The 72,089-nt window shown below is 44.4% G+C and overlaps 2 protein-coding genes across 5 annotated transcripts; one reads left to right on the top strand and one right to left on the bottom strand.

The window, feature by feature from the left end:
- Positions 1-8,390: 8,390 nt before the first annotated feature.
- LOC122940065 (zinc finger protein 3-like) lies at positions 8,391-19,873 on the top strand. 2 transcript variants are annotated; one of them, XM_044296392.1, is made up of 7 exons: positions 8,391-8,538; positions 11,776-11,908; positions 14,873-15,052; positions 15,140-15,263; positions 15,881-15,978; positions 16,902-17,013; positions 17,738-19,873. In XM_044296392.1, exons 1-7 carry the CDS (start codon positions 8,507-8,509, stop codon positions 18,757-18,759), a joined length of 1,701 nt encoding a protein of 566 aa, XP_044152327.1. In that variant the 5' UTR covers positions 8,391-8,506; the 3' UTR covers positions 18,760-19,873. The 2 variants fall into 2 exon arrangements, with proteins under 2 accessions (XP_044152327.1, XP_044152328.1); XM_044296393.1 differs by having other exon boundaries at positions 8,475-8,538; positions 11,781-11,908.
- An 11,048-nt stretch (positions 19,874-30,921) lies between these two features.
- LOC122942272 (zinc finger protein 773-like) lies at positions 30,922-62,609 on the bottom strand. Of its 3 annotated transcripts, XM_044299777.1 has the most exons (9): positions 62,556-62,599; positions 58,420-58,533; positions 50,617-50,721; positions 49,192-49,274; positions 48,919-49,080; positions 41,184-41,307; positions 40,968-41,065; positions 34,921-35,044; positions 30,922-32,669 (listed from the first exon to the last, which is right to left on the bottom strand). In XM_044299777.1, the coding sequence occupies exons 2-9, from the start codon at positions 58,475-58,477 to the stop codon at positions 31,612-31,614; spliced, it is 1,812 nt and encodes a 603-aa protein (XP_044155712.1). In that variant the 5' UTR covers positions 58,478-58,533; positions 62,556-62,599; the 3' UTR covers positions 30,922-31,611. The 3 variants fall into 3 exon arrangements, with proteins under 3 accessions (XP_044155712.1, XP_044155713.1, XP_044155714.1); XM_044299778.1 differs by lacking the exon at positions 58,420-58,533 and having other exon boundaries at positions 49,192-49,343; positions 62,556-62,609; XM_044299779.1 differs by lacking the exon at positions 58,420-58,533 and having other exon boundaries at positions 62,556-62,609.
- Between the last annotated feature and the right edge of the window lie 9,480 nt (positions 62,610-72,089).

Here is a 72,089-nt window from a genome sequence, read left to right as displayed (position 1 = left end):
TTAGTTCTGTAGGTACATCTCTAGTCATATATATTTTTATGTTTCCCTCTTGGGGTTATTCTTTCCCCTGGTTTTCAGTCCGTTCACCCCCTTTAGGGTTAATTGTTCGGCCTGCTGGGCTGGTTTTCAGTCCGCTCGCTCCCCTCTCTGCTTTCACCCCATCCCCCCTGGTGTTCGTTCCCGCCGCGGCTTACCTCACATCTCGCCGCCGCCTGTCTTGCCTGCTTCTGCTTCACTTCCGGTCTTCTCAGTGCGGCGCTCCGGAGCTCGGCTGCCTCGGCTCCTCCTGGGTTATTCTTTTACAGGTTTTTTCTTGCTCCCATCTTTCTTGCTCCTTCCTGGCTGGGGAAAATACCTCTTGCCAGAGGAGTCTGTAGTTTTATAATCCAGGTTTAGTTAACCCTTGCCTCATTTGTCTTACTGTTAGGGGCAGGCCATTGCAGATCCCATTATGCCCAATACAGATTACAGTGGGCAGGGCCCAGTTGAGGAGGATATTCCCCCAAGTTGAATTAACCCCTTCTGGGGATGATTGTCAGACGGTGATGGTCCCTATGGATCAGTCCCTGGCTCTACAAACCTCTCTGTCTAATGCAATTGCTGCAGCTATGGGATCAATGACTTCAGTCATATCCCAGTCCATTGCCCAGGCCCTTGCTACCCATCCAGCTGCCTCACATACCCCACAGCCCGCTATGGTTTCTAAGCCATCTGGGCCAGGGCCATCTGCCTCCAGAAAATGTGTGACTGGTGAGGATGTTTCCACCAATGTTGGCGCACTAGGTCCGCGCAAAAGAGCCTGTACGCGTCAGGCAGAACGTACGCGAAATTGGAAATGTGCTAGAGGACAGCAAGATGCGGGTTCTGACTCTGAGGTCGGATCCGATGAGGAGGCTATAGATGACGCCTTTGAGGAGGCAGAGGAGGACCCCTCCGGGGTCATAGATTCCAACCCCTTACCCGGGTGCAGTTCCCTGATTACGGCGGCGGATGTAATTCCTGCTTCCTTAACGGATCCCTCTGGGGAACCTCTGTTTGACCCGGATTCTCTCCACCACCCTCGGTCAGCGGAGTGGTTGCCATTGGATCATGTGTCCAAATACTTGGAGGCTCGCGTGTGTTGCCCCCTCTCCAAAGAGGCACTCAACAAGCTCAGGGCAGAATGCCCCAGACCCATTGTTCCCAATAGGGTTTGTAAGACTCCGTCAGTAGACAACAAAATGACCCAGTTCCTCACCAAATCCGGGTGGAATCCGAGAGAGGGTCAGGAGTCGGCTTTGCGCTCATGTCAGGACAAGCTCCTTGATATTTTTGGCCCCTGGCAAAGATATTCGATTTGGCCGAGACTGCCAGGGCTGAGGATAGGGAGGTAGATCCTCTTGAGCTGGGCGAGTGGGTCCAGCGCGCAATTTGCATAGCGGGAAACGTTAATACGTCCCTGGCTATTGAGCGGCGCAAAGCCATATTATTTAAGATAGAGCCTAAACTGTCAAACTTGGCGCTTACAGAAGCTGGTAAGGAGGCCCAGGGCCTGTTGTTTGGCGAGACCTTTATTAAGGACCTAGGACAGTTTGTCGGTGCTTTCACGGCACTCGATAAAGCCCAGAGTTCCATGAAACGTGTGTTTCACGGTAGGGTCTCTACCAGGGCCGGCAGTTTCAGGGGCCGTCTGTCCGGCCGCACCCATTTTCAATCCCGTGGTACGGGCCAAGGCTCCTTCTCCCAGAGACTTGCATTCCAGGAACAAAGACGAGAGGCACCATCTTTTTTCCCTTCCCGGGGAGGATCCTGGCAGTCTAGAGGCTACAGATGAAACCCTAGTTCCAGAGGACTTTACGGTAAGACTGCTGCCTCATTTCAATTCTTTAACTGTTTGTGTAGGGGGCAGACTCCGGCTCTTTTCTCGAGCTTGGTCACGCATCACCTCGGACCAATGGGTTCTGTCCACGGTCGAGGGTTTCCATATCGAGCTTACAACTTTCCCGCTGTCCATTCTGCCTCCACACACTTGTGTGATGTCAGCAGAGAGCCAAAGGCTGGTAGACGCCGAGTTGTCGGATCTCTTCCGCAAGGGAGCCATAGAGCCAACCCGGGAATCCCCGTTCGGGATAATCAGCAACATTTTTCTGGTGGCGAAGAAAGGGGGCCAGATGCGGCCCGTGATCAATTTACGCGCCCTAAACGCGTTCGTCAGGTACCGCCACTTCAAGATGGAGGGCATCCATCTTCTACGGGACTTAGTACAGATTAGCGACTGGATGGTCAAGCTAGACCTAAAGGATGCTTATCTCACGGTCCCGGTAGAGGACGCGTCCAGGGACCTCCTCTGTTTCCGCTGGAAGGACAGGATTTGGCGGTTTACGTGCCTCCCGTTCGGTCTCTCATCGGCTCCATGGTGCTTTACCAAGTTGCTGCGCCCGACCATGGCCTGGTTGCGCAGCCGGGGAGTTCGCCTCATCGTGTACCTGGACGATATTCTGATCATGGCGCAGGATCGTTCGGTGTTGCTGGAACACCTTCGCTGGACCATGGATCTTCTATCCGGCCTGGGTTTCCTCCTCAATCAGGAGAAGTCCTGCCTCATCCCGGCTCGCAAGATGGAGTTCCTCGGGTTTATGGTGGATTCCATGGCAGGGACTCTCAGCCTACCATCGGCCAAGATTCGGTCTATTCGGAAGGAATTACACAGAGCGAGGTCTTCTACTCAGATTCCACTGCATCAGCTGGCGAGGATAATTGGTCTGCTGGCATCGGCTATTCAGGCGGTGTTCGCGGCCCCGCTCCACTACAGAGCGCTACAACGTCTGAAAATTTCTAACCTACGGACAGGAGCCTCTTATGCGGATTGGATCTACTTGGACGAGGAGACCAAGGAAGAGCTATCCTGGTGGATCCACAACCTACAGGCCTGGAACGGCAAGGCTACTTTCGGTCATTGTCCGGATTTCACGGTAGATTCGGATGCCAGCCTGTCGGGCTGGGGGGCACACTGCGAGGGGATCACAACCAGTGGCGGCTGGTCGGAGACCGAAGCGGGATTCCACATCAATGCGCTGGAGTTGTTGGCTGGCTCGTTCGCAATCAAGAGTTTCACGAGGGACACGGCCAGAGCATGCATTCAACTACGCATGGACAATGTGTCGGCGGTGCGTTACATCAACGGCATGGGAGGAACCCGGTCCACCATATTATCGCGTTTGGCGAAGGACTTCTGGGACTATTGCCTATCCAGGGATTTGATTGTCTTGGCGGAGTATCTTCCGCGTGTCCCCAACATTCACGCGGATTGGAGCTCTCGGTATCTTTCGGACTCCAGCGATTGGCAGTTAGATCCAACGGTTTTCCTTTCCTTAACGTTGATTTGGGGACCTTTCTGCATCGACCTGTTTGCCTCCCGTCTGAACACGCAGCTGCCACGGTTTTACAGTTGGCGCCCGGACCCGGAAGCCAAAGCGGTGGACGCATTTCTACAGGATTGGTCCAAGGGTCTTCTCTATGCGTTTCCTCTGTTCCAGCTGATTCCCAGGACCCTGATTCAAGTCCGCCGTCATGTTGCGGATCTGGTTCTTCTGGTCCCTTTTTGGAGCTCCCAATCGTGGTTTCCCCACCTTCTGGAGATGATGATAGAGGTCCCGCGCCTGCTCCTGATATCTCAGACTCTCCTCCGCGGTCCGCATCACCAACCGCATCCTCTGCTCTTGGACAGATCCCTGCGCCTGTTGGCGTGTCAGATTTCAGGGGACCCTGGGAGGTCCCGGGAGTTTCGGGGACAGCTCGAGTCCTTTTGGAGAACGCATGGGCCCCAGGAACCAGAAGATCTTACAGATCAGCCTGGGGATGTTTGGCTAGCTGGTTCTTGGCTAGGGACTTGGATCCCATTTCGGCACCTGTGACGGAGATTTTGCATTTTATGTCTTCGCTATTTGACCAGGGCAAGGCCCATCGCACGATCAGCCTGTTCAGATCGGCCATCTCAGCGTCTCATCAAGGATTTGACGGCACTCCTGCGGGTCAACACACTTTGGTCTGCAGTCTCTTGCGCGGCTCTCGTATGTCGTGGCCTCCGAGGCCTAGGTTCTCTGCCACTTGGGATGTGTCTTGTGTCCTCTCATTTTTGTCCTCTTGGCTGCAGAATTCAGACCTCTCTCTAAGGCAGCTGTCTGCGAAGCTTGTCACTCTTTACTGTCTGATTTCCTGCAAGCGGGTGTCTGACGTCCGGGCCTTGGATTATGATGCCTGCTCGTACACCCCGGAAGGTGTCACTTTTGACATCTCTAGGAGGACTAAGACCCACATTCGTTCGGTCTCATACCCTGCTTTCCCGGACTCGCCTTCACTTTGTCCCGTGGCTTGCCTCAAGGAATATGAAGCTCGCACCTCTCTTCATCGGTCTAGGGAGTTTCCGCAGCTTTTCCTCTCTACTATTCGGCCTTTTGCTCCGGTGACGACTCCCACGTTGGCGAGGTAGATGAAATGGGTTATGGAATTGGCGGGCGTTGACACTTCGCTCTTTTCAGCGCATTCCGCTAGGGGGGCATCTGCTACCTCTTTGGCGGTTTCTGGCGCCAGGCTGGAGGACATTTTAAAGTTGGCGGATTAGTCCAGAGTGTCCACGTTCAGAGAGTTTTATTTTAGGCCAGGTCCAAATGTTTTTTCAGCGATCATTGCTAACGTGTCTTAAACTTTGAACTTGCAATACGAGCCTCCGGGTCTTGTAATAAAATCAGATGATTTTCCTATTTCATGACGTAAAGTCATGATTTTATTAAAGACACGGAGGCGAGTATTGCCCGCCCTATGTTTCCCCTCCCTATGTATCTATTTATTACTATGAACGATGTTGATTTGTTTATCATGCGCATATTGCTTTTAACTCTATGAATTTTTCCTGAGTAGGTTTGTCACAACCACTTGATTTTGGATACCATGTACCAATTTGTTTCTATCATTTCTCTGTTTTTTCACCTTTCAGGTTGAGACCGGCCTGGTGTGCTGTCTTCATTTGTCCACGTCGTGGTTCGGAGGATTGGCAGTTCTGTTCCAGCCGATCGTTTGATGTGGACAGGACAAGGAGCATCCGTCAGCGTTTGATTCCAGTGGTTCCTGTTTCGTTTCCGGATGAAAGTCGGTTTTCCCCATGATGTTCTGGGGCTCTTGGTTCCGGTTCAGTTTGGACTATCGGACTCAGTTTACAAAGAAAGAGGATTGGCAGGCGGAGTTGCCTGTTATACTGGGACTATGGGGAGGGGCTGATCACACGTTCAATTTTTTCTTTGCTGCTATTGGTCAGAGTAAAGAAGGAGAATAGCAATACTCGCCTCTGTGTCTTTAATAAAATCATGACTTTACGTCATGAAATAGGAAAATCATCGGATTATACACAGAGTGCAGTGCACTATACAGGATTATGCACAGGATGTAGTGCACTATACAGGATTTTGCACAGGGTGTAGTGCACCATACAGGATTATATACAGTGCAGTGCACTATAAAGGATTATACACAGAGTGCAGTGCACTGTACAGGATCATACACAGAGTGCAGTGCACTGTACAGGATCATACACAGGGTGCTGTGCACCGTACAGGATTATGCACAGGGTGCAGCGCACCGTACAGGATTATGCACAGGGTGCAGCGCACCGTACAGGATTATGCACAGGGTGCAGCGCACCGTACAGGATTATGCACAGGGTGCAGCGCACCGTACAGGATTATGCACAGGGTGCAGCGCACCGTACAGGATTATGCACAGGGTGCAGCGCACCGTACAGGATTATGCACAGGGTGCAGTGCACCCTACAGGATTATACACAGGGTGCAGTGCACCCTACAGGATTATACACAGGGTGCAGTGCACTATAAAAGATTATACACAGCGTGCAGTGCACCCTACAGGATTATACACAGGGTGCAGTGCACCATACAGGATTATACACAGGGTGCAGTGCACTATACAAGATTATACACAGCGTGCAGTGCACCCTACAAGATTATGCACAGGGTGCAGTGCACCCTACAGGATTATACACAGGGTGCAGTGCACTATACAAGATTATACACAGCGTGCAGTGCACCCTACAAGATTATACACAGGGTGCAGTGCACCCTACAGGATTATACACAGGGTGCAGTGCACCCTACAGGATTATACACAGGGTGCAGTGCACTATACAAGATTATACACAGCGTGCAGTGCACCCTACAAGATTATACACAGCGTGCAGTGCACCCTACAGGATTATACACAGGGTGCAGTGCACCATACAGGATTATACACAGGGTGCAGTGCACCATACAGGATTATACACAGGGTGCAGTGCACCATACAGGATTATACACAGGGTGCAGTGCACCATACAGGATTATACACAGCGTGCAGTGCACCATACAGTATTATACACAGTGCAGTCAATTATATAGGATTATGCACAGGGTGTAGTGCACCCTACAGGATTATACACAGGGTGCAGTGCACCATACAGGATTATACACAGGGTGCAGTGCACCATACAGGATTATACACAGGGTGCAGTGCACCATACAGGATTATACACAGGGTGCAGTGCACTATACAAGATTATACACAGCGTGCAGTGCACCATACAGTATTATACACAGTGCAGTCAATTATATAGGATTATGCACAGGGTGTAGTGCACCATACAGGATTATACACAGTGCAGTCAATTATACAGGATTAGGCCTCATGCACACGACTGTTGTTTGGGTCCGCATCTGAGCCACCGTTTTGGCGGCTCGGATGCAGACCCATTCACTTCGATGGAGTCGCAAAAGATGCGGACCGCACTCCGTGTGCTGTCCGCATCCGTGGCCCCGTTAAAAAAATATAACATGTCCTATTCGTGTCCGCGCTTTGCGGACAAGAATAGGCATTTATTTTGCCGGCGCCCGTTCCGTTCTGCAAATTGTGGAAGGCAACACGGGCGGCTTCCGTTTTTTGCGGACCGCAAAAAATGGCACGGCCGTGTGCATGAGGCCTTATACACAGAGTGCAGGGCACTATACAGGATTATACACAGGGTGTAGTGCACTATACAGGATTATACACAGGGTGTAGTGCACTATACAGGATTATACACAGTGCAGTAAATTATACAGGATTATACACAGAGTGCATTCAGGGCCGGTGCAAGGATTTTTGCCAACACAAGCGAAGCTACATTTTGGGGTGCACCTAGCCTTTCTGCTGCCTGAGGCGAAAACTTAAATGCAACCTCTCCCCCCCCCCCCCATGCCAATTTCCTAACCTAACCCCTTTGCTGCCTGAGGCAATCGCCTCACCTGGCCTCATTGGTGGTGCACCCCTGCCTCTCACTCTGCCCAATGTCTAGTTATACACCCCACAGTAATTACCCTCAAGTAGCGGAATGCAGCATTTTAACCCTTACAATGTCATTCCAAAACACATTACACCTATGTACCCCTAAACTCATACAGACAGCACCCTCCAACATGATGTAACCCCAGCATCATTAGGGCTCTTGCACACGACCGTATGTATTTTGCGGTCCGCAAAAAATACGGATGACGTCCGTGTGCATTCCGTATTTTGCTGAACGGAACAGCTGGCCCTTCATAGAACAGTACTATCCTTGTCCGTAATGCGGACAATAAGAGGACATGTTTTATTTTTTGGCGGAATGGAAATGGGATGCACACGGAGTAACTTCCATTTTTTTTTTTTTGCAGACCCATTAAAGTGAATGGTACCGTATACAGTCCGCAAAAAAAAACAAAAAACGGAATGGACAGGGAAAGAAAAATATGTTTGTGTGCAAGAGGCCTTACGGTTTTTACATCTCCTGGCACAGTCACTTTCCTCCTCCGACCTACCTGACCTATGAGCAGCATTGGACTGGGATACATTGGGGGAGATTTATCAAACTGGTGTAAAGGAAAACTGTTTTAGTTGCCCATAGCAACCAATCAGATTCCACCTTTCATTTTCCAAAGGAGCCATGAAAAATTAAAGGTGGACTCTTATTGGTTGCTATGGGCAACTAAGACAGCTTTAATTTACACCAGTTTGATCATTCTCCCTCCTTTGACTCTATGGGAGTGCTGGAGATGGCACTAGCGCTTGGCTTTCTCTGACTCGTGCATGTCTACTGCTCCATCAAATGGGGGAACACAAGCGCCTATCTTAGATGACCCCCGCGATCAGACACTACTGTATGTACAAGTTTCCATGGGCCAACCCTAATCATAATAATCCGCAGAGCAGACTTACTGAGGCAAGTAAGGTTCACTTCATGGTATGAACTTCATACAGCCAGCATGTATATTCTACGCTACACCCTCCACCTGCAGTATAAGGCTACAACAAAATGGCCGCCGCTCCTCTTCTACTAGGAGTTAATGGGCCACTGTTATGTCTAACGGTGTACAATCTCTCAGCTGCGGTCTGAGGTCCGCACAGCGGAAGTCACAGGTACTGACCGGAAGTGGCTGTGGAGAGGGAGGATTGTTTCCGGGATGGATTCATGACAGTACACAGTGAAGAAATAAATGTCAGGTTAGTGAGTGTCAGTCTTATGTGCTGTCATTGTGTCCTGGGGCAGTATACACGGCACCTCATCTCCAGGGCTCCTGTGCTGTGCCCATAGATACAGGACACTGGATGTCCTTTACAGGAGGGGATGGGCACTGTGACTGGCATTATGTTAGAGCATTGGCACAGTGACTGGCACTATGTTATAGCATTGACTATGTCATGCAATAGCATTAGCACTGACTGGCATTATGTTATAGCATTGGCACTGTGACTGGCGTTATGCAATAGCATTAGCACTGACTGGCATGTTAGAGCATTGGCACAGTGACTGGCACTATGTTATAGCATTGGCTATGTTATGCAATAGCATTAGCACTGACTGGCATTATGTTATAGCATTGGCACTGTGACTGGCATTAGTTTACACAGTATTATTGCCTGTCAGTGCTGCCCTGAAATCCAAACCATTTGCCCATGCCTATGTCCTAATAGGCTGACCCTCATGTCAGATGACCCATCAGTGCCACAAGATCATGTTGTGGGGCACCAATCGGATGAAACCAGAATTGAAGGTTCCTTTTTTTTAAATCCGATATCTTTTTATAGATTTTTCTCTCATAAGTAAGGCTACTTTCACACTCGCGTTTTGTGCGGATCTGTCATGGACGGATCCGTTCAGTTAATACATCCGTATGCATTAGTTCAGAACGGATCCGTTTGTATTATCTTTAACATAGCCAAGATGGATCCGTCCTGAACACCATTGAAAGTCAAAGGAGGACGGATCCGTTTTCTATTGTGCCAGATTGTGTCAGTGAAAACGGATCCGTCCCTATTGACTCACATTGTGAGTCAGGACGGATCCGTTTGGCTCAGTTTCGTCAGACGGACACCAAAACGCTGCATGCTGTGTTTTGGTGTCCGCCTCCAAAGCGGAATGGAGACTGATCGGAGACATACTGATGCATTCTGAGCGGATCCTTTTCCATTCAGAATGCAAACTGATCCGTTTTGGACCGCTTGTGGGAGCCCTGAACGGATCTCACAAATGGAAAGCCAAAACGCCAGTGTGAAAGTAGCCTAAGCAAACAAAATGCACGTTATATTTACAATGTCAAGATCAATTTAAACACATTAAAGTATAATTTTTGAATTATGACAAACTTAATTGACCATCAAATAATAGTAAAGTCTAACACCCCAGCTCCTACTAATCCCCCTCCCTCCCCTACCAGACTATAGCAATAACAGTCAGTTTTTGCTAGGGTCCATGGAAAGGAATATAATCAGGACTCCAAAATGAGCTCCTCAGGTAAAAAGAGCAACAATCGGACAGATATTGCTCCTCCGGGGAGGCGGCACTACTAGTTATCAACACGCAGACATCCTATCATTTGTCCTCAGCTCCAAAGAATCAGAGGTTTCTAACATCATTTCACTGGGTGCGCCACACAGCTTCTATGCCCATGCAATCTCCCCGCACTTTCATTTAACTGATGATCTATCCAGAGGATAGATCGTCGGTTAAATGAAAGTGCAGAACCCCTTTAAGCACATGTATGACATGCGGTGCACCAAGGGGTCAAAGTGCAGTTCTATGAAATGTCTGACTTGTCAGAGACACGTATAATGTTTTAACCAGTGGGCATCCTTCAACCACACCAGTCAGTAGACGGCCATGACCAAACAGACTTTTGCTTGGTGAGCTCTGACCTTAAAGGAGTTGTCCAAGAAAATTAAAAATCAAATATAAAAAATGAAGTTATACAGTCCTCTGTGTTGCTGATCTGGTCTTCCTGCTGCTTGTTCACAAATTGAAGCAGTAAATGGCAGGTGCCTGCTGCAGCCAGTCATTCTGAAGATAGTGATTGGTTGCAGCGGTGAAGTGCTGGTATATGGCAGGTGCCTGCTGCAGCCAGTCATTCTGCAGTCTAAGGATACATGCACACGACCGTATGTGTTTTGCGGCCCGCAAATTGCGGATACGCAAAAAAAACTGATTACATCCATATGCCATCTGTTTTTTTTTTTGCGGATCCATTGTAACAATGCCTAAAACGGACAAGAATAGGACATGTTCTATTTGTTTTGCGGGGCTACGAAACAGACATACTGATGCATTTTTTGTGGACCCATTGAAATGAATGGGTCTGCATCCTATCCGCAAAAAAACAGAACGGACACTGAAACAAACAACGTTCATGAACGTTCATTTTTTCCCCTTTTTTCATCTCCTGGATGTAAAAAGTAAAATTGCTTGTTAAATTCATAGATATATGTAAGAGACCGGTTACTGCTGCTACCAGGAAACCATGGAGAGAGTTAAAGGGGTTCTGCACTTTCAATTAACTGATGATCTATCCTCTGGATAGATCATCAGCTTCTGATCGGCGGGGGTCTGACACCCGGGACCCCCGCCGATCAGCTGTTTGAGAAGGCAGCGGCGCTCCAGGAGTGCCGCTGCCTTCTCACTGTTTACCGCCGGGCCGCCCGCCCACTGACGTCACGACTTGTATCAACTACAGTGGGCGCGGCTAAGCTCCATTCAAGTGAACAGAGCTGAGCCGCGCCCACTCTAGTTGATACAAGTCGTGACGTCAGTGGGCGGGCGGCCCGGCGGTAAACAGTGAGAAGGCCGCGGCGCTCCTGGAGCGCCGCTGCCTTCTCAAACAGCTGATCGGCGGGGGTCCCGGGTGTCGGACCCCGGCCGATCAGAAGCTGATGATCTATCCAGAGGATAGATCATCAGTTAATTGAAAGTGCAGAACCCCTTTAAGAGTTGTCTAGTTGGCAATTTTCTTTAAATACGTAATGGGGAAAATAGAAGAAATCACAGGCGTCTAGTTCCTGGTCCCTCTCGAAATGTGACCACTCAGCCGATCAGTGGCCGGTGCAGGTCTCAGCTGAGGCTGAGAGGGACCCGGGGAGCGTCTGAACTGGAGCAGCAGTGAAGTCAGTGTGAATTCTTTTATTTCATTGAGCCATTCTCACCTTTTTTAGACAACTTTTTTACCACCCAGACAACCCCTTTAAGAAAATTTTTACCGTCTTGACCAAAACATTACACCCTGAAGTAGTTTGCTTTTGCCCTCAAAAGATTGCAACTTTCTGACAAATTCTCACAACTAACATTTTTTAGAAGGCTCTTTGAGCTTACTCTGTACTTTGTATATATTTCAGTTATTTTAAAATCCAAGCGTAGTGAGAATCTACAGCTACTAATAGTATTGCTTGCGTTTTCCATCCTTGTTCCTGCAGTGCAGAATCCTCATTGCCGAAGACAATGATCCCCTCATTGACTGATCCTCTGGAGATGCAGGAGAATGGCAATGAGCTGACTGATAGAGTACTAAACCTCACACTGGAGATCATCTACCTGCTGACTGGAGAGGTGAGGGATTCCAGAAATTGTCACATGATCTGACTGTGTTTTTTTAATTTAGTTTAAAGTATATTCACGTGAATTGGATCACGTGTGCTGTGGCGTAAGGTTGGACCACAGGTGCTTCTAGAGAGTGAAAGCCATATATCCTAGTATAGTGTTCCTCAACTCCAGTCCTCGGGGCCCACCTGCTGCTCATGATTTGAGAACGTCCCTCAGGATGAATACCCGTGGTAAGTGCTGATGTATTGACACCAATTAGATCACTTGCTCAATACTAAGGAAATCCTAAAAACATGACAGGTAGGTGGGTCCTGAAGACTGGTGTTGAGGAACACTGTCCTAGCATGAAAAGAGAGAGACATAGGATAAACAACTTATTGTATCAGTAAACCTGTAAAGTTCCAGGTGTTAGGGGGTCCCTGGGCACAGGCCAGAGATATCTTGTGGGGGGACGTAGTTCAGTGGTGCCAAATTTTGAGAAACTTGTCAAGACAGTTTCTGTAAAGGTAAGCACATTTTAAAGGGTACAGTGGCAATTACACAATTCACCCATTTATGTGATTGACCATCCAATATGGCAGGACCAGAAAGAATAAGAGGGTTCCAAGGAATTTCAAGGCATGTTACAATGGCAGTTCATGCCGCTGCTGTCCCATACGCACATGTGTCGGCTGCCAATGTGTGAACTAGGACTAGTATTCAGTGTATTTCACTTTGCTATGGTTAAGTCCCCTGATTGCTCTGTGACTAATGGGCTCATCAGCTTTCCTATATATGTTGGGCTCTTGGTTCCACTTCTTGCCTGATCAACAGTTTCGCCCAGCTTTTGCTAGACCTTGCAAAAGAGCTATAACCTGTTTGTCTACCTGTATACCTACCTCTGCCTGTTCACTTTACTCATCCTTTGCCACCAGCCTTGACCTCTGAATTGTCTGTGAAGGTTCTCATTTATCCAGGTCATGGTTATTATCTGTAAGGAATAAATCAAGGCAACTGGACATACTGTAGATTTCTTGAAAACTCATTTTCAAGAAATCTACAGTACGTCCAGTTGCCTTGATTTATTCTTTACAGATATTGACTTCTGAATTGTTTCACGGATTCACATGAACTCTGCGTGCCCTGACCTCTTCCTGTATCCTGACTATGAGTTTTGCCTGACCGCAAGGTGCTTTACTGTGGTGTCTCTGATCCCTGTGGGTCAGCAGCCATCCACACAAGTTGCTTGGCACAGAGGGTCCACAACTGTTGTCTGTAAGGCTACTTTCACACTAGCGTTCGGCTGTCCGTTTGTGAGCTCCGTTTGAAGGGGCTCACAAGCGGACCCGAACGCTTCCGTCCAGCTCCAATGCATTCTGAGTGGACGCGGATCCGCTCAGAATGCATCAGTCTGGCGGCGTTCAGCCTCCGCTCCGCTCAGCAGGCGGACACCTGAACGCTGCTTGCAGCGTTCGGGTGTCCGCCTGGCCGTGCGGAGGCGTGCGGATCTGTCCAGACTTACAATGTAAGTCAATGGGGACGGATCCGTTTGAAGATGACACACTATGGCTCAATATTCAAAAGGATCCGTCCCCCATTGACTTTCAATGTAAAAGTCTGGACTGATCCGTTCAGGCTAATTTCACACTTAGACATTTTTTGATAATATAATGCAGACGGATCCGTTCTGAACGGAGCCACCGTCTGCATTAATATGAGCAGATCCGTTCAGAACGGATCCGCTCAAACGCTAGTGTGAAAGTAGCCTAACAAGGGACCACTTAGTTAAGGGGACAACATCCCATGTTTTCTCTTTTGCCTAGAATGCTGTACCCTGTTTTTGTCTAGAAAGCATTGAGTAAAAGACAGAGAATTGTCATTTGCAGGGGGACAGATGAGTAAAGTAGAGAGAGAAATTTTGAAAAGTGGTAGAGGATTCTGGAACTAAGTTTTCAGAGATTGGTGGAATTGTATTGCTATGTACACACTGAGAAGATCACTGCAAAAGATAAGACATCCTGTACAATGTGATAAATATGTATGTACATGGCTACATTTAAAAAAGAAAAATCAATGAAAACACAGTAGATGCAAATACAACATATAGACTAAGCTCTCATTCTGATATTATAAAATCTGAGACTCTCAGCCAATATATTTTGATCAAAACACACCTGTGCCCGCCTACCAGCTCCAAGGTGGTCTCAGTCTTACAGTACCTACTCTAAACCTATCTCTATGCCATTGGGCATCTACATTCAGGAGAGTGTTCTTTTTTGTTTGTAGTATATACTTGAAGGAGTGGCACCTTCAAGTCTAATGCGCTCCTATTATACCACCTTGGGAGTAGCATTCTTGTGCACTTTTGCCCCACCTATTCCACAGATGACCTTGATTAGGTGGTGCATATAGCTGTGCGGGCTCCTCCTCTCATTGGTTTCTTGATGCACATAGAGGTAACTAGGAACAGCCCACTATATGTGCAGGGTCTGCTCTCCTGAATATAGATGACCAATGACATAGATATAGGTTTAGAGTAGGTCCTGCCTGACTGAGACCAGCATGGTGCTGGTAGGCGGGCACAGATATGTTTTGCTCAAACTATATTGGCTGAGAGTCTCAGATTTTATCATATCAGAATGAGGGCTTAGTCTATATATAATATTTGCATCTATTGTGGGGGGTTTTATGTTCACACAGCATGCATTCTGTCTTTAAATCCAGTAAGAACCAATTGAAATCTGCATTCAGTTCATGTGAATGTGGCTTTGGTAGCCCTGTTTACATGCATCGTTAATATTCTATTAACACCTTTTGTCTGTACTTCAGAAAAAATCTGCAGAATAAGGTAGCGTACTACTTATTTCCAAGGATTCCACATGGAAAAGCCAAATTAAATCTCTCGCTTATTATACTAGGGAAGTGGCTGGAGGGTTGAAAGTTTCTGGAAATGTATATAGTCATATTTGTCCTTCTTTTTTTGCATCATAGGATTGTACAGTAGTGAAGAAGACTTCTGGTCAGTGTATGAACACGAGCAGCTGTCCCCTACTGTCAATGTCTCCGAGTCCCATGAACATACCTCCACTTCACTCACTAATATGTAGGAATAAAAATGAGCAAAAGATCCTAGAACTCACCAAGAAGATCCTTGAGCTGCTGACCGGAGAGGTAAGCTCTGCTGGGAATGCTGGGATATTATTCAGTATAATAAGGGATGATATATCTGGATGATGACTGTATTGTTGTGTGTGTCAGGTTCCTATAAGATGTCAGGATGTCACTGTCCATTTCTCCATGGAGGAGTGGGAGTATTTAGAAGGACACAAAGATCTGTACAATGACGCCATGATAGAGAATCACCAGCCCCTCTCGATAACAGGTAATAGAAAACTTTGATTGTAAAGGCCATAGAGTGAACGAAGTCGTGATGCCAGCAGTCTGTGCCCTTCCTGCTCCTGGGGGGGGTACAACTTCCAGAACACTTACCCCATTCTGGCAGTCCTTGCTCATCAGTTTTTCCCTGTTCCTTGCCAGAGGCATGGGTGCCTTGATATTACTGCTCCATTCATTCCACACTGGCTTGCAGCCTACTTCTCTTGTCTGCAGTGCATCAGTCTGCCCCTAGGGCACATGTGCTTCCTCTGACTTTCAAAGGTCCAGTGCACACACATCCAAACTTATGGGAGGTTGTCTGAGCAGTAGGCATTCTAGCTTGCTAGTCCCTGTGAAGGTGCGCTATATTTCATTCTGACTTCCCGTGCTCAACCTCTGTCTGTTTACTGGACTTGACCCTGAGCCGTTTGACCTGACATCTCCTTGACTTTCGTGTTGACCTTGGTGCTGCCTGCCCTGACCATTAGGCTACCTGCACATGGGTTCAGGTTTCAAAATAGAAAATCTGCATGTGTTACCTGCAGTTTTTGGTGCAGATTTTCCACAGATTTCACCCTTGCAAGAGTACATAATGTATTCAGTCACTGTGTGTATTTCCTACAGATGGATTCAGAACGAGAATTCCACTAGAAAGAAGTCCAAGTCGTCTGTCTTCCCAGGATTGTGCCAGAGAAAATCACAATGGCCCACAGGATCATCAGGTGGATTAAACTGACATGAAACACCAAAGTAGATCTATCTACTCTATGTGGTCTTTAGAAAAGCTGTGTGCACCCCTTTGGTTTGATTCAATAACCCTGCATGGAGGAGATGTGCAGAATTGTCAAAGGAGTTTTTCTACATTTGTCCAGTACATTTTGTTCAAATAATTGGCGTTAAGGAACCTACAAGTGTGACTTGTTTGAGAACATTGAAACATCATTCAAATCTTCATAAGTTAGTGCAATACAGGCAGGAACCTTGGATCCCACTTTTTTTGACGACATTAGGGCTAATTCCAGGGGTTCCCCTATGGTCTATTCCCTCGGTGGATAAAATTTGCCACGTATATCCTGTGGTTTCCGCTGCAGTTTTCACATTGGATGCTGCAGACCTGTTTGTGGCTTAGCTTCACTGAATTGAGCTAAACCGTGAGCGAACACACACCACGGCTTCAAGTGGTGTTTGTCCGCACACCGTGTGGCGTGGTTGCAGCTTTATACCTCGAACTCCAGTGCTGCCTCCAGTTGGAAGCAAATACCTTGTGGCCACTGACTAAATTTTGAAATGGTCTGCACACCAGAATTCCAACTGTGAATTCCACCTTTTGAATGGGTCCTAAGGGCAGTGATTAGAATAGAAAGCTCCTTTCTAGCAGTAAAAATGCTTTTAGAGCTTGTAGGATGCTACTGTGTAATTGTGATGTGGTTACCTATATTGCAGCGCACACCTGATGGGAGTAGATGGACCTACCATGAATACTAGTGGTGCATAGTACTGTTCCCACCTATGGTTACGCATTGGTTTTGTTGGTAACCTTCCAGATGCAGGACTCCAGTTTATGTAACAAATCATTTTCAGTTTCTTAAAACGTTTCTGCTCAGCGTTTTTCTGATTACATTATTTGTTCCACATGGTGAATCAGGGTGAAGATGTGATTGATTTTAAAGTTGAAGTCATTGCAGAAGAAGGGAATATGGATGAGATGGGTGATCATTTGTGTAAGGAGGAGGAAATTCCTACAGATATAAGTCCAGGTGAGTATTAACCACTAAGTACAGAAGAGTCTCAGGTTGACCTTGTTCAGTAACTACAACAGTCAAAAGTGGGCTATCCCTAAATCTGTGACATTTAATCTATCTAAGGAATTTAGGCATTTGCTGTTTGCCATACTATATACACATAGTAGATAGTGGTAGTCTGCCACTGGTTGGTGAAGCAGAAGCATTTCTGCCATATGCGCAGGTTAGTGTAGGGGAAGCAGTTCTCTACACTGCTGAGTACAGAGCACAGTGGAGTGAGTTTGGATGAGACAGCTTCCCCCTCCCTCCCCATGCTTGGTACCGTCCACATCACTCTGCACATTCCTGTACAGCGCTTAGATGTGGGCACTAACTGTGAATATAACTGGTGAGTGGGTGGAGCAACATTGTTTTCCCTCAAACCCCACCTGGTGAGTGCAAGCGGCAGTGTCCTCTACAGTGTAGAAAATGATGTGTCAAATACCCCTCTATTGGTATGCCTTGGTGTGTCATGTGCTCATCCAACCACATGGTGGCAGTATTTTGTTTACAGACTGACACAAGACATACTAAGGCATATATGTACCCTGAACCAAGAAATGTGCCAAAGAAAGTGCAGTATTAGAGAGTAGCTTCGAAACATGTGCCAGACTAGGGTAGCTTGGTAGTAAGCATAGTTTTAATGCAACATTGATATTCTGTTCTGAACTGTATACATAAAATCCCTTTTTATTCCTAGAAAATGACCACACCAAGAGCTCAGATGAACATCTTTTATATCCAGATTGTGAAGAAGAAAATGATGATGCACAAGATTCTCCAGTGCAAAACCCCATGACTCCAGATACACATGCAGTCCATTACAGTAGAGATGCATCATCTGATCCATCTAACCATGACTATCTTTCTCCTGATCAATCACAAATTATTACACAAGGCACAGGCCATAGTGGGAATAAAATCTTTACATTTCCAGACTGCGAGAAACAATTTTTGCAGAGACCGGATATGTTCCCATTTGCTCAGTGCAGCCAGTCTTCTACTTGGAAATCTTATGTTGTGGAGCATCAGAGACTTTACACAGGAGGGAAACAATACTCTTGTTCAGAATATGCTAATTGCTTTTCACAAAATACATATCTTCTTAATAATCAGAGAACACACCCAAATGTAAATCAGTATCAGTGTTCAGCATGTGGGAGATGGTTTACACATAAAGCAAATCTTGAGAGACATGAGAGAATTCACAGGGATGAAAGGCCTTATAAGTGTTCCGAATGTGGGAAATGCTTCACTCAAAAATCAGATCTAATTAAACATCAGAGAATTCATACGGGGGAGAAGCCGTTTTCATGTTCAGAATGTGGCAAATGTTTCACCAAGAAATCAGTTCTTGTTAAACATCAAAGAATTCATACTGGAGAGAGGCCATTTCCATGCCTGGAATGCGGGAAGTCCTTCACCCAGAAGTCAGGTCTTGTCGAACATCGGAGAATTCACACAGGGGAGAAACCGTATTCATGTTTGGAGTGTGGGAAAAGTTTTACTAAGAAATCAAATCTTGCTAAGCACTGGAAAATTCATACAGGGGAGAGGCCATTTCCTTGTTTGGAATGTGGGAAAAGTTTTGCTCATAAATCTGGTCTCATTGAGCATGGGAGACTTCACACAGGGGAGAAGCCATTTTCCTGTTCCGAATGTGGGAGATGTTTTAAATACAGATCAAATTTTATAAGGCATCAGATTCTTCATACAAATTAGTCACTCATTCATATTCCTGACTTTGACTTGAATTACTATACCCCAAATTTATCTTTATGTGGAAACCACAGAGTGAAAACAGAAGCAAGCCTTGTTGGAGCAGTGGCCACCTTTAAAATTGTATTCACTAGTTCCCTTCAATGGGTCTTGGGCAGGATGCTAAAGAGACCAGTCATTTATGGAAACTTACTGGAAGTACCCCGTGGTATGGAAACTTATTGGCAATGCTCCATGGGAAACAAATATGCACAGAGGTATCTCCCAAGGAAGAGACCCATCTCAACAGTGCCACCTCTTGGAAATGGCTCCCTATGAAATCAAAATCGGACTTTCCAACAAGCCTTGGGATTTGACAAGGAAATATATCCAAATCATGGGTATCTTGGCTACATTCCCTTGTCAAATCCCAAGGCTTGTTGAAAATTCCGATTTTGACTCGTAGGGAGTCACTTCCAAGAGGTGGTGCTAAGTGAGATGATTCTCTTCCTTGGGAGATACCTCTTTGTACTTCTATGGGTCTTGAATACTTTCTTGTTCTTTAGAGTTATAGTTTGAAGGGATAGGTGACTGAGAGCAACTGTACCCAATACTAAGTTAACCATTGAATTTTCATGTAGTAGAAACTATTCACATTTGTAATCCATCCACAGAACAAAAAGAAATTCCTGTATTGGAATGAAGGTTTCACATTGTTTTCTCTTATGCTTCTCCAAGAAGGACCTCCCTTGTAATGTTCTGAGCTGCTGTGATTTTCTCCAGGATGATATTTCTTTTCTCACACAATGTGTGATTTTTGTCCTAATATATTGGAAGTGTTTGGTGAACCTTGTTTTATTTAATGTTAATATTTTCAATGTTATAGAATACCGCGAATACACTTTTCACTGTGTATTCAATTACCCCTAATTCTGCATTTTTGTTCCCTGTACTGCCTACTTTTACCTGTGCTTAAAAAAGGGGTGGTAGGCATGGTCCGTCTATAGAAGGAGGAGGTCGCAGAAGCAGGGACTGTAAGTAAATGATTAAAGCCAGGTCCTCCCCAGCAGCTGATAACAGTGCCTGGGCTGTGTGCACTTCTCCCTGTCCCTGCGCTTGGCAGACGCTCCCTCACTCAGCAGAGCTGGAGAAGTAGAGCCGAACCAGCGCAGACCAGGGAAGGGAGATCTGCCGTCTGCTCAGTGTATAAATGAAAGCAACATGTGGTAAGAGGACCCCTGTGCTGCAGGAGATTAACCCTTTAGGGGAAGGGCTCTGGTTACTGACACTTTTGGGGGGCTATTGTTACTGGCTAGTGAGGGCAGGCGGGATTAGCCTCGGGGTGAGGGCAGTGGCGGCCATCTTAACTGAATAGTGAAATTGCAGTTTTATGCAGACTGGTTGCGAAGGGCTGAATCTTATTAACCACCTTCCGCCCGCCTAACGCAGGAATGTGTCCTGCGGGTGGCCAGGTTATTCCTCGTGGACGCATCGGCGCGTCATCTCGCGAGAGGCGAGATTTCCTGTGAATGCGCGCACACAGGAGCGCGCGTTCACAGGATCGGAAGGTAAACCAGTTGATCTACAGCCTGCCAGCGGCGATCATTCGCTGGCAGGCTGTAGATGCGATTTTTTTTTTTTTAACCCTTGAAAGGTATATTAGACGCTGTTTTGTTAACAGCGTCTGATTTACCTGGTCCTCTGGTGGTCCCTTTTGCTTGGATCGACCACCAGAGGACACAGGCAGCTCTGTAATAAGTAGCACTACACTACACCCCCCCTGTCACTTAACCCCTGATCACCCCCCTGTAAGGCTCCATTCAGACGTCCGTATGTGTCTTGCAGATCCGCAAAACACGGACACCGCGGATCTGCAAAGCACGGACACCGGCAATGTGCTTTCCGCATTTTGCGGATCTGCACATTGCCAGAACTATATAGAAAATACCTTTTCTATATAGTTAGTGTGTTTTTTGTTTTTTTTGTTTTGTTTTTTTTCTTACAAAGTCTCATATTCCACTAACTTGTGACAAAAAATTAAATCTCACATGAACCCACCATACCCCTCACGGAATCCAAACGCGTAAAATTTTTTGACATTTATATTCCAGACTTTAGGGCCCCTAAAATGCCAGGGCAGTATAAATACCCCACATGTGACCCCATTTTGGAAAGAAGAAAAATTTTACAACAGAAAGTGAAAAATGTCATTCCTGTATTGGAATGAAGGTTTCACATTGTTTTCTCTTATCCTTCTCCAAGAAGGACCTCCCTTGTAATGTTCTGAGCTGCTGTGATTTTCTCCAGAATTATATTTCTTTCCTCGCACAATGTGTGATTTTTGTCCTAATATATTGGAAGTGTTTGGTGAACCTTGTTTTATTTAATGTTAATATTTTCAATGTTATAGAATGTGTTGTTCTTGGCTCATGTCTTCCAAATCAAAATAAAATAGCATGGTATTCTGTATGGTCACCACTTCAAGGTGTTTATCTATTTCCACTTAGTCTTGCACTCACCCTCCACTTGAGCATAAATCACATCCCCAACACAGTCCACACATGCCAGGTATACAACTTGCTGTCACCACCCAGATTTTAAACCAATAAATACACAAAACACGCACTGCTGTCCAGCAGTCAAACTGTGAACAAACTCTAACAAAGGCTATGGATTATTTACAGCATACAAGGACCAAGCTTATTAAAGTTCCAGCACACTGAACACATTCTTAGGGTCCCTTAAACATGACTACCATTTCTTAACCACTGTCCAAGATCTGCTCTGGCTGTGGGAATATGTCTTTAACTTTTCTTTTAGCTGCATTCACTGCTTCCTGATTTCTATCAGTGATATCTTGCCCTGTACTGAACATATTGCTGTCATTCTGGTATTGTTTGAAAGCTTGGAATGTCAGCCTTCAAACAAGGAATATAAGCAGCTAAAGCAGCCACCACCTCTCCTGTTCAGTCTGGAAGAGGGGGGTAGGCATTTGCAGAGCTGACAGGCTGCAGAAAAAAAGACAAAATAATAAAAATATATAGAAATGTGGTATTATCATCATTGTAGTTACCACTAGAATAAAGTTATGTTATATTTTTTTTAAATCAGATAATATTTATTAATGGCATTAAAAATAAAAAAAAAACAGATACAAATAGTACCAAATCTTGGGCAATTATCTTCCCTGTATGTATCCCATTTTTTTCAGTAAAACCAGAGTTCTATAGACCCTATGCAGTAGAAACAGCTGGGACACTCTATGAGCCTCACTCACAGCCACTACCGTAAACTCCTCCAGCACCACTTCCCATTGTTCTACGGTCAGTTCGGGTATATCCTCCTTCCATTTATCATATAACGTTAAAGGGTATTTTTTGAGTTGCATCTCTAGCAAAACCTTAGAATGTAGAGAAATATCTCCACTGCTACCCCCTTGTGAGCTAGTAAGATCCGGGATTGAATGCTTATTGGCCGGTGCGATCTTTTCATGCTGCTCCTGTGTCTGTATTGCGTGTCGGAGTTGCAAATACAGATAGAACTGATTTTTGGGCAGAGAATATTCTTTTTGTAGCTGTGCAAACTCCTTAAGGGAGTCATTCTCGAAAAGTTGATGTATACGATTAAGCCCAAATCGTTCCCACACCCGGGCATTTTCTATTTTATTCAATTCTTTATACATATGGTTGGGCCAAAGGGGAGTGAATTGAGTATACCTAATGAGCCCTACAACCGTTTTAGCCTTCCACCACACCATATGTATAGTGCTGAGAAAGCCGACATGCTTCCCTATTTCAAGGAATGTACCGTCCTCTATGGCTGACAACAGGTTTTTGTCGTTAAAAGTATTTTACAATCCTGCCTGCTGTATTGAGGCCATCATCCACTCCCCAGGCCCTGATATGCTGCAGCTGGGCCGCCAAATAATAAATCCATGCGTCTGGGACATTCAATCCTCCTTGAGTTTTAGGTCTACACAAAGTAGCTGGCTTTATACACGGTATTCCCTTTTTCCAAATTAGGTCTCTGAATATCGCATTCACGGTATAGAAAAAGCGGAGGGGAATCCAGGTTGGGGTATTATGTAGCATATATAGAAGTTGGGGCATGAAAATAATTTTAAGCAGATTAGTACGCCCAATAATAGTAAGGGGCAAGCGATTCCAAGCCTGGACTTTTTGTCTAAACCTATGTATCAACAGTGTCAAGTTAAGTTTCTCATACTCCTGCACGTTGTTCGAAATTTGGATGCCTAGGTACTTAAAGGAGGTAACTATTTGTAAATCTGCTGCACGCGCTGGAAAGGTTGCCCCATCATTAGAGAGCGGCTTCAGTACTGAACACCAAATGCGTACATTTTTTTAGACATTTATATTCCAGACTTCTTCTCACGCTTTAGGGCCCCTAAAATGCCAGGGCAGTATAAATACCCCACATGTGACCCCATTTTGGAAAGAAGAAAAATTTTACAACAGAAAGTAAAAAATGTCGTCTTTTTTATTTTTAACCCTTTCATGACCAAGGGTCATTGATGCCCCAGTGTCCAGGTCAAAATTTACAAATCTGACATGCGTCACTTTATGTGGTAATAGCTTTGGAACACTTTTACTTATCCACGCCATTCTGAGATTGTTTTCTCGTGACACATTGTACTTCATGATAGTCATATATTTGAGTCAATATATTTCACCTTTATTTTATTTTTTCAAAAATCTCTTTATTGGATTGAGAAATCAGTCGTACAGCATTGGGTATCGGAACAATACAATACAGGAAATTAATGCAGGGGGCGGGGAGGGGGCGGACCGCATCAGGGCAGGAAGGAGATCAGCGCAGCTGCGCAGGAGGCACAGATCGGCGTGGCACAGGTCAGCGGGGCACAGAGGGGCACCAAAGGCGGGCACCAAAGGCTTGGAGGATCGGGGGGGCACGAGGACACCTTACCGATTTCAGGCTCTGATCTGCAGAGCGCAGATCAGAGCCTGAAACCGGCATTTTAACGCTGCCGCGATCCGATTGGTTAGTCTGCACAGACTAACCAATCGGATTGATTGCCGGCATGGGGCCACTCTGATTGGTCCCTTGCCGGCATTACTGCACTGTAAGCTGTCCGTGACAGCATACAGGGCAGGGGCAGAAGCTTTAATCCAAGCTTTGCAGCGCTTGGATTAAAGAGCTGCCAGAACGTATATATACGTGGTAGCTGCACGGGGTATGTGCAGCTATCACGTATATATACAGATTGCAGACGTGAAAGGGTTAACATTTACATAAAAAAAAAAAAAAGTTAAAATGTCAGCAGCAATGAAATACCACCAAATCAAAGCTCTATTAGTGAGAAGAAAAGGAGGTAAAATTGATTTGGGTGGTAAGTTGTATGATCGAGCAATAAACCGTGAAAGTAGTGAAGTGCAGAATTGTAAAAAGTGGTTTGGTCATTAAGGGGGTTTAAGCTAGGGGAGGTGAGCTGGTTAAATATGGGGTAAGTCAGTCTAATAGTAACTGATTCTGGAATATCATGTTATTCGTAACTACATATATGAAAATTGAAATTAGGGTCTAAATGTGACAGTTATCCTTTAACATCTACCTGTAGCAAGGATATAGGCCTATACGATTCTGCCTCCAAACTATCCTTCCCTGTGTCTGTGAAGGTTCTCATTTATCCAGGTCATGGTATATATCTGTAAAGAATAAATCAAGGCAACTGGACGTACTGTAGATTTCTTGAAAACGTTTCACTCGTTCTTCCAACGAGCTTTCTCAATTCTGAGTGATTGTACAAAAATTCTGGAAATAAATATGTAACTGAATCCACATCTGGTAATTATACCCAGCATTGGGTCAAAGGTGTTGATTCCATTATCCTAATTGGAGTCAGTAGGTGATAAAGACTTTTTTTTTTTTTTTTTTTTAAATCAGATCTTTTTTATTGAGCATTTACAATGTAAATACACTGTTGTACAAATCACAAGCAAAGATGACACAGAGACATATTTCTCATAAGGCTGACAGCAGTCAGGTTACCAAACAGTAAGTAGCACTCAAATTTCAACCCATCCCCCCTACCCTTCCCCTCCCACCCCACTTTAGCATGGAAATTACAACGGCATACTGCTAAACATTTCTATTCAGACGTCGAAACGACAGCCAAGGTTCCCATAGTTTTTCAAACTTTGCTGGGCAGCCACGCTTCTGGTACACCACTCGCTCATAATTTAACATCATGTCAACTGTACTTAGGAATTCGCCTAAGGTGGGCGGCGCTGTCTGTATCCAATGCAAGGCGATTAACTTTCTAGCAACATATAACACTCTACCTATTGCTATTTTATGTACCTGACTAGTGGCCAGTTCAGAGACATAACCCAACACACACACTCTAGGGTCAGGCGGTATCCGTACCTTGTAAACGTCCTGTATAGTCCGAGTTACCATCTCCCAGTAGCTCCCTAACCTCTCGCATGTCCACATCATATGCAACAAATCTGCAGATTCTATAGAGCACCTTGGACATTCAGCCGTAGGTCTAAAACCTATGCGAAACAAACAATAAAATTGTGTCTTGTAGACCCTGTGGACAATGAAAAGCTGCGAGAGTTTACACCCTTCACTCAAGGAAGAGAGAGGTATCGCCTCCAGTATGTCAGACCATTGGTCATCTGTTAGCTCGCCAACATCTTTTTCCCATTTACCCCTAGCCGCCAGCGGATGTAACAGTAAAAACTTGTCGAGCAACAGCTTGTATATACAGGAGATCATACCTCTCTTCGCCCCCCTGGACAGAATCTGGTGCAATGCGGCATCTCTCCCTGCCACCACAGTCGGATCCCTAAACGTGGAGTTGTATGCGTGTCTCACCTGGAGGTACTTATAGAAGTGGGTTCTAGGCAATTCATATACCTCCTGCAATCTGGCAAAGTTTTTATCTTCCAGAAGGTGGCCCAACCTCAGAATACCCTTCCTTTTACATGCCCCAAAATCAGATAAAGAGAGGAACTCCGGTAGCACGGGATTGTCCCACAGTGGAGTGTATTCCGGATTGCCGACAACACCTCTCAGATGTTTAACCCTGTTCCACGCGGACTGCATCAAGTATCCCAAATCCCCTATCGGACCACCTTTCCCAGCACCTTTAGTCTCCAGTATCAACATAAGGTCACTAGACGACAAGCAATGAGTAAACAGCTGACATGTCACCTCACTCGACTCCGGTTCTAACCACCCTTTAAAATGTTGGCATTGTGCAGCCAGGAAGTATACCCAGGGGTTTGGTACTGCAAGGCCCCCTTCCGTTTTAGGATACTGCAACGTTTCAAGATTAATTCTCGGTTGCCCCTTTCGCCATATGAGCTCCCTAAAAGTAGCATTCATTTGATCAAATTTGGACTTTGACAGCCAGACCGGGGAATTATGTAAAATATAGAGTAGCTGGGGCATCAACACCATTTTAATAAGATTCGCTCTTCCCGCCACCGACAGGTACAGTTTACACCATGCCTAGTTTCTGTATGGTTGCTCTAGGTTCATTACGTTTTGCGTTAACTTCTGCTATGAGCAGTCCTCTCAAGTATGCCTTCATGGTATCCGACACTACTAACCTAGATGCTGTAGGTAGATTATAATGGAAAAACTCCCTCAGCCTTTCTCCCACTCCCGACAGGTCAGGTAGAATAGAGAGCCAGTGCCGATAGAATTTCCATAATTTACCTCTAACCAATGTTGGGGAACAAAAATTAACCGTTGCTAAAACTGGGGAGTGATCAGAGAGTCGTCTGGGTAAGTATTGTACAGGGTGGGCCATTTATATGGATACACCTTAATAAAATGGTGATATTAACTTCCTGTTTGTTGCACATTAGTATATGTGAGGGGGGGAAAATTTCCAAGATGGGTGGTGACCATGGCAGCCATTTTGAAGTCAGCCATTTTGAATCCAACTTTTGTTTTTTCAATAGGAAGAGGGTCATGTGACACATCAAACTTATTGGGAATTTCACAAGAAAAACTATGGTGTGCTTGGTTTTAACGTAACTTTATTCTTTCATGAGTTATTTACATGTTTCTGACCACTTATAAAATATGCTGTGAAGATGCGAGATGTGCAGCACCTGAAACTACGGATACTGGAAGCCTGTGCTAGCATTTCTCCTGCGGTGTTGCTATCAGAGTGTGAAGAGTGGGAGAAGAGGGTTGCATTGACAATCCAACACAATGGGCAGCACATTAAACACATTTTATAAATGGCCGCCATGGTCACCACCCATCTTGAAAAGTTTTCCCCCTCACATATACTAATGTGCCACAAACAGGAAGTTAATATCACCAACCATTCCCATTTTATTAAGGTGTATCCATATAAATGGCCCACCCTGTATTTCCTCAATGAGGCGGCCCATTTCAGCGTTCCCTAGAATTAGATCTATTCTGGATAACGGTTCGTAGGTACTGGAGTAACATGAGTATTGTTTTGTGTATGGATTCCTCAGCCTCTAATAATCTAACAGGTATGCTTCAGTCAGGAGCCTGCCAAATGAGGTAGTCTCCTCTGACAGTCAAATGGGTGAATGTACCCATTTTGGCCAATGCCGGGCTAATCACATTATTAAAATCCCCCATAATTATAGTTGGAACAGTGGGTATGTCCGCAAGAAATGACAGCACTTTCTTAATGGTCAATGGTGAGTATGGTGGTGGTATATAGACCCTGACTATAGCACAAGGTGTATTGAGAATTGTGCCATATATACAGACATAGCACCCTTTATCGTCTATCTTATCAGATATATATTGAAAAGCTACACTCCTATGGATGAGTATGCTAACCCCCCTCGCATAGGTGGAATAAGTGACATGAAAGCAATGATTCGCCCATTGAGGTTTAAGTACCTGGGTCTGATCCGACGTTAAATGTGTCTCCTGCAAGCAGCATATCAGGGGCTGGTAAAGTTTCAAAGTTTCCATTATGACCGTTCTTTTATTAGCCTCTTTAATCCCTCTGACATTCCAGCTTAAGAAGCTTGTTGATTTAGCCATGGTGATCTAGAGGCCCCAGTAGTAATAAGAATGCCTAATGTCCCCTGGATTTATAATACCCCTACAGTGCCCCCAGTATTTATACTGCCCGCTGCAGTGCCCCCTGTAATTATATTCCTCTGCCACCATACAGGCCCATGTAAATAACATCACACCATCTCTCCTGCCCCCTCCAAAATACAGTTCTATGTAAATAACATCACTCCCCTCCCTTCAGCCCCTCCAATATACAGTCCCATGTAAATAACACTATTTCCCTCTCTCTGCCATAGAGTCCCATGTAAATAACATCACACCATCTCTCCAGCCCCCTCCAATATACAGTTCCATGTAAATAACATCACCTCCTCCCCAGCCGCCTCCAACATGCAATCTCATGTAAACATCACCCCCTCAACATTCAGTCCCATGTAAATAACATCATTCCCCCCCCACCAGCCACCTTCAACATACTGTCCCATGTAAATAACATGACCCGCTCCCAAGCCACCTCCAACACACAATTCCATGTAAATAACATCCCTCCCTTCAGCCCTAACATACAGTCCCAGTTAAATAACCACAACTCCAAGCATTGTTCTGCCTCTCCTTTCACTTACTTCTCCTCATGTAGTAGATCTCACCACAGCTTCTTCCCCCCAGGTCTTCTCCTCTTCACTGCCATCCTCTCCTGCACTGGTCACATGATGGTGACATCATTGCTGGTAGTTCTCAACCACTGCCTGTTTTGCTAGTCACATAACCTGTGATGTCACCACAGGTCCTTCAGATCTTCCAGTGTATTAGATTGAATTGTATTGCTGTCCTGAGGATGGCAATATAGTTGTATAGAGCAGGCAGGACATTCGGGGCCTGGGACAAAACATCAGGGGCCAGGCCCCGAATGTTTTAACCTAGCAACACCCCTGATCTAAATGTTTTGGTTTTTCTTTATGCCCCAAATGCCCTAAAAAAAAAAAATTCTAATATACTTTCTTTTTTTTTTTTTTTAAGGATTTTGCTGTTTTCCTAGCAAAATAGGGCACCTGAAGTTCAGGGGGTCTATCAAGCTTTAGAATCAGTATTCTAGTACAGCGCTTACTGGAGTAAGGATACCACTGGGGCGACAGTGAACGCCTTAGAGGCTGGAACATGCATCGCTGCTTATGTCTGTGCCCCCTGAAGCTTGGATAAACCCTGGCACAGCACATTGGTACCCTGTATCATCTGGTCAGCAATAGGGTTGTTTCACATCTTGTAATTGCATAGTTAATCTGACTTCTTTCAGCAATAGTTCTGTATCCTCAGCTGGAAGCCCTTAAGACTAGCAGTGGCCATCTTGGAGGCTGGCAATTGTGGTCCCAGCTGTCTGGGAAACACAACCTAGGATGGACTAGATTGGGGACACATGGTATGCCACAGCAGCTCCCACCCAAAAATGTGGGGGGCTGGAATGGAGAGTGGAGTAAAAATCAAGTTTAGATAGATGGTATGTCCCCTTATAGTTAGTATAGCAAAATCTTTCCCAGCTCCTAGGAGTGAACCCTTAAGCAAAAAAAAATCCTCCAGGGAGCAAGAGCTTGCTCAGGACATCCTATAAGGAATACAGGAAACGTGAACTGAGGTGTGGTGTGGGTGTGAATCTTTGTATCGTCTTAGGTTTCCTCTCCTGGATGGAATGTCTCCTCACATGGGTAAAGGGAAACAACCAGCGGCAGTCAATTTAAAAACAATGTTGATTTGTGGTAAAACAACATGTCAGTGGTGTTCGGGCACATTGCAGCTGCTATGTGTGACCTCTGTCTTAAGAAGTTTCCTTTTGGCATACCATCTGTGGGGAAAACTACAACTCCCAGCAAGTGGTGGTAGATATTAGCTATTTGTTATTCTATGGACCTAGTTTATTTTATATGGATGCATTGGCTGATGGCTGGCTGAGATCCTGTATGTCGCCTACGTAGTCCAGCGAGTGTACTGTGCCATGTGGTGCTGGGGCCCACTCCTATCTCGGGGTCCATCTGGAGGATTCACCTGTTACCAATGGCAGTCTCATACTAATAAATAGAGAAACTGAATTCCTGTCCACACATAACATGTGGTGAGTTATCAAAACTAGTGCAAAGGAAAATGGGCTTGGTTGTCCATAGCAAACAATCGGATCCTTTCATTTTCCAAAGGACTTCTGAAAAATGAAAGGTGGAACCTGGTGGGCCCAAGCTCTGACACTAATAGACCCCAAATAAAACAGGGCCCTTAAGGTCCTATACACACAAAGAGTGGGCCCTTAGAATCCTTTTCTCTGGAGGGCCCAAGGGACTTCAGGTCGACGCTGGTCACATGACACACAACTACAGCCACCGATTAAAAAGAGTACTTTTATTAAAATTGACATTATTTACCTTTCTATCATGTGGCAGTGCCTCTATCAAACTCCAATTTTTTTTAATCATTAGTCTACCTTTGCAGCTGTATTACACGAAAATTAGTCCACCTGTCTTATGATAGCTAGTTTAGGCCACCTACTTTGATGTGACAAGATGTTATTGCATCAACAGTACATCACTAGGGGCGGACTGTCCATAGACCCTACAGAGAAAGTTCCTGGTAGGCCGATGTCCAGGGCGCCGCCTGAGCCCCCCCCTTCACAGCCGTCGGCCAGGTACATAACGATCCTCTCAGCCTTTAATTAATACTAGAAGTATCAGGCACTTGGCCAGGGGCCCTTTTGAATTCTACTGTGTTACCATCAATACAGTGATGCAGTTAAAAACTGTGGAGGGTTTTCAGTATTTTGTGCTGCACTGTGGTATTTGGTTCTGCTGGGGCTGTATTTTGTGCTGCACTACTGTATTGCTGGCCCTGCCTACGTGTGTTGCCCCTGCCTTCTGTCAATTTGAACCCACCTACAACATGAGGCTACTTTTAGTTTTTTTACAGGGCCACTTAAAGTTCCCAGTTCTCCCCTGGATATATACAGATTGATGGGATTCGACTATGGTGGGACCCTTCGGCCTCGGTGTAGTTACTTCAGAGGAGGCAAAGCTGATTCATTAGGCAGTGGCCAACCATCAGGCCTCTGGAAATATCCTTTACTACAACCAAAGTTCCATGCATGTAACTTAAAATGTTCCTGAATTATCTTATTTGTAATCTTGATCTCCAATCATTGCATAATTTAACATTTTTTTTATTTTTATTTCTTGACATGACTACAGAATACACATTATATGTTACATATTAACATACATATTATCAAAATTATTGACCAAGCACTTCCAATATATTATACTAAACATCACGCGTAGGAAAAGGAAATTAATATCATATAATAATATGCCAACTGGAAGAACATTACATGGAGGTCCTCTCCAGAATGACAGAGGTGAAGAGAGCTGAATCTAGAGCCAGATCAGTTCTGTGAATAAATACTAATACAAATGGCAGCTTTTGTTCCAAAGTCCATGCCAAGGCAAAAACTCATTGTCCAGGTATAACAGGAGCACAGCACACACTCACTGCTTCATTCCTTTTCTGCTACATTAGAGGCTTCAATTTCAATTTTGTCCAGACAAGGAAAAATGTGGTCACTTTGGTCTAAAGGGCACAACACAACAAGGAAATGCTCTGTTGTACACTACAATGACAGGGTGACAACTCAGCTCCACTGCTTAGATAGGCAACGTACCTGCATCCTTTACCTCTCTTTCTCCTCGGAATAGTAGCCATGGTCATCCTCAAGAAAATATAATATGATGGTGTAAAATGGTGAATAATTCCACCCAAATTGAAAGTTAAGGACCTGGTGTGATTATTACTTGGGAAGAACCTCATATCTGAAAAAAAAAATCTGCTCTGAGCATTTCACATATTGCGATATAAAAAAGGTCTATCCCCCGTGTGAATTCTCTGATGTTTCATAAGGACAGATTTCTGGGTAAAACACCTTCCACACTCCGAACATGAAAAGGGCTTCTCTCCTTTGTGAATTCTCTGATGTTTATCAAGAACGGATTTCTGGGTAAAACATCTTCCACATTCTGAACATGAAAATGGCTTCTCCCCTGTGTGAATTCTCTGGTGTTTGACAAGAACTGATTTATCGGTAAAACATTTTCCGCACTCGGGACATGGAAATGGCCTCTCGCCTGTGTGAGTTCTCAGATGATTAACCAGAACTGCTCTCTTGTTAAAACATTTTCCACATACCGAACATGAAAATGGCCGCTCTCCCGTGTGAATTTTCTCATGCTCACTAAGGCCTGATTTATAAGTAAAACATTTTCCACATTCTAAACATACAAAAGGTTTCTCCCCTGTGTGAATTCTTCCATGTTCAACAAGGCTCGATTTTCGAGTAAAGCATCTCCCACAATCTGAACATGAAAAGGGCTTCTTTCCTGTGTGAAGCTTTTGATGTTCAAAAAGGCCTGATTTCTGAGCATATGATTTCCCACATTCTGCACACGAAAATGGCTTCTCCCCGGTGTGAATTTTCTGATGTTTTAAAAGATCGCATTCCTGTGGAAACCATTTTCCACATTCCAAACAAAGAAACTGAGGCGGGCCCATGTTTGCTCTCTGTTGATTCAGAAGATTTGGCCTTTGTGGTAAATATTTTCCATCATTTGTATAAGGAAGAGACTTCTCTCCTGTGTAATGTCTCTGATGTTCTATGATATAAGATTCCCAAGTAGAGGGTTGGCCGCTCTCATTACTATCAGATTTTTCAGTGAAATTGTCCTCTGGCTCAGGAAATGGGAATATATTACTTTCTCTATAAGTTGGTGACTGATCAGAAGTTCTCTTGGTATTAGAAGAATAAGATGATGAATCACTGCTGAGAAGCTGTGAATGTATATTGGGGCAAGTGGAATTTTCACCTGAAGAACTTTGTATGGCACCATTAGCGTCTTCTAAATCTAGGGATAAAAAAAGATCAATATGAGTTACTGCCATGGTCATCTAATGTTAATAAAGAGCATGAATAGTATCTCAAAAAGTTTTTACTGGCTTGCAAAATGACAGGAATTTTTTATAAGTCACGGTTAACACAAACCAAATATCCTTATTTGCTGACACCAAATTTATTATAAATTGAGTTGGTCTATAATTCACACTGCCCAAGTTTAGGTGGAAGACTTAAAGGGAACCTTTCACCAGGATTTTGTGTATAGAGCTGAGGACATGGGTTGCTAGATCGCCACTAGCACATCCGCAATACCCAGTCCCCATACCTCTCTGTGCTTTTATTGTGTAAAAAAACTGATTTGATACATATGCAAATGAACATAAAAGAGTCATATCTTACTTGTGTGACCAGAGAAGAGTCATATTTTTAAGCTATGACTCATCTCAGGTTAATTTGCATATGTATAAAATCGTTTTATTTACACAATAAAAGCACACAGAGCTATGGGGACTGGGTATTGTGGATGTGCTAGCGGCGATCTTGCAACCCATGTCCTCAGCTCTATACTGAAAATCCAGGTGACAGGTTCCCTTTAAACATATTTTTTTTACTTAGAAAAATAAAACGTATCTGAAGGATGCACTTGCTAAGAATCATGGTACCAAAGCTGGAAATTACAATTAATACACTATACAGGATATGGGCTAGCATTATTCTAATGTTCAGATGCACATCTAGCGGATTTAATCTGGATACCTCTCTTTGTCTTAGATCACCTTTTTTCAGAGGATTATATACAGCTGAATTGTATTTTAGCATTTTCAACACAAGCAATGATAAAGTCACTTTTCTTGTCATTTTTTTTATATAACCCCTTTCCTGGCATGTGCTGTGCATGTTGGATCTTTAACAATGGCGCCTGCGCAGCATAGACTCAAGCAACCTGGTGTTTTATACAGCAAACACCCAGAGGTAAAGTCTTAGATTGGCGATAACACTGATCGTGGACTTTTAAGCCCTCAGATTCCACGGTAAATTGTAACCACTGCATCTGAGAGGTCTTTCCCTAGCAGCGCTGCACTTCTGGGGCCCGAACTGTTTGTTTGCTGTGACAGCCTTAGGCCTTTTGCAGGCTCTGAGGCCTGTTGCAGCAATGTTTCTTTGGAGTCCTGCCTGATTTGATATTTTTTTGTTGCTTCACCTGCCCAAAAAATGTAACAAAAGAAAAAGTGATCAAAAAGTCATACACATCCCAAAATAGTAACAATAAAAACTATAGATCGCCCCCTCCCCCCCCAAAAAAAGAGTCCTCAGACAGCTCCATAGTCATAGCTTTAAAACAAAATAATGGGGGTCAGAATATGGTGAGGCAAAGAAAGAAAATATTTTTTTCAATATTAAAACACAAGAAAAACTATATAAATTTGGTATTGTTGTAATCATACTGATCCTGAGAATGAAGTGGACACATTAGTTTTACCACATAGGGAACGCCGAAAAAACAAAAGCCATAAAACAGTTGGAACTGCTTTTTTTTTCCCCAATCACACCTCATTAGGAATGTTTTCCAGCTTCTCACTAAATCATATGCGATATTAAATGGTGCCATTAGAAAGTACAACTTGAAAAAGCAAAAACGGAAAATCACCCGGTCAGGAAGAGGCTAATCATGACTTGGGATTACAAGTCACATTATTTTCCCTCCATGCTTTGTTTGATCCATAGCACCAGTTCTTGAAGATTAAACAAATTCATTCAAATCTTTAGCATATAAAAGAAATTGTGCAGATTTTTTGGCAAGCTTTTAGACCACGCAGTCCTTTGTATTTTCCAAGAACACAGCAGTGAGACATACAGTACTTAGGCAGGATAGCATTCTGATGTGTTATCACAGTATCAGTATATCAGTAGTATTGCGACTACACAGACTGGACTGTCATACAATGTTTCCAAGGAAATCAGAAGTCATTTTGAACTTACCCTGTCATTTCTTCATTTTTGTTACATTTTGAGAGTGAATATATTACCATGTACACGTTCATCTATTACTAGTAGTTGATTGCTGATTGTAATCAATCTACAAAACTAAACATTTTTCAGCTTCATTACTACCAAATTTAGTTGCTGCAAATACACTTGGCTAAAAACACTTCTTAAAAATGCAAGGAGTATTTCTACTCATTTGAAATGTATTTGGTGTGCACTCTGCTTGAAATACACACTGCAATTACTGGAATACAGATATTGTGATAAATACTCACTTTGGCGGATATCTGCAGGAATGTCATCTTCTTTACATAGCTGATCTGCCTTTAAAAATTCATCCTCTTCATCACCATCTATAACTTCAATTTTAATATCGATCAAGTCTTCATCTGGATTCAACTTATAGAAGAAATAATGTACAAATTAACAAAGAGTTGAAATAGTAGCCAACCCACAGTGGTAACAATACTTAACTGGTCTCTGACGCTCTTGGGTCGGCTCTTCCTTTCTCCGCAGTGCTCAACTCAACATCCGTCGACAAGGAGTGGGAAAGCAAGGTAGGAGCATGTGATCTCTGGCCACTGCAGCCAATCACAGGCTGCAGCAGTGATCTGCTCCCCTTGTTTCACGACAACTGGTCATGTGACACAAGAGGGTCAGGGCACCACTACGCCTGTGATTGGCTGCAGTGGTCACGTGTTCCCCCCAACGACGGATGTTGATTTTAGAGGTGCAGGTAGAGGAAGAGCCAGCCCAGGAGTGACAGAGACTGAACCCAGCGGAGGGGACCAGGTAAGTATGATCACACCATGGGTCGCCCACTCTGAGAGGTCTTTATTATTCTTGGATAATACCTTTTTTTAATTTTTTTTTATCAGATCTTTTTTTATTTAGAAAAAATACTCGACATACAGTATCAGACAATGCCAATCATTGTACATTAGAAATGATAAGTACAGAAACTTTCATATCACATCATATGATACCGTCAGGAATCACAAATAAATGATAATACAACTGATATAAACCCCCCCTACATACAACTGATATAACCCCCCCCCCCCCCCCCGGGCCAAGACCTTTGTAAGTATTTTAACATCTACTGATAACAATGATATAGGCCTATAAGAATCTGGCAATTTCGGGTCTTTGCCCGGTTTGGGCAGCAAGACAATTAAAGCTTCTTGCATAGCAAGAGGCAAGCAGGTAATATGCCCGTCTCTAGGGAACAGTTAAACACTTTAAGCAGTTCCGGCAGTAGAGTGTCCGCGAAATTCTTATATATCTCCACAGGGAGACCATCTAATCCCAGCACCTTATCGTTAGCCATAGAACTCACTGCCTCCTGTAATTCCTCAAGCTCTATGGGGGCCTCCAGAGACTCAGTCTTCTCTCGACAATTTAGGCAGAGCAGCTTCTGTCAAAAAGCTTAGACTTATACAATGAAGTGTAAAACCGCTCCACAATCTGGAGGATTAAGCTAGTATCCTGCCTCAAAATACCCTCCTCATCCAGCAGCCCAGCGATACAGGAGGAACCCCTTTGCGCCTTTGATATCACATGTGACCTGACCTTTCCCCTTCAGCAAAAAACTGCTGTCTGTAAAACATCCTTTTTCTCTCTGACAAGTGGAGCATAGAACACCTAAATTCCTCTTGAGTATCTTTCAATTTAGTACTATTTTCTACTGATGGGTTAGACGCAAAGGTTTCCTCCACCCTTCTCATATTATTATGCATTTGCTTATCCTGTTCCTGAGATTTGGATTTGATCTTACTAATCGACTTTATCAATACTTCCCTAAGGTAGGCTTTCATGGCCTCCCACACTATACAGTTGCAAGAAAAAGTATGTGAACCCTTTGGAATGATATGGATTTCTGCAAAAATAGGTAAAAAAAAGTGATCTGATTTTCATCGAAGTCACAACAATAGACAATCACAGTCTGCTTTGACTAATAACACACAAAGAATTCAATGTTACCATGTTTTTATTGAACACACAATGAAAACATTCAAAGTGCAGGTGGAAAAAGTATGTGAACCCCTAGACTAATGACATCTCCAAGAGCTAATTCGAGTGAGGTGTCAGCCAACTGGAGTCCAATCAATAAGATGAGATTGGAGGTGTTAGTTACAGCTGCCCTATGAAAAACACACATCATAGCACAAAATAGCTCTCAGAAGACCTACGATTAAGAATTGTTGACTTGCATAAAGCTGGAAAGGGTTATAAAAGTATCTCCAAAAGCCTTGCTGTTCATCAGTCCACGGTAAGACTAATTGTCTATAAATGGAGAAAGTTCAGCACTGCTGCTACTCTCCCTAGGAGTGGCCGTCCTGAAAAAATTACTGCAAGAGCACAGCGCAGAGTGCTCAATGAGGTGAAGAAGAATCCTACAGTGTCAGCTAAAGACTTACAAAAGTCTCTGGCATATGCTAACATCCCTGTTAGCGAATCTACGATACGTGAAACACTAAACAAGAATGGATTTTATGGAAAGATACCACAGAGGAAGCCACTGCTGTCCAAAAAATAACATATTGCTGCATGTTTATAGTTTGCACAAGAGCACCTGGATGTTCCACAGCAGTACTGGCAAAATATTCTGAGGACAGATGAAACCAAACTTTAGTTGTTTGGAAGAAACACACAACACTATGTGTGGAGAAAAAGAGGCACAGCACACCAACATCAAAACCTCATCCCAACTGTGAAGTATGGTGGTGGGGGCATCATGGTTTGGGGCTGATTGCTGCGTCAGGGCCTGGACGGATTGATATCATCGAAGGAAAAATGAATCCCCAAATTTATCAAGACATGTTGCAGGAGAACTTAAGGCCAACTGTCAACGACAGGACAACGACCCAAAGCATAGAAGTAAATCAACAACAGAATGGCTTAAACAGAAGAAAATACGCCTTCTGAAGTGGCCCAGTCAGAGTCCTGACCTCAACCCGGTTGAGATGCTGTGGCATGACCTCAAGAAAGCGATTCACACCAGACATCCCAAGAATATTGCTAAACTAAAACAGTTCTATAAAGAGGAATGGTCAAGAATTACTGCTGACCGTTGTGCATGTCTGATCTGCAACTACAGGAAACGTTTGGTTGAAGATATTGCTGCCAAAGGAGGTTCAACCAGTTATTAAATCCAAGGGTTCACATACTTTTTCCACCTGCACTGTGAATGTTTACATGGCGTGTTCAATAAAAACATGGTAACATTTAATTATTTGTGTGTTATTAGTTGAAGCAGACTGTGATTGTCTATTGTTGTGACTTAGATGAAGATCAGATCACATTTTATGACCAATTTGTGCAGAAATCCATATCATTCCAAAGGGTTCACATACTTTTTCTTGCAACTGTATGTACAGATGCCGTTCCAGCATTATATTTAAAGTATTCCTGCAACTGGACTGTCATCTCCAAGTTATCTCCCATTAATGTGAGCCAAAAAGGATTAAACCTCCAGCAGTTTATCCGTGATCTGACCCCTCCATCCTCCACCAACGTCATCTGCAGTATGGAATGATCAGAAATCGACCGGGGCAAATAATCCGCAGTACTCATATAAGGAAGCATCTTGGCATTCACTATTCCCATATCTATCCTAGACAGAGACTATATGTGGAGGAGCAGCAAGAATAACTCCTAGCTTCGGGATGTTTCACCCTCCACACATCATACAATCCCACCTCACCCAATAGCCTACCGAATGAGGTTATAGCGCCGTCTCCCACCAACGTCACCATTCTGCACCTGTCAAGTGCTTCATTTATCACTATATTAAAATCACCCATAATGAGCACCGGTAAGTCCGGAAATGACGCTACAAACTCCAGAACAGACCTCAGGGGAACCACCGAATAGGGCGGTGGGATATAAATATTTGCCAACACCATTTGAACACCATTTAGAGTACAATGTAGACATATAAATCTACCTTCCCCATCAATATATTTTCGGAAGCATTCAAATCTTATATTTTTGAGAATTAATATACTAACTCCCCTAGAATAAGTGAAGAAGGCCGTATGCATCGAGTATCCTACCCATGATTTCTGCAGCATGTGCAATTTCTGTTTAGTCATATGTGTCTCCTGGAGACAACAGACTGCTGGATGAAACCTGGATATATATTGAAAGATACTATGCCTCTTAGTCGCTTCTGACATTCCCCGCACATTCCAGCCGAGTACACTAATCGGTGACATCAGTTATATCAATTAGATCACAGAAAGGATCGCTGAGTACATATAATCTCCCCAACTCATGGTACCTGTAAAGCCAAAAAATTATACCGACACTGGATAATAACCTCCCTCCCCTACCTGTCCCCCTGAAAACTGAGAACCAACATTTAGAGCAATTTTCATATATGACATTTAACCCTATGAGGGCCATGAAAACAAACAGCCCAACCGTGCCTGCACTGTATTCCAGTCCGGCTCAACCACAGGCAAACCTGTAACACAACTGTGAACAACTGTTCCTGTTACTCACGCCCTTCTTCTGCGCTACGCACTACTCCACCTGCCCAAAGTGCAGGGCTGCAGGAATATAAGACAGATGTACCATAACTATTATGCTGTCTTCGTATCCGACAGGGCCACTTTTCAGATATTTTGATCTTGATCTTGATCCCGGATCCGCCTTCCATTCAATTCCAGCCATTGCACCACCTCTTCAGGATCATCAAAGAAATGCGTTGCTCCTAGAGCTACTATTCGCAGCTTCGCCGGGAACATCATTGCATATTGAATCTGTAGGCCACGGAGTTTCTTCTTTACATCCAGGAAGCGGGCTCTGCGTCTTTGTATCTCCGCTGAGTAATCCGGGAAAAGGGCAATTTTGGATCCATTGACCAGGAGATCCGGATGGTCTCGGGCTTGCTTAAGAATAGTAGCTCTATCCTTATAATGGAGGACTTTAGCAATTATCGGGCGGGGAGGCCTCCCTGGAGGCAGGGGCTGAGTTGGAACTCTGTGCGCGCGTTCAATGGCATATAACGAGGAGAGGCCTTTATCTTAAAATTTTTCACCCAGCCACTTTTTAATGAATTCGGTGGGATTCGCCCCTTCCGTTTTTTCTGGCATGCCCACCAAACGGATGTTATTCCGGCGTGACTGGTTTTCCAGGTCGTCTGTTTTAGCAAAAAGCGCATCAATATTTTTAGCAGCATTCTTAGCAGCTTTCTTTAAGGGTCTCACCCCATCTTCCAGATCTGACACTCTGCGCTCAACTTCTGTAGTGCGTTCCGCAACTTTACGCAGGTCATGCCGTATAACGGATAAATCTTCTATTAGGCTGCCAAATTGCAAATTTAAACTTTTCAGTGTGGCATTACAGCCTGCAATCGCTGCCATGACATCTTTCAGTGTGGGCTCAGATTTTTCTGCCCCTATTGCAGCACATTCATTGCCACCATGCTTATACTGTCCCACATAAACTTGCCCCTCCTCCTCTTGCATGTCCTCTTCAGAGGACTGTTCAGATTTATCAGTCTGTGAATCTTCTGCCCCCTTGTCTCCCCACCTCTCTCGTGAGCCTGAGCGCTCCTTTCTAGCATACTTCTGCAGCTTCTCCACTGCGCTGTGACGCGCTGCTGCCGGCCGACTTCCGCCTTCTTCTTCCCCGGCGCCATGCTGCTCCCGCACCTCCCGGCCCGATTTCAACGAAGTTTTCCCCCTTTTCGGCATGCTGGACGTCCGATTCGGTACGTACAGCTGTTATGGTTGCTGGCACACCCTTCGGTGACTGAAAATTAGCGTTCCGGACAGCCCGGCAGGATAAAATACAGGAGTTTGGCAGGAGCTATGGAGGCGCGCGTCTCACTCCATCTCCGGCCAGGCTCCGCCCCCCCTGGATAATACCTTTAAATGGGCATTAGAATCTTAGCCATTCTGGCTGAGATTGGAATACCTGTTGTTTGTGGCGCTAGATGTGCTGGGATTTCAGAAACAGTCAAGATGGCTGTGGTATGCTGTTTCCATGACTCCAACAGAAATGAAGGGTAGTCATGGACACAGCAAGCTACGCTGTTTTTATAACTTATAAGCTAAGGACATAGCAGAGTTTGCTGTGCAACACTGTTTCATAGTTCCCATTTAGTTTGGTTGTTTCTGTAACCCAAGTTATTCTGATCTCAACCATGAATGCTTGCGATGGGAATATTCCTTTAATCACATCAACAACTGAATGGAGATACTATTGCTTTATCCTTCTTAAAGGTCTCCCATTATATGTTTCTGGAAAAGAGGTCCACACAGGTCTTCTACATGTCATACACACTTCCTGAGCCCTCAGCTTCACTTACCTGATGATTCTCTGGGACACTGTGATTTTCCTCTGGGCAGTCCTGGGAAGACAGAGGACTGGGACACCTTTCTGGAGGATTTGTCTTACTGGATCCATCTGTAGAAAACACACACAATGGCTGAATACATTATGTACTGTATATGTGATGCTCAGACGATGGGATAGCGGAATGATCCTCAAAACCTCATTACCCATTCATGTAATCTCCTCTTACCTGGTAATGTGAAGGGCTGGTGGTTCTCCATCATGATGTCTTCATACAAATCCTTGTGTCCATCTAAATACTCCCACTCCTCCATGGAGAAATGAACAGTGACATCCTGACACCTTATAGGAACCTAGGAGAGATTATAGTGCTCACCCGTTTTAGCTTCTGGATATAGGTGCACTGTTATCAGACTGACCCACAGTAAGAATAATATTTTATAAGTATTAACAGGCACTCAATCACCAGGAACTGTACCGAAAACAGATAATTATTATATCAAAATATAAAATCAAGGTTAACTAAAATATACAGACATTAAAGAGGACCTTTCACTGGTATAAACTATGTGAACTGAGTATGCTGCCATATAGAGCGGCGCCCGGGGATCTCACTGCACTTACTATTATCCCCGGGCGCCGCTCCGTTCTCCTGTTATAGGCTCCGGTACCTTTACTCCTTAAGTTATAGTAGGCGGGTCTTCCCTTGTCCTGTGGGCAGCGCACAGCTCACAGCCTGGGAGGTTTTTTTCTCCCAGGCTGTGAGCTGTGCGCTGCGATTGGCCAGCGCTGCAGCCTAGGAGGAGGAGACGCCCACAGGACAAGGGAAGACCCGCCTTTTATAACTTAAGAAGCAAAGGTACCGGAGCCTATAACGGGAGAACGGAGCGGCGTCCGGGAATAATAGTAAGTGCAGTGAGATCCCCGGGCGCCGCTCTATATGGCAGCATACTCAGTTCACATAGTTTTTACCAGTGAAAGGTCCTCTTTAACCACTTCAGCCCCGCTAGGTGAAACCCCCTTCATGACCAGAGCACTTTTTACACTTCGGCACTACACTCCTTTCACCGTTTATCGCTCGGTCATGCAACTTACCACCCAAATGAATTTTACCTCCTTTTCTTCTCACTAATGGAGCTTTCATTTGGTGGTATTTTATTGCTGCTGACATTTTTACTTTTTTTGTTATTAATCAAAATGTAACGATTTTTTTGCAAAAAAATGACATTTTTCACTTTCAGCTGTAAAATTTTGCAAAAAAAAACGACATCCATATATAAATTTTTCGCCAAATTTATTGTTCTACATGTCTTTGATAAAAAAAAAATGTTTGGGCAAAAAAAAAATGGTTTGGGTAAAAGTTATAGCATTTACAAACTATGGTACAAAAATGTGAATTTCCGCTTTTTGAAACAGCTCTGACTTTCTGAGCACCTGTCATGATTCCTGAGGTTCTACAATGCCCAAACAGTAGAAAACCCCCACAAATGACCCCATTTCGGAAAGTAGACACCCTAAGGTATTCGCTGATGGGCATAGTGAGTTCATAGAACTTTTTATTTTTTGTCACAAGTTAGCGGAAAATGATGATGATTTTTATTTTTTTATTTTTTCTTACAAAGTCTCATATTCCACTAACTTGCGACAAAAAATAAAAAATTCTAGGAACTCGCCATGCCCCTCACGGAATACCTTGGGGTGTCTTCTTTCCAAAATGGGGTCACTTGTGGCGTAGTTATACTGCCCTGGCAATTTAGGGGCCCAAATGTGTGAGAAGAACTTTGCAATCAAAATGTGTAAAAAATGACCGGTGAAATCCAAAAGGTGCACTTTGGAATATGTGTCCCTTTGCCCACCTTGGCAGCAAAAAAGTGTCACACATCTGGTATCGCCGTACTCAGGAGAAGTTGGGGAATGTGTTTTGGGGTGTCATTTTACATATACCCATGCTGGGTGAGAAAAATATCTTGGTCAAATGCCAACTTTGTATAAAAAAATGGGAAAAGTTGTCTTTTGCCAAGATATTTCTCTCATCCAGCATGGGTATATGTAAAATGACACCCCAAAACACATTCCCCAACTTCTCCTGAGTACGGCGATACCAGATGTGTCACACTTTTTTGCTGCCAAGGTGGGCAAAGGGGCACATATTCCAAAGTGCACCTTTCAGATTTTGCAGGCCATTTTTTACACATTTTGATTGCAAGGTACTTCTCACACATTTGGGCCCCTAAATTGCCAGGGCAGTATAACTACGCCACAAGTGACCCCATTTTGGAAAGAAGACACCCCAAGGTATTCCGTGAGGGGCATGGCGAGTTCCTAGAATTTTTTATTTTTTGTCACAAGTTAGCGGAAAATGATGATTTTTTTTTTTTCTCTTTTTTCCTTACAAAGTCTCATATTCCACTAACTTGCGACAAAAAATAAAAAATTCTAGGAACTCGCCATGCCCCTCACGGAATACCTTGGGGTGTCTTCTTTCCAAAATGGGGTCACTTGTGGCATAGTTATACTGCCCTGGCAATTTAGGGGCCCAAATGTGTGAGAAGTACTTTGCAATCAAAATCTGTAAAAAATGGCCTGCAAAATCTGAAAGGTGCACTTTGGAATATGTGCCCCTTTGCCCACCTTGGCAGCAAAAAAGTGTAACACATCTGGTATCGCCGTACTCAGGAGAAGTTGGGGAATGTGTTTTGGGGTGTCATTTTACATATACCCATGCTGGATGAGAGAAATATCTTGGCAAACGACAACTTTTCCCATTTTTTTATACAAAGTTGGCATTTGACCAAGATATTTTTCTCACCCAGCATGGGTATATGTAAAATGACACCCCAAAACACATTCCCCAACTTCTCCTGAGTACGGCGATACCAGATGTGTCACACTTTTTTGCTGCCAAGGTGGGCAAAGGGGCACATATTCCAAAGTGCACCTTTCGGATTTCACCGGTCATTTTTTACACATTTTGATTGCAAAGTTCTTCTCACACATTTGGGCCCCTAAATTGCCAGGGCAGTATAACTACGCCACAAGTGACCCCATTTTGGAAAGAAGACACCCCAAGGTATTCTGTGAGGGGCATGGCGAGTTCCTAGAAATTTTTTTTTTTTGTCGCAAGTTAGTGGAATATGAGACTTTGTAAGGAAAAAAGAAAAAAAAAGAAAAATCATCATTTTCCGCTAACTTGTGACAAAAAATAAAAAATTCTAGGAACTCGCCGTGCCCCTCACGGAATACCTTGGGGTGTCTTCTTTCCAAAATGGGGTCACTTGTGGCGTAGTTATACTGCCCTGGCAATTTAGGGGCCCAAATGTGTAAGAAGTACCTTGCAATCAAAATCTGTAAAAAATGGCCGGTGAAATCCGAAAGGTGCACTTTGGAATGTGTGCCCCTTTGCCCACCTTGGCTGCAAAAAAGTGTCACACATCTGGTATCGCCGTACTCAGGAGAAGTTGGGGAATGTGTTTTGGGGTGCCATTTTACATATAACCATGCTGGGTGAGAGAAATATCTTGGCAAAAGACAACTTTTCCTATTTTTTTATACAAAGTTGGCATTTGACCAAGATATTTCTCTCACCCAGCATGGGTATATGTAAAATGACACCCCAAAACACATTCCCCAACTTCTCCTGAGTACGGCGATACCAGATGTGTGACACTTTTTTGCAGCCTAGATGCGCAAAGGTGCCCAAATTCCTTTTAGGAGGGCATTTTTAGACATTTGGATCCCAGACTTCTTCTCACACTTTCGGGCCCCTAAAAAGCCAGGGCAGTATAAATACCCCACATGTGACCCCACTTTGGAAAGAAAACACCCCAAGGTATTCAATGAGGGGCCTGGCGAGTTCCTAGAAATTTTTTATTTTTTGCATAAGTTAGCGGAAATTGATTTTTTTGGTTTTTTTCTCACAAAGTCTCACTTTCCGCTAACTTAGGACAAAAATTTCAATCTTTCATGGACTCAATATGCCCCTCAGCGAATACCTTGGGGTGTCTTCTTTCCGAAATGGGGTCACATGTGGGGTATTTATACTGCCCTGGCTTTTTAGGGGCCCTAAAGCGTGAGAAGAAGTCTGGAATATAAATGTCTAAAAATGTTTACGCATTTGGATTCCATGAGGGGTATGGTGAGTTCATGGGAGATTTTATTTTTTGACACAAGTTAGTAGAATATGAGACTTAAGAGTAAGAAAAAACAAAAACAAAAAAAAATTTCCGCTAACTTGTGCCAAAAAAAATGTCTGAATGGAGCCTTACAGGGGGGGGTGATCAATGACAGGGGGGGTGATCAATGACAGGGGGGTAATCACCCATATAGACTCCCGGATCACCCCCCTGTCATTGATCACCCCCCTGGTAAGGCTCCATTCAGACATCCGTATAATTTTTACGGATCCATGGATCGGATCCGCAAAACACATGCGGACGTCTGAATGGAGCCTTACAGGGGGGTTATCAATGACAGGGGGTGATCAGGGTGATCACCCCCCTGTCACTGATCACCCCCCCTGTAAGGCTCCATTCAGACATCCGCATGATTTTTTACGGATCCATGGATACATGGATCGGATCCACAAAACACATGCGGACGTCTGAATGGAGCCTTACAGGGGGGTTATCAATGACAGGGGGTGATCAGGGTGATCACCCCCCTGTCACTGATCACCCCCCCTGTAAGGCTCCATTCAGACATCCGCATGATTTTTTTACGGATCCATGGATACATGGATCGGATCCACAAAACACATGCGGACGTCTGAATGGAGCCTTACAGGGGGGTTATCAATGACAGGGGGTGATCAGGGTGATCACCCCCCTGTCACTGATCACCCCCCCTGTAAGGCTCCATTCAGACATCCGCATGATTTTTTACGGATCCATGGATACATGGATCGGATCCACAAAACACATGCGGACGTCTGAATGGAGCCTTACAGGGGGGTTATCAATGACAGGGGGTGATCAGGGTGATCACCCCCCTGTCACTGATCACCCCCCCTGTAAGGCTCCATTCAGACATCCGCATGATTTTTTACGGATCCATGGATACATGGATCGGATCCACAAAACACATGCGGACGTCTGAATGGAGCCTTACAGGGGGGTTATCAATGACAGGGGGTGATCAGGGTGATCACCCCCCTGTCACTGATCACCCCCCCTGTAAGGCTCCATTCAGACATCCGCATGATTTTTTACGGATCCATGGATACATGGATCGGATCCACAAAACACATGCGGACGTCTGAATGGAGCCTTACAGGGGGGTGATCAATGACAGGGGGGTGATCAGGGAGTGTATATGGGTGATCACCCGCCTGTCATTGATCACCCCCTGTAAGGCTCCATTCAGACGTCCGCATGTGTTTTGCGGATCCGATCCATGTATCCATGGATCCGTAAAAATCATGCGGACGTCTGAATGGAGCCTTACAGGGGGGTGATCAATGACAGGGGGGTGATCAATGACAGGGGGTGATCAGGGAGTGTATATGGGTGATCACCCCCCTGTAAGGCTCCATTCAGACGTCCGCATGTGTTTTGCGGATCCGATCCATGTATCCATGGAATCCGTAAAAATCATGCGGACGTCTGAATGGAGCCTTACAGGGGGGTGATCAATGACAGGGGGGTGATCAATGACAGGGGGTGATCAGGGAGTGTATATGGGTGATCACCCCCCTGTAAGGCTCCATTCAGACGTCCGCATGTGTTTTGCGGATCCGATCCATGTATCCATGGATCCGTAAAAATCATGCGGACGTCTGAATGGAGCCTTACAGGGGGGTGATCAATGACAGGGGGGTGATCAATGACAGGGGGTGATCAGGGAGTGTATATGGGTGATCACCCCCCTGTAAGGCTCCATTCAGACGTCCGCATGTGTTTTGCGGATCCGATTCATGTATCCATGGATCCGTAAAAATCATGCGGACGTCTGAATGGAGCCTTACAGGGGGGTGATCAATGACAGGGGGGTGATCAATGACAGGGGGTGATCAGGGAGTGTATATGGGTGATCACCCGCCTGTCATTGATCACCCCCCTGTAAGGCTCCATTTAGACGTCCGTATGCGTTTTGCGGATCCGATCCATGTATCCGTGGATCCGTAAAAATCATACGGACGTCTGAACGGAGCCTGACAGGGGGGTGATCAATGACAGGGCGGTGTTCAATGACAGGGGGGTGATCAGGGAGTTTATATGGGGTGATCATGGGTGATCAGGGGTTTATAAGGGGTTAATAAGTGACGGGGGGGGGGTGTAGTGTAGTGTGGTGTTTGGTGCGACTGTACTGACCTACCTGAGTCCTCTGGTGGTCGATCCTAACAAAAGGGACCACCAGAGGACCAGGTAGGAGGTATATTAGACGCTGTTATGAAAACAGCGTCTAATATACCTGTTAGGGGTTAAAAAATTCGGATCTCCAGCCTGCCAGCGAACGATCGCCGCTGGCATGCTGGAGATCCACTCGCTTACCTTCCGTTCCTGTGAGCGCGCGCGCCTGTGTGCGCGCGTTCACAGGAAATCTCGCGTCTCGCGAGATGACGCATATATGCGTGACTGTGCGCCGGCCGGCCACCTCCGGAACGCGAATCTGCGTTAGGCGGTCCGGAGGTGGTTAAGATATATGTATTTGTATATAAAAAATAATATAAAAAAAAAAAAAAGAAAAAATTAAACATAAAAATAAAAAATGAAATATAAAAATAAATACCCAGACGTCAGTTATGTGTTCTCCTGTCTGGCTCAGTCAAAATAGTAAATTGCTACTGGTACATGACACTATGACTGAGCAAGATAGGGATACATCCTGATCAGTGTACACAGTATTTTTTTATATTTCATTTTTCATTGTTTGTTTTTTTTTCATATTATTTTTTATATACAAATACATACACTCACCTAAAGAATTATTAGGAACACCATACTAATACGGTGTTGGACCCCCTTTTGCCTTCAGAACTGCTCAGGTAGCCCGTGGCATTTAAACTATGGCCAATTGGCACTAAGGGGCCTAAAGTGTGCCCAGAAAACATCCCCCACACCATTACACCACCACCAGCCTGCACAGTGGTAACAAGGCATGATGGATACATGTTTTCATTCTGTTTACGCCAAATTCGGACTCTACCATTTGAATGTCTCAACAGAAAGCGAGACTCATCAGACCAGGCAACATTTTTCCAGTCTTCAACAGTCCAATTTTGGTGAGCTCGTACAAATTGTAGCCTCTTTTTCCTATTTGTAGTGGAGGTGAGTGGTACCCGGTGGGGTCTTCTGCTGTTGTAGCCCATCCGCCTCAAGGTTATGCGTGTTGTGGCTTCACAAATGCTTTGCTGCATACCTCAGTTGTAACGAGTGGTTATTTCAGTCAACGTTGCTCTTCTATCAGTTTGAATCAGTCAGCCCATTCTCCTCTGACCTCTAGCATCAACAAGGCATTTTCGCCCACAGGACTGCCGCATACTGGATGTTTTTCCCTTTTCACACCATTCTTTGTAAACCCTAGAAATGGTTGTGCGTGAAAATCCCAGTAACTGAGCAGATTGTGAAATACTCAGACCGGCCCGTCTGGCACCAACAACCATGCCACGCTCAAAATTGCTTAAATCACCTTTCTTTCCCATTCTGACATTCAGTTTGGAGTTCAGGAGATTGTCTTGACCAGGACCACAACCCTACATGCATTGAAGCAACTGCCATGTGATTGGTTGACTAGATAATCGCATTAATGAGAAATAGAACAGGTGTTCCTAATAATTCTTTAGGTGAGTGTATATTTTAATTAACATAGATTTTATATTTTGATATAATAAATATCTGTTTTCGGTACAATTCTTGGTGATTGAGTGCCTGTTAATAACTTATAGGAACCTGATACACAAAATGACACAGTCATCACCCAGACATATTAACCCTTGTGTTACTGTATAATGTCCCAGCAGCGCTCACCTCTCCAGTCAGCAGCTCAACGATCTTGTTGGTGAGTTCTAGGACCTTCTGCTTGTTGTTTCTCTCATGAATTCTCTGACATTTGCTCCTTTCTGCTGAAACTAGTGGATGGATTCTGGGTATCACAAAATGAGCAGTTGTGTTTTTCACAATTGTGTAATCCTGTATATGGAGGATGAGAATTACATGACAATACACATTTCCAAAATCCCTCCCCAGTGAGAATGCCATGTAAGAGTAATGCCATGTGAAATTATTCCCATGATCTCTTACCTCTCCAGTAAGCTGGTAAATTATCTCCAGAGTGAGGTTTAATATTCTCTTTGTCATCTCATTCTTGTCCTTTTCCATCCTTGCTTGGTTAGATAATAATAGTACCATTGTTTTGTGGAGATAAGTATGAAGAAACTTTAACTAGAAAGATCCTGTAATGTTGGGACATGAACAGAAAGAAATAAGAAGCATCTTGAAAAAATTTTAGGTTGAATATTTCCCCTTAGCAGCTAAAAAATATCTTGGACAGCTGGGAAATTAAGCAATAAATCTGACTCTATAACAATGATCTATATCAAAGAATATGTGTTATTGAAATATGGATGAAGTTATCTTCTGTAACAAAACAGAAACAAAAACGATTTCCAAAACATTACTGGAAACATACTGTAGTTAAAGGCTATGTAAACCTACGGAGGCAATTTTTTATGATTGCATTTTGTCTAAAATAATTTTTTCAATTGTTCTTTACAAAAATATTGAGCCGTTCTGTCACAAAGGGTTAACTGTTTTTCTAGCTGTTGACTGGTACTTTCATTTTTGTGCCGGTCATCTAATAAACATTATCTCATAAACACTTATTTAAGCCATATCAGTAAGATAAGAGCTGAGCTATAATGAGTGTTTATAATGTCAGATATCAGAGATAAGGAGCCTGTCAGCTCCCTAACTGACAGAAAAGAGAGAAAATCCAAAAGGGTGCTACTACAGCATCTCAGCTCTGTACAGAAAAAAGTATGCCATATTTTTAATAAAGACCAATTGAAAAAAATGATTTTTAGCTCAAAGTGAGTACAATGCAGTAATAAAAAAAATTGCCCCCAAAAATTGCTTTCACATCTGTGTCGGAAGCTCCGTTCAGGGCTTCCGTCACAGAGTTCATCAAAAATAGCAGAGAGAGAAGTCCTGCATGCAGGTTTTGTTTTCTCCACAAAAAAATATTTTCCCGAATGGTAACCTAACGGATCCCATTATAGTCAATCGGATCTGTTAGGCTTCAATCCTGTCAGTTATCGGTCATCGGACTCCAGGTCCTGAGATCCCCACCAAATGCTGAAATAAAGGGGCAGAGGTGCAATCCCGAGTGCTGTGCCTCTTTGGCTCTCCTTGGATCTGTTCATTGCTCTGCTTGAGGCTCAAAGGAAAGCCCAGCATAGCAGATCACTGTCAAAACAGCTAAATCGCTCAGCACTCTAGCTCCTTTGTCTCAGGACCCAGACCCTCTCCAATCAAAATTTCTGGGATGTTGGTATAACATGTCAGTAGTTTTTATAAACTCTAGTGATCCTTTTAAAGGAAGTCTGTCACCTTGATCTTGCTTATTAACAACAATAGACTGTAGCACATTTAAAGAGGGTCTGTCAGTAGCTTTGACAAATCTAAATGGTTGACAGCACAAGGACTGGGGAGAGCAGTCAAACATACCTTTTGTGGAGCTTTTCTCATCAGGAGTAGGGTGATTAAGAAGTTTTATTCTGCCAAATTCTGCTCTCCCAAGCTCCCAGGGTGGTGCTTCACTACGAAGTGTTCCTTTAAATAAGTGATAAATACTTTTTATGGAATAACCCTTTTAATGAGAACCTGTCAGTTTCCATGATGCCTTCACTGACTCTTGTGATGGCATTCAGTACTTTTAGAGTACTGACCTGCCAAAGCCCGCAGTTCTGAAAGAGAGATAAGTCCGATGTCGCACACTTTCTCCTCTGCCTATACACAACAGAAAAGAAAACTAGAGGTGGGGGAGGACAGGGCAGCATGTGGAATCGGATTCATCTCTCACGCAGGACTGGTGCACACTGCAGGCTTTGGCAGGTCATTAACTCTTGAAGTAGTTGAATGCTATAGAGAGCTCACAGGTTCCTTTAACAATAAAAGGCATGATGATAATATAATGAAAGTGGGAAAGTGGGGACATGCACAGAAAGGCATTCATTTTTCATCATCCAGTGTAAAAGGCCTTTAAAACTAATTGCTAATTGACTTGAATATTGGCTTGGCAACTGAGAGGAACCAAAGCCCTTCTTCAATGAGATGTAGGATTAGGAGATGTTCTATACATCAGAACAGTACTGGGGGCAGATAAGATGTCCTGTAAATATAGATGAGGATCAGTTTCATTTGCTGCAAATATTAAACCTGGCAAATCAGTTCTATCACCTCTACTATAATACAGTATACAGTATTTCCATATCATTTTATATTGTCTAATTTAGCACCCATAAACACATTCATCTTCTTTCTTGCTCAGTGTCTCCTCTGGCAAGCAGAAAAATGATGCAGCTTAAGAAGCAGCTGGAGCACCACACCAGGGATCCATCAGCATATCCAGTAAAGCAAAGGCAGATGCGAGACTATTGCCTCTTTCACACAAGCGTCCATGTAGGGCCCTGGATTTTATGTATCGGAATCCGCTACTAATGTTAATGAATAGGGCTAATCACATGGGCGTATAATATTCCTCAGTATTTGAAATCTGCAGCATGTCCAAGTTTTGTGCGTATTCTTTTTCAAATACACCCATTATAGGCTATGGTAGTGCTTTAAAAATGCAGGGAGGAACGAATCCGCCTGTAAATCCTGAAGCAATACTGATGGTATATCATCAGGAAGCCGTACGTTATCCAGAGCCAGAATACTGACAGATTCAATACACTTGTGTGAAAGAGGCCTTAGACTGAGAGATTTTGGGGCCAAGTATCGAGAACAATAATAAAAACGCTTCTTCCTGATAATTGGTCCGTACTGTGTGGTGCTGCCGATCAGCTGATGAATGAGGAAATGCCTGTTTGTTGGCTGACTAGAATCTTTTATCAGAATGAAAGATGCACAATTATCATCAGCATGTCTCCTTGTGTAATCGGGGTATGCCACCAATAATCAACAGAACTGAATGAGGGAGGAACGACTGTAGTAGCGTTCATTCCTCCCCACTCACTTTGCATCAGGCTGTGTAATTGGCCAGTGGATGGGTTTATCATCCATCAATATCAGGCAGTCTAATGGAGCCCTAAACATGAAGACTTTAGACACCAAGTCAAAACCTTGTGCTCTTTGTCATGTTCCTCAAACCATAATTTTTGCATTGTGGCAGGGTACATTATTCTACTTGGTCTGTACTTATATTTAGGTAGATGGTACACCCACATGAATGCCAGGACCCCAAATCCTCTAGCAGAACACTGCCTCCTTCCCATAGTGCACCCTGGTGCTAGCTGTTCTCCAGGTAAGTGATGCCCATCTGTTCAAATGATGTGAAAGAAAATGTGATTCATCAGAAGATGTCCCCTGCTCTACAGTCTAGGTCTGCATCTTTTAGGTGCACTCGTCGGTTGACTTGGGTCATCATGGCACTATGACTAGCTTGTGGTCACACAGTCCCTTACAGAACAAGCTATGATGCCCTGTGTGTTCTGACACCTATCATATCATGGCCAATGGTAACTTTTTCAGTAATTTGTGCTACAGTGGCTCTTCTGTGGGATCTGACCAGATTGGTTTGTTTTCACTTCCTACATGGGTGCCCATGACCCTTCTTTTCAAAACTCTTTTTATTGGTTTTATCAATAATACATTACAATGTAACAATATTACACTTAGACACATCATGTAAGATTAAAGGGCTTCTGTCACCCCACTAAACTGTTTTTTTGTTGTTGTGTACTTATAATCCCTATACTGCGATTTATCCATACATAATGTGATTAATCATTTTGGTTTAGTAGATTTTGCTAAAAACGTACTTTTATAATATGTAAATTACCTGTCTACCAGCAAGTAGGGCGGCTACTTGCTAGTAGCAGCCGCATCCTTCTATCCTAATGACGCCCCCTCCACATGTTGATTGACAGGGCCAGCGAACGGGATCGTTCTCTGCTGGCCCTGTTTGCATTCAAAATCTGCCGCCTGCGCCGTACCTGTCTTCAATCGGCACAGGCGCACTGAGAGGCGGACGCTCGCTCGGCCATTCCATCCTCAATGCTGGTAGACAGGTAATTTACATATTATAAAAGTAAGTTTTTAGCAAAATCTACTGAACCAAACTGATTAATCACATTATGTATGGATAAATCGCAGTATAGGGATTATAAGTACACAAAAAAAAAATATACTGTTTAGTGGGGTGACAGAAGCCCTTTAAATGGCATAAACTGTTATCTAACAGTGAGACGACTTTATCCTTTTGAACTGGTTTACATGTATGATAGCGCATGTCTTCTAAAGTTACCTCTCGCCTGCTCAACTATATGGATAAAGATGTGGCCAGATATAACACAAGTGGTCTAACTAAAAGCAAAAAAAAAGGAGAGAAGGGGGGGGGGGGACAGTTAGGTACTGAGGGAGGGGGGGTATGTAGTCCTACAGACATTTACTTACATCTGAGAGGTCCTCGAAAGGTCCATGGATCAATTTCTGTGGTAATAGTGTATATAAGAAGCCATATTGAATAAAGTTAGATGAGAGAGTTTATATCTTAGAATATAGGACGTGCGAGGAAATGGAGATGAGGAAAAGCAGTGATTGGTATGGAGAAGAAGAGGGGGGTGCGTTAAGTGGGGAAGTGGGTTCCAGATGGATTTGTGGGTTCCAGATTGATTTGTATAAAGAATGAGATTTATTTTCCCAACTAACCAATTCTTCTAATCAGTCCATTGTGCTAGGGTTGGAGTTGTACGTGCTTTCCAGAACGTAGGGATTAAAATTCTAGCTGCGGCAAGAAGCTGTCTCGTTAATACAATAGTATTTTGGGGGATTTTGTCTAGAAAGAGTTGTAGTAAGCAAATCTCTGGAATAAGAGGGAGAGGTAGTCCAGTGATTTAGTTAATTTGTTCTAAAACAGAGGACCAGTAAAGTTTAATAAGAGGGCAAGACCAGAGTAGGTGAAAGTACATTCCCATAAGTTGGCCGCATCTCCAACAGCAGGGATCGTAGTTAAGATTATATTTATTTAGTAATACTGGGGTAAGATGCCATCTAACTAATATCTTATAACCACTTTCCTGCATTCTTAGACATTTGGAGGATTGTGTAGGAGCTGAAAAGAGCGTCATAAGAAGGGAATGTGTCTTGAGATAACAAAGAGTCAATATTGTTAATGTTGAATTTAATCTCTTTCAGTATAGTATTGTTGTAGGTAACATCTGTGGTCTCAGAAATATCTCTGATTTGCATTAGCGGAGATGGGAAGGGTGAGCACTTTGAGAGAACCCCTCCTAAATTCCAAATTCTCCACGTTTCTGAGGTCAAGATATTACAGATTTTGGGGAGGGGTGGGTTCTTTTTTTCTGAAAAGACTTTCTGTCTATGTGGGAGTTGAAGTGTTGAGTATTTAATACGTGTTTTTTGGAATTCCAGACATATTTAGAGAGGGTCTTGTTAACCAAAATATAAAAGGAATTGGGAATATGTATAGGCAATGCCTGAAGCAAATATGTGATTTTTGGCCATATGAGACATTTAGCAACGTGTTTGCGACCAAGCCAGGACATATATGGGGTTGGCCATGATGCTAATATTTTAGAGATTACAATCAGTAAAGGAGGAAAGTTGATTTTGTATAATTGTGAAGGGTCCGAAGAGATCTTTATGCCTAAAAATGTAATATGGGGTTGTGACCAGTCAAAGGGGGGATGTGTCAGAGAGTGAAGAAAATTGGTGGCTACGGAGTGAAATATTTAATACATGGGATTTACTCATATTAACTTTAAAATTGGAGATCTTGCTAAAATCTTGGAATAATTGTTCTATGATTGGAAGTGAGTCTGATGGGTTAGACAGAAGCAATAACAGTTCATCCGCATATGCTGCAGCCTTGTGTTCTCTACCTCCACAGCTAAGCCCAAAAATTCGTGAGTCTTGTCTGATTTTTTGCAGCAAGGTCTCCATCATCAGAACAAAAAGTAGAGGAGATAATGGACAACTCTGTCGGGTACCGTTGGAGATGCAAAACACAGGCGACAGAAAATCATTTACCAAAACTCTTGCCGTGGGACCCTTATACATAGAAAATTTCGCCTTAATAAACATGGGCGGAATACCGAGGATTGTAAATAGTCCCAATCAACTCTGTTGAATGCCTTTTCGGCATCAGTACTGAGCAGTAAAGGTTTGGCTGAGAGCTTGGCACATTGAATCAGTTGTAGAACCCTGTAAATGTTATCTTTCCCTTCCCTATTGGGCACGAATCCTACTTGAACGGGGGCAACAGAGAGGGAAGAATATTCTGCAGCCTTTTTGCTATAACTTTTGCAAAAAGTTTCAAGTCAGCGTTAAGAAGCGAGATCGGTCTGTAATTATTACATAGGGCTGGGTCTTTCCCATCTTTATGTACAGTATAATAGATATTTCAGCTGCTAATGTTTGTTTATGAAAGGGGACTCCCTTCAACGCGTCATTAAACAGTCTTGAAATGTGTTATAATATAAGGAAGATAAGCCGTCTGGGCCAGGGCATTTATTCTCGAGGTAGGGTTAAGGAGGATAAGAAGTGGGATATCAGTTCTTTTTTAAGTTGTGGTGTATCTGCATCTTGTGAGGACTGTAAGTTGTATAGTTGGGTGTAGAAATTGCTGAATTCTCGTGCTATTTCCTCTGTTTTAGATAGGGAATTGCCGAAGGAATATTTAAGTTTGGAGATGTATGATTTGGTTTTCCTGTTCTTAATCTGGGCTAGCATAAATCTAGTTGGTTTGTCTCTATGGGCGTAGTGCTTATATTTTGCATATAGATAGGCTTTAGCTGAACACAGATTAAGAGCGTTTTTTAGTTCTACCCATAGAGCTGTTAAGTCTGCTAAATGTGTCTTAAGTAGGGATCTCTTGTGCAAACACTCCAGTTTCGAAATCTTTTGTTGTAGTTCCGTTATTTTTTTTGCCTTTCCTATTGGAATGAAGGGAGAGGGATATGAATTCACCTCTTATATGTGATTTATGAGCCTCCAAAAGTGTCTGCAGAGAGACGTCATTACAGGGAGTGCAGAATTATTAGGCAAATGAGTATTTGGACCACATCATCCTCTTTATGCATGTTGTCTTACTCCAAGCTGTATAGGCTCGAAAGCCTACTACCAATTAAGCATATTAGGTGATGTGCATCTCTGTAATGAGAAGGGGTGTGGTCTAATGACATCAACACCCTATATCAGGTGTGCATAATTTTTAGGCAACTTCCTTTCCTTTGGCAAAATGGTTCAAAAGAAGGACTTGACAGGCTCAGAAAAGTCAAAAATAGTGAGATATCTTGCAGAGGGATGCAGCACTCTTAAAATTGCAAAGCTTCTGAAGCGTGATCATCGAACAATCAAGCGTTTCATTCAAAATAGTCAGCAGGGTCGCAAGAAGCGTGTGGAAAAACCAAGGCGCAAAATAACTGCCCATGAACTGAGAAAAGTCAAGCGACATCACTGGAGTGCCCAAAAGCACAAGGTGTGCAATACTCAGAGACATGGCCAAGGTAAGAAAGGCTGAAAGACGACCACCACTGAACAAGACACACAAGCTGAAACGTCAAGACTGGGCCAAGAAATATCTCAAGACTGATTTTTCTAAGGTTTTATGGACTGATGAAATGAGAGTGAGTCTTGATGGGCCAGATGGATGGGCCCGTGGCTGGATTGGTAAAGGGCAGAGAGCTCCAGTCCGACTCAGACGCCAGCAAGGTGGAGGTGGAGTACTGGTTTGGGCTGGTATCATCAAAGATGAGCTTGTGGGGCCTTTTCGGGTTGGATGGAGTCAAGCTCAACTCCCAGTCCTACTGCCAGTTTCTGGAAGACACCTTCTTCAAGCAGTGGTACAGGAAGAAGTCTGCATCCTTCAAGAAAAACATGATTTTGATGCAGGACAATGCTCCATCACACGCGTCCAAGTACTCCACAGCGTGGCTGGCAAGTAAGGGTATAAAAGAAGAAAAACTAATGACATGGCCTTCTTGTTCACCTGATCTGAACCCCATTGAGAACCTGTGGTCCATCATCAAATGTGAGATTTACAAGGAGGGAAAACAGTACACCTCTCTGAACAGTGTCTGGGAGGCTGTGGTTGCTGCTGCACGCAATGTTGATGGTGAACAGATCAAAACACTGACAGAATCCATGGATGGCAGGCTTTTGAGTGTCCTTGCAAAGAAAGGTGGCTATATTGGTCACTGATTTGTTTTTGTTTTGTTTTTGAATGTCAGAAATGTATATTTGTGAATGTTGAGATGTTATATTGGTTTCACTGGTAAAAATAAATAATTGAAATGGGTATATATTTGTTTTTTGTTAAGTTGCCTAATAATTATGCACAGTAATAGTCACCTGCACACACAGATATCCCCCTAAAATAGCTAAAACTAAAAACAAACTAAAAACTACTTCCAAAAATATTCAGCTTTTATATTAATGGGTTTTTTGGGTTCATTGAGAACATGGTTGTTGTTCAATAATAAAATTAATCCTCAAAAATACAACTTGCCTAATAATTCTGCACTCCCTGTATTGTCATTTATCTCAAATAACTCTTCCAAATATCTCTTAATCTTTTGAACATTTTAGTTTTTTTTTTTTGTAATAAATCATTTAATCTCCAGCAACGGGAGCTTGGGGGAGAAGAATGTATTGTATATACCAATTCTATCGGAGAATGATCCGATAGAACTTGAGACAGTATGGACGAAGATTGGCAATTTGGAATTTGATTGGTGGGTAAGAATATGTAGTCGATTCTTTGGTAGGAATTATGCGGGGCGGAGTAGTGGAAGAAGTCTTTGACTCCAGGAGTCAGACATGTTTAAGTATAAAAGTTATTGTTTAAGTTTTGCTAATGCTCTATAGCTAATCAATGTTTTTCCACTGGATGTATCAATTAATGGATTTAAGGAGACGTTAAAGTCACCTCCCAAGATAAGTACACCCTCAGAAAAACGTGACAGTATCTTCATAGTAGAAATGAGCCAAGAAATGTGTCCTTTATTGGGAGCATATATGTTCCCTATGGTCACTGTAAAATTACCTATCTTTCCTTTACTAAAGAGATAGCGACCATCTGGGTCGGTGCATTTATCTAACAGGAGAAGGCTACATTTTTTCTTATTCCAATACTGACTCCTTTCGAGGCTTTGCTGTCTGACCCAGCATGGACCCAGGAGGAGAAAAATGTTTTGTTCATCGTGGGGATATGTGGGTCTTTAAAGTGCGTCTCTTGTAGCAAACAGATGTCTGCTTTGTGTTTCCTGAGGAAATAAACTACCTGACCTCGTTTGGACGGAGAGTTCAGTCCACGCACGTTGGTTATTATTCTAAGTCTCGTCATTGGAGTATAAATGTAGATGGATGATTATTTATGTGGCTTCTTCCATTGTCCAGGACCTGTAAAAAGGGAGGGGAGGAGGTATGAGTAGGGACAGGAGGGAAGGGAAGGTGAGGGGTACAAAATAAGAAAAGATAAATAATTGCAAGATATCAAAATTGAAATACGAATAGGGAACGTCTCTCATATAACTAAAAGAATGAACACAGTTAATATACCAGTAGGAAATGGACAGTTCGCCCTGAAGATGTATGACTAAGGATAAAAATTGTGGTCTCTGACACCATAGTCGGAGAAACCCAACTATCTTGATGATGTGGTGAGGTAGGCTAAGATAGAAGAAAAAAAGGGATGAAAGCAGAGGAAAGCAAAGATTGAAGCTGTAAAGTTGTTGCAAGAGAGCAACGGAGTTGTAGAATGAGAAGGTAGATAAATGAAGTGCGTTATGGGTGGAGTTGCGGGACCAAATAGATCCCTTAAATCTCATCCAGTGGAGAATTGGCGTCTTGTAGGCCCATGAAAGGCATATACAAAATACTGTAGGAGAACAGTAGAGCTGAAGAAGGCTGCCATATAGATTGAAATAGCGATATCATATTGGATAAAGTGGAGAAAGGTTAATAATGCAGAGAATAGAGATAACCTCGGTATTGTTTGGTATATAAATTGTAGGAACAATTATACCTTACATAAGTCATTTATAATCTCTCGGTAGTGGGAGGGAGGGTTGGATGGGGAAGGGGGAGGGGTGATAGCGATGTCAGGCTAAGTAAAGGGGTATAAGGGGGGTACAGGGAGGAATGGGGGAGGGCGAGAGATAATTTACCGTAAGTGCTAATGAAATAGAAAATACAATATAGTCCCAACAAACAAACACTGTAGCTTTTCAGGTGTTGTCAGCGATGATGTTTTTGGGCATCAGTTTTCCTGCTTTTTTCTTGGATCTTGTGTTGCGGCTGTAGGAAACTTCTTCCCAAGGAGTAGATGGCTTTAAATGGGGTAGATTAGCTAGGCCTGTCACCGTTGACCAGTCGGGAATCTGAAGGTCTGGAAGTTCCAGAGCTGTGTAGACTTCAGGGCGGTCAGATGATGAACGAACCAGGAACCTCTTCCTTTCCAAGGAAAATCTAAGTCCAAAGGGGAATTTCCAGCTGTATTGGATTCCTTTGGATCTCAGGGCCTCTGTTAGTGGTTTGAGAGCTCTTCTTTTTTGTAGGGTTTGTCGAGATAGATCTTGGAAGATTCGGATTTCTGCACTCTCATATTCAATATGTTCAGATAGCCTTGTGTGTTGCAGTATTTCCTCTTTCACTCTATAGTTTAGAAGACGGCAATTGACGTCACGTGGCAGTTCAGAGTCTTTGGGTTTTCTCCGTAGTGCTCTGTGGGCTCTCTCTATGACGATTTCTTCTGAGCAAGCGTCTTTCAGGATATATTACAGATTGTTATCAGTGTTTCATGTATGGCTGCCGGAGCTACAGTTTCTAGGAGGCCTTTTATTCATAGGTTATTCCTGCGGACTCTATTCTCTTGGTGTTCCGGAGCTTCGAAAGCAGCGTTAAAAAAGTGTCACTACCAGAGCTTTGAGACGTTCTCACAGCTGTTTCTCCACCCCTGTGATGATGTCACTACTAGAGCTTGGAGGAGTTCCCTCTGCCCTGTTTCTCCGCCCCTGTGATGAGGTCTTTACTTTCGGTTTCCTTCCTCCCAGCTGTCTCTCCTGTGTTTGATTTCGCTGCCTTTAAATCACCCCTCCTCCTTTGTAGAGGTGCGGATTATACTTTTCATTTGAGCTGTATCCCTCGCTTGAGTAGCTTCACCTGTGTGATATCTTTTCACTGGATCTGTGTTCTGCTGAAGCAAGTACTTTGGATATTGTCTGCTGACTTTGGATCTGTTTTCACTGCAGCCGCAGCTCCGTCAGTTAAGTGTTCAGACATTGTGTGTTTCTGTTTCTTTGCTGACTGGATCCGAGGCGACCCAGGTTCCGACCATATACTGAGCAGGGCACCGGTGGCCGTGCCCCTTCCACTATTGTAGGGGTTTCAGTGGTCATCAGCCTGAGGTACGCGGGCATGTCTCGATCCACCATATGGATCCGGACATGTGCATAGCAGCTTAGGGAGAGCTTTTAGGGTCTGACAGGGGTCACCCTTTATCCTCCCTAGTTTGGGTCCGGTCAGTTGCTATTTACTGTGTGTTGCTCACTTACAGTCGTGACAAAAAGTTTTGGCAAGTGGACATACTTTTTAGTGACGGCAGTACTGTAGCTACATATAGCCCTTTGTGCATTTTCGAGTTTTTCCACTCGGGAGCCAATGTGTTTAATTTCTTGCTTTATATCTTGTAGGTCCCTTGAGAGAGGGTCTAGCGCTTTGGCCAGTGTTTATTCTAGGGATTTTTGTAGGAAGGAGCGAGAAATTAGAAGAGAATCTTGGTGTGATGGATTATCTGTCTCGCTGTTTGTATCCTCTCCAGTGTCTACTTGAGCTACAGGTGAGGAGGCTTTGAACGGTGTGTTCACTTTTTGAATAGGTGAATTGGAGTTTTTATTTTTTATGTATTTATCCATTACTCCCTGTGGAACACCAGGTTTTTGGAAGATACTGTTATCTTTAGGAGCTGCTTGGCCTATTTTCACCATGATAAGGTAGGTATTTCAGCAGAAATAAGTTTGCGGTAATGGAATCAGATGTGCGGTGATGTAGCAGAGTACTTGTAGTAACTGGTGGTGAATGCTGTAGCAGAAACTTTTAAAAATTGGGACAGATTCCTGATATATAGGTAGTGTGTCACTTATTTTGGTGACTTGCGTCAGTAAAGTAGATAAATAGACCTCTGCTTAGGCCTGTAAAAATTACAGTTAGGTTTACATGGGGTGAGGAACCTGCCAACATCCCCCTCAGACGTTTAGGAGGGACACATTATAAGGGCACGGCATATATGGCGCTGACATATTCCGCAGCACTTTACAGACATTAGCATCTTGCTGCCCCAGAGGGGTTCACAATCTAAGTTCCCTATCAGTATGTCTTTGGAGTGTGGGGGGAAACCCACGCAAACACAGGGAGAACATACAAACTCCATGTAGATGTTGAACCTAGGACCCCAGTGCTGCAAGGCACCAGTGTTAACCCATGAGCCATCGTGCTGCTAGATATTTGCTGTGAAATCTGTGGCAAAAATCTGAGGCTGACCCTCGGATTTATGTTACATATTTGTAGCTTGAATGCTGCACATCTGACCGCGCAAACTGCACCAAGAAGAACATGTCAATTTTGTTTTATGGATTTCAAGTGTGTGGGGCAGTGTGAACGGCAATGCAGATTCCCATTGGTATGGGCCTCAGATTTTCTGCACACAGATTTCTGCTTCGAACATGTGCCGAAATCAGCATGAAATCTGCTGTGTGAACATACCCTAAAATGAATGCTTCTCTAAATGTGACACTGCCATATTAAAGGGACGTGTCACGTGACACTACTTGTTGCCATTGGCTGAAAGCAATCATTAGGAGCAAAGAATCCTGGGAAGGCACTATTATTACTTTGCCTTGACAAAAATGGCAGCCGTGGTAATTTGTGCCTGACAGCCGGCACCCGGCAGCCATCTGAGGTCTTCTTCAACCTTCACAAGTGGACACAAATTTCTGAAAATATCAGAGCTAGTGGAGTTTACTTATCAGCCACAACAGGGATCAGCAACCTCCAGCTGCGGTGAAACTACCACTCCCAGCATGCACACTTGCTTGGCTGTTCTTGGAAACTCCCATAGAAGTAAATGGGACATGCTGGGAGATGTAGTTTCACCACAGCTGGAGGTTGCTGACCAATCTGCAACCATCAAGTCACAATAACACAAGGGAAGCCACAGAAAGTATATGAGGTGAGGAGGAAGATGGATGTGGCAGCCAGGACAAGCCAGGTCCTGCAAATACCAGACAAAGGGGTGGGGGCTGCCCTGTCTATCACTCACAGGAGCAGTGCTATATACAAGGGGATATATATGACAGAAGGCTGTATCCTGCCTCTGTATACACACATGACAGCTCTGTACGTGGATACATGGCGGCGGTACATACCCTGACCAAGAACTGAAGCTCTTCAATCCTAGTCCCTACAGGACCTGTGATGATGTCACCATCATGTGATCAGTCACGTGAGAGGGGCGGGGCTGAGCAGTGTGTGTCTGGTGAGAAGCCACTCTGTGAGTGGAGACTTGTACCAGCTGTGATATCAGCCGTCACTAGTCAGGGTGGCTTCACATATGCGTCCGCAATTCCGTTATACAGGATTATAACGGAATCAGTGGTGTGCCAAGATGTTTGGCACCCTTTCTCGCCCAATACTTCAAAAAATTGTGCCACCTCAGAGTAGCATTGCCCTCATTGTATAACCTTCACAGTAGTTATGTCTAGATATGTGCCCACTAATAAAGGGAACCTGTCACCGGGATTTTGTGTATAAAGCTGAGGACATGGGTTGCTAGATGGCCGCTAGCACATCCGGAATACCCAGTCCCCATAGCTCTGTGTGCTTTTATTGTGTAAAAAAAAAAAACGATTTAATACATATGCAGATTAACCTGAGATGAGTTCTGTATGTGAGATGAGTCAGGGACGGGACTCATCTCAGGGTAATTTGCATATGTATCAAATCGTTTTTTTTGGACACAATAAAAGCACACAGAGCTATGGGGACTGGATATTGCGGATGTGCTAGCGGTGATCTAGCAACCCATGTCCTCAGCTCTATACCCAAAATCCTGGTGACAGGTTCCCTTTAATATACATATTGTTCCCCCCTCATGGTAGTTATGCCCACACTGTGCCCCCTCACAGTATTTATGCCCTCATTGTACAATCTTCACTGGAGATGAGCGAATTTCTCAAAAATTCAATTTGTCTGGTTCGCAATTTATTTATTTTTTTAAACAAAACTAAAAACGGCTATTTCCTGGCTGCAGAGAGCCTTTATAGTGGTGTAGGACATTGTGCCTTGCAGTAACACGCATAGGGAGTCTGCTGTGGTAGTGAAACAATACTGTGAGTCAGTATGACATGCAGATGACAGGCGTCTCTTAGGCTCCATTCACACGTCCGCAATTATCCTTCCGCATCTGTTCCGCAATTTTGCGGAACAGGTGCGGATCCATTCATTTCAATGGGGGAGTAATTACTGTCCGCATCAGCACTTCCGTGATGCGGTTCCGCAAAAAAAAATGAAGCATGTCCTACTTTTGGCCGCAAATTGTGGTCCGCGGCCCCATTGTACTCAATGGGTCGGCAAAAAAGCGGATGACATGCGGAAAGACACCAAATGTCTTCCGCATGTCATCCGCATATCATCCGTATTATGGTATGGTACCCTAGCAGCATGTATTCCTCCTTCCTTGTTTATTTCTGCGGAAACACGGAACGGATGCGGATGCACTTTTGTAAAAAACTGAAGGTTTTTACGGAAACACGGATCCGCAAAAAAACAGACCGTGTTAGGGTCCATTCACACGTCCGTTGTTTCTTTCCTGATCTGTTCCGTTTTTTGCAGGAACAGATCTGGACCCATTCATTTTCAATGGGTCCTGAAAAAAAACGGACAGCACAATGTCAGATTTTTTTTCAGGGCCCATTGAAAATGAATGGGTCCAGATCTGGTCCAGATCTGTTCCGCAAAAAACGGAACAGATCAGGAAAGAAACAACGGACGTGTGAATGGACCCTAAGGATAATTGCGGACGTGTGAATGGAGCCTTAGAATCAGGGCCGGTTCCAGGTTCATGTGGGCCCTTGGGCGATAAAGCCTCAGTGGGCCCCCCTGTGCTAAGGCCCCTTGCAGATGAGCGTTCCTCCAGCAGCGAGTCCGCATCGCAGCACTCGGCCTGACCTCCCAGCACTGACGGGATTCACATAGCATTATATTGATTTATGATGCTATGTAACCCTTACAGTCCTGGAATGTATTAGATGACACTAACAGCATTATGCCAGTGTTATCCAATACATTCCAGAACTTTAAGGGTTAGATCAATCAATATAATGCTATGTGACCCCCGGCAGCGCTGGGAGGTCAGGCCGGGTGCTGCAATGTGGACTCGCTGCGGGAGGAACGCTAGTCTGCAAGGGGCATAAGGGCTCTTTCATACGAGCGGATGCTGTGCGGGTAATCCGCTGCGTGAATGAGTGCCAAGCCCCGTCCAGGACAGCAGAGACACGGAGCATTAACATGATTGATAATGCTCCGTTCCTCTCTGTGATCTTTTTACTACAAAATCATGGTGACAACTGTATCTCACTGTGATTTTGTAGTAAAAATGTCAGAGAGAGGCAAAGAGCATTATCAGTCATGTTAATGCTCTGTGTCTCTGCTGTCCGGAGTGCGGCCTGGCTGTCTTTCACACAGCGGATTACCCGCACGGCATCCGTTCGTATGAAAGAGCCCTTAGGCCTCATGCACACGGCCGTTGTGCATCCGTTGCGGTCCACAATGCATGGGCAACGTCCGTGCAGAGGCCGGGACAAATCTGGACCCATTCAACTTGAATTGGTCCATTAACCGTCCGCCCCCCGCAAAAAGTTCTATTTTATTGTGGTGCGGAGGCACGGCCAGAAACACCACGGACGCACTCCATAGTGCTTCCATGGGGTTCTGACTCATGCGTTCGTTCTGCATCTCTGTGATTGGGTCCGCATCTGTGATGCGGAGTGCACATGGGCCGGTGTCCGTGTATTGCGTTGCGGACCGCAATACAGCCATGGGCACACAACGGCCATGTGCATGAGGCCTAAAGCATAAACTCCTATAAGAAAATGATAATCAATAATACACTTTATTGGCAAAAATCCATATGAGGAAAATGTCCTCTTATGAATTTTTGCCAATAAACTGTATAATTGATTTCATGCATTCTGGTATTTTCTTATAGGAGTTTATATTGTGTTTTAGGCCGAATGCACACGGCCGTGGTATCCCGGCCTGGCATCCTGCTGAGAGCAGGAGCGCACGGAGTCATTGGCTGCTATGACGCCGTGCGCTTCATGCCGCCGCTGCACTACAGTAATACACTCGTATAGATCATACCAGTGTATTACTGTAGTGCAGCGGCGGCATGAAGCGCATGGCGTCATAGCAACCAATGACGCCATGCGCTCCTGCTCTCATTTGGCCTAAAACACAATATAAACTCCTATAAGAAAATACCAGAACGCATGAAATCTATTATACAGTTTATTGGCAAAAATTCATGAACTGGTCTTGGTATGTGACTGTTACTAGTTCACCTGAATTCTAAATTTAAAACGAGTCCAGCAGCAGCAGCATTCAGCTTCAGGTTTCCTCTGGGCTGGCCTGCCTGGGCGCCAGGTTTCCTCTGGGCTCGGCTATGCGTCCTGTCTTCTGAATCTTCTGTAGCTGCGCGAGACGAGTCCTGCTGCTGACTGAGGGCGGGCTTACAGTAAGTCAGACTCAGATCTGTGCCTGTGCGGCGTGCGCTGCTGTGGAAACTAGTACTCGCGCCGCACGGCACACAGACGATCATGTGAGAGAGGGGGCGGGCGCTGCGCAGCATGAATGAAGTTGTATGTTTAAGTTTTAAAGGGGCCGCCGCCGCGCCGTGGAAATGAGTGGGCCCCCAAACTTACAGTGGGCCCCGGCACTTGCCCGGGTATGCCGGGTTCTGACGCCGGCCCTGCTTAGAATCACTGCACAGTTTACTTATTAGGGCAGTCATGGGGACAAAACTGACCAAATAACTCAAGTATGAACTCAGCCTTAGGCCTCTTTCACACTACCGTTTTTTTTTTCCGTTTTGCGGTCCGTTTTTTGCGTTCCGTATACGGTCCGTATACAGGAACCATTCATTTCAATGGTTCCGCAAAAAAACGGAATGTGTTCCGTATGCATTCCGTTTTTCTGTCTTTCCGTTTTTCCGTTCCGTTGAAAAGATAGAACATGTCCTATATTTGGCCGCAGATCACGATCCGTGGCTCCATTCAAGTCAATGGGTCCGCAAAAAAAACGGAACACATACGGAAATGCATCCGTATGTCTTCCGTATCCGTTCCGTTTTTTGCGGAACCATCAATTGAAAATGTTATGGCCAGCCCAATTTTTTCTATGTAATTACTGTATACTGTATATGCCATACGGAAAAACGGAACGGAAACGGAACCACAACGGAAGCAAAAGAACGGAACAACGGATCCGTGAAAAACGGAACGCAAAACACTGAATTCAACATACTGTAGTGTGAAAGAGGCCTTACAGGTCAATGTTAGTGCCAGGAAGAAGCGCACTCCTTTTACACCGTCGCCAGCTGATTCCATATAGATGTTATCAGAACCTGCTCTATTAAACGCTTATACAAGTAGTAGAGCCCCTCCGACAGAGTGGAGAGGATGTCAGCAGTACGTTTGTGTTGACGTCACTGATTATTTTGCATTTCCTCTGATCCGTCAGAACAATAACCCCCCAAAAAACGGATCCTGTCTGTGGAGCATCCTCGTTCACTCGGTCAGCATTTGGTCAGTAATCCATCAGTATTGCTAAAGCCCCAAAAAAAACTGTAGTGGATCCAAAACGGAGATGACACGTGAATGGAATAGTTGCATGTCTTCTGTGTTTTGTACCCACTCCTGCTTTTGGCTACCAAATCATAAGCCAATTATGATGCAAAATAGGGACCATGTCATGCAGGCCTTACAGCTGTTACATAGACAGGATCTGCTGTGCATTTCATTTTTCCTTCCTTCTGACAGATCAGAAGAAGGGTCAAATAAATAATGATGTCAGCTAGGCCGAAAGGATAAATAGTGGCCCACTCATGAAGTGGGGAGGGTGGGAACAGCATGAGAAGTCCACAGTGGCCTTATGACATAGTGGTGAGGTAGAAGCAGCATAAGGAGACTAAAGAGTGGCCCAATGACAGAGTCTGAAGGTGGCAGCAGGATCAGGAGGAGGCCACAGAGTGGAACAATGACAGTATGGAGGTGGTAGCAGCAGCATCAGGAGGCCACAGAGTGGCACAATGACAGTGGTGTAGAGGTGGCGGCAGCATCAGTAGGAGGCCACAGGGTGGCACAATGACAGTGGTGTGGAGGTGGCAGCAGCAGCATGAGGGGACCACAGAGTGGCACAATGACAGAGTGTAGAGGTGGCGGCAGCATCAGGAGGAGGCCACAGGGTGGCACAATGACAGAGTGTAGAGTGGGTTGTAGCATCTGGAGGAGGCCACAGAGTGGCAGAGTGGGTTGTAGCATCTGGAGGAGGCCACAGAGGCCCAACGACAGAGTGTAGAGGTGGCGGCAGCATCAGTAGGAGGCCACAGGGTGGCACAATGACAGCGGTGTGGAGGTGGCAGCAGCAGCAGCATGAGGGGACCACAGAGTGGCACAATGACAGAGTGTAGAGGTGGCGGCAGCATCAGGAGGAGGTCACAGGGTGGCACAATGACAGTGTGGAGGTGGCAGCAGCATCAGGAGGCCACAGAGTGGCACAATGACACAGTGTAGAGGTGGCGGCAGCAGCAGCATCAGGAGGAGGCCATAGGGTGGCACAATAACAGATTGTGGAGGTGGCAGCAGCATCATCAGGAGGCCACAGAGTGGCATGGTGACATAACATTGAGGTAGCAGCAGCATCAGGAGACCACAGAGTGGCAAGGTGATATAGTGTGGAGGTGGCAGCAGCATCAGGAGACCACAAAGTGGCAAGGTGACATAGTGTGGCGGTGGCAGCAGCATCAGGAGACCACAGAGTGGCAGGGTGACATAGTGTGGAGGTGGCAGCAGCATCAGGAAACCACAGAGTGGCAAGGTAACATAGTGTGGAGGTGGCCGCAGCATCAGGAGACCACAGAGTGACCCAGTGACAGAGTGGGGAGGTGGGTGGCAATACCAGTACCAGCTGAAGATGGTGGGTGAAAGAAGGAGCACTTGGCATCAGATGTGTGGCATCAGGCGGGTGGCAGCATCAGAATAGTAGCTGAGGCAGCTAGCCAGAAGAAACCGGTCTCTTTTGTCAAAGTGTTGGTGTGGCACCATGGATGATCTAGTCTGATGCATCAAGCATTGGTGGGTGGAAATCCTGGCTGATCCACAGCTGATTCATCTTGACAAAGGTCAGTCTCTCCACATTTTGGGTGGACAGGCGAGTTCTTATTGGGGTAACTATGGCCCCCGCCACACTAAACACCCACTCTGATGCCACACTACTGGTCAGGCAGGACAGCTTTTCCAGGGCAAACTCTGCCAGTTGCGGCCACAAATCTAATTTGGCTGCCCAGTAGTCCAGCGGATCTTCAATGTGGGGTGGCAGAGTTCTGTCCAAGTATGTCACCACCTGCTAGTTCAGGTCCTGCTCCTGGTCTAGCTGCTGCTGGTGAATAGTTTCTTCACTAGGCAGGTGAAGAAAGCTGCTAATCAGCGACTCTAGATTCAAGTTGCTGCGGATGGAGCCCCCATTTTCGACCGGTAGCAAGGGTCCAACAAGGTGGAGAGCCAGAAGTCATCCCTCTGCCGAATGGTGACAATTCGGCTGTCACTACGCAAGCAAGTGAGCATGCATTGGGCCATTTGTGCAAGTGACTCGGAGGGACTCCCTGCCTCCATCATACTGCCACAGTGTGTCTGGGTCCTCTGCCTCATCTTCGTCATCGCCCTGTAGCTCTCTGGCTGCTCCTGCTTCTCCTGTCACCTGTGTAGAAAAACCATCCATTTTGCTACACATTGCTTGTGCTCCAATGTCCTCCTCCTCCTCCAGTTCAGCCCCCACAGGGCTCATGTCGCCGTGAGATCTGGGCGCCACGTCTCCAGTCCCCCGACCAGCCAGATTTACCACCATCTGTTTAAGGACATGAAGCAGTGGAATGACTTTGTTCATCCCGTAGTCCTGGCGACTGACAAATAACGTGGCCTCCGCAAAAGGCCTGAGCAAACGGCATGCACAAGCTGCCACTGGCTGACATCGAAGTTACACAGGGCCGTACTCCTGCCCGCTTGGATCATTAAGAAATCGTTTATGGCCTTTCTCTGTTCGTATAGTCGGTCCAACATATGGAGGTTGGAATTTCAACATGTGGAAACGTTGCATATCAGCCTTCGTTGGGGGATGCCGTTCAACGCTGTAGCTCAAAGACCATGTGCTTTGCTGTGTAAGAGTGGCTGAAGTGCATGCAAAGTTTCCTGGTCATTTTTAGGATGTCTTGCAGATGTGTCTCCTTGACACAGCGCCGACACCATGTTCTTCCCATTGTTGGTCACCATGGTTCTGATTTTGAGTTGTTGTGGAGAAAGTCTGGATTCGATTTCTTGATAAAGGACACAGAGCAGTTCCTCCCCTGTGTGACTTGCCCAGGCAAACGAGGTGCAGAACGTGACACCACCATGCTCTGCACATGTGGTATGCTGGAGGGGCACTGTGAATTGTCCCTGCAGTGGAGGCTGAGGACACGATGGAGGATGAGGAGGCAGAGGCAGACATTGTCGCAGGACCAACGGCATGAGAATGTGGAGGTGGAAGCGGCATCACCTGGACAAGTTGCTGGTGTGGCTGTGCAGGAATCACATTCACCCAGTGAGCCGTCTACATGTCTTGGCACGACAAGCTCAAGGAGTGGCCCACCTTCTGTTTTAGGCTCCATTCTGTTGATCTCAGAGAATTTATGCTAAGGAGACCTCCTTTGTATTTAGTAACTCTTTTAGGTGTACTGCCTATAGGGATCTTGAGTGAACTTCTGCCCATGAAAATATTTTTTTCTGTCACTAGACTCAGGCCTACACGTCTTGTATTCCCTTGATGGTTTATGTAGGCGACTACCGTCGTGTTGTCCATCCTTAGGCCTCTTTCACACTACAGTATGTTGAATTCAGTGTTTTGCGTTCAGTTTTTCACGGATCCGTTGTTCCGTTTTTTGCTTCTGTTGTGGTTCAGTTTCCGTTCCGTTGTTCCGTTCCGTTTTTCCGTATGGCAAATACAGTATACAGTAATTTCATATTAAAAATTGGGCTGGGCATAACATTTTCAATAGATGGTTCCGCAAAAAACGGAACGGAAACGGAAGACATACGGATGCATTTCCGTATGTGTTCCGTTTTTTTTGCGGACCCATTGACTTGAATGGAGCCACGGACTGTGATTTGCGGCCAAATATAGGACATGTTCTATCTTTTCAACGGAACGGAAAAACGGAAATACGGAAACGGAATGCATACGGAACACATTCCGTTTTTTTGCGGAACCATTGAAATGAATGGTTCCGTATACGGACCGTATACGGAACGCAAAAAACTGTAGTGTGAAAGAGGCCTAACTTGAATGTCCTTTCCTTCTATGTAATGGGACAATGCCTTTATAGCTTCTCAGACTGAGGACAATTCTCTCTGATTTGAAGAGAGAGATCTCTGATCCTCGGACCATTGTCCTTGGAAAGATAGATGAGGGCAATGCGCTGTGTGGTAATAACTTGCAGATGTTCGGGATCCAAGAAACTCATCAGATGGTCTGGATCTTTCCACCACTGTAGGGACTGATTCACTCTTAAGGGGATATGAAATGTCTCCTCTAATGTGTCCTGATTTCTGTCCCAACTCTCTAATATCCATTGTTGGAGAGTCCAAGTGTGGAACCGGGCCCATTTTACTGCTGGGATGCAAGATGTCAATGAGCCTAATAGCTTCATACCTTCTCTGATTGTGCATACTGACTGACTTTGGAATTGTGCGACTTTTTCGCTTATCCCTATTACTTTCTGGGTTGGAAGAAAAGTGTTTGAAGGATTGAATCTATACGGACGCCTAAAAATATTAAACTGTGAGATGGACAGTGGTTTGATATTTTCCAGTTTATTACCCAGTAGTGATGGACGAACATTGTCCGGGACTGTTCGCGAACCGCAAGTTCGCGGCGGGCCCCATTCATTTTAATGACAGGCGAATCAGAAAAACTTTCAGCTTATATTTGCAGCCAGCAAACACTTACTAGAAGTACACAAATAGTTGTACAACATGCACAGTGATATACCAGAGGGGGATCATCGGCAAAAATTCCCACAAAAAATATGTATTTTAATCAGGGGCCATTTACAGTCAGGTCCATAAATATTGGGACATCGGCACAATTCTAACATTTTTGGATCTATACACCACCACAATGGATTTGAAATCAAACTAACAAGATGTGCTTTAACTGCAGACTGTCAGCTTTAATTTGAGGGTATTTACATCCAAATAAGGTGAACGGTGTAGGAATTACAACAGTTTGCATATGTGCCTCCCACTTGTTAAGGGACCAAAAGTAATGGGACAATTGGCTTCTCAGCTGTTCCATGGCCAGGTGTGTGTTATTCCCTCATTATCCCAATTACAATGAGCAGATAAAAGGTCCAGAGTTCATTTCAAGTGTGCTGTTTGCATTTGGAATCTGTTGCTGTCAATTCTCAAGATGAGATCCAAAGAGCTGTCACTATCAGTGAAGCAAGCCATCATTAGGCTGGAAAAAACAAAACAAACCCATCAGAGAGATAGCAAAAACATTAGGCGCGGCCAAAACAACTGTTTGGAACATTCTTAAAAAGAAGGAACTGTGAGGTAGTCCACACTGCCGTGAGCTAGGCGAGTGCGCTT

Source organism: Bufo gargarizans, chromosome 6 (genome assembly GCF_014858855.1).
Source record: "Bufo gargarizans isolate SCDJY-AF-19 chromosome 6, ASM1485885v1, whole genome shotgun sequence".
In the NCBI taxonomy this organism is placed as follows: Eukaryota; Metazoa; Chordata; class Amphibia; order Anura; family Bufonidae; genus Bufo; species Bufo gargarizans.
This window is presented reverse-complemented; position numbering and strand designations above follow the sequence as displayed.

Coding starts and splice junctions, on each gene's coding strand:
- LOC122940065 (XM_044296392.1), top strand. CDS start 8,507: ATGACAGTACACAGTGAAGAAATAAATGTCAG. Junction 8,539..11,775: donor AGTGAAGAAATAAATGTCAG/GTTAGTGAGTGT, acceptor TTGTTCCTGCAG/TGCAGAATCCTCATTGCCGA. Junction 11,909..14,872: donor TCTACCTGCTGACTGGAGAG/GTGAGGGATTCC, acceptor TTTGCATCATAG/GATTGTACAGTAGTGAAGAA.
- LOC122942272 (XM_044299777.1), bottom strand. CDS start 58,477: ATGACGAGACTTAGAATAATAACCAACGTGCGTGGACTGAACTCTCCG. Junction 49,275..50,616: donor TGAGAAAAGCTCCACAAAAG/GTATGTTTGACT, acceptor TATCTAACCAAG/CAAGGATGGAAAAGGACAAG. Junction 41,066..41,183: donor CCAGCCCTTCACATTACCAG/GTAAGAGGAGAT, acceptor TGTTTTCTACAG/ATGGATCCAGTAAGACAAAT.